At 34.9% G+C, this 72,089-nt stretch overlaps 2 protein-coding genes across 8 annotated transcripts; one reads left to right on the top strand and one right to left on the bottom strand.

The window, feature by feature from the left end:
• Positions 1-27,671: 27,671 nt before the first annotated feature.
• On the bottom strand, positions 27,672-36,467 carry LOC104898641 (pentatricopeptide repeat-containing protein At2g22070). 7 transcript variants are annotated; one of them, XM_048648171.2, is made up of 4 exons: positions 33,543-36,467; positions 29,910-29,985; positions 29,336-29,827; positions 27,672-28,064 (listed from the first exon to the last, which is right to left on the bottom strand). In XM_048648171.2, exon 1 carries the CDS (start codon positions 36,223-36,225, stop codon positions 33,853-33,855), a length of 2,373 nt encoding a protein of 790 aa, XP_048504128.1. In that variant the 5' UTR covers positions 36,226-36,467; the 3' UTR covers positions 27,672-28,064; positions 29,336-29,827; positions 29,910-29,985; positions 33,543-33,852. The 7 variants fall into 7 exon arrangements, with proteins under 7 accessions (XP_048504128.1, XP_048504129.1, XP_019106331.1 ...); XM_048648172.2 differs by having other exon boundaries at positions 27,672-29,479; positions 29,640-29,827; XM_019250786.3 differs by having other exon boundaries at positions 27,672-28,119; positions 29,640-29,827.
• A 7,427-nt stretch (positions 36,468-43,894) lies between these two features.
• On the top strand, positions 43,895-50,204 carry LOC104898640 (hypothetical protein). Its single transcript, XM_010685734.4, has 5 exons — positions 43,895-44,358; positions 45,411-45,511; positions 49,047-49,163; positions 49,270-49,371; positions 49,883-50,204. The coding sequence occupies exons 1-5, from the start codon at positions 44,082-44,084 to the stop codon at positions 50,051-50,053; spliced, it is 768 nt and encodes a 255-aa protein (XP_010684036.1). The 5' UTR covers positions 43,895-44,081; the 3' UTR covers positions 50,054-50,204.
• Positions 50,205-72,089: the final 21,885 nt, after the last annotated feature.

The following is a 72,089-nucleotide window of genomic DNA, read 5'->3' as shown; positions in this document are numbered from 1 at the left end:
GTGATCTCTAAGAGATGTACATTCATTCATGCGCACACTGAACAGACGTGGCTTCAAAAGCAACTTGTTGGTTAAAGATTTTGTCATATACAAACTCTCCAACTTCAACCACATGCCAGATGCGGTTTCCTCCTCCACGACTTCAGTGATTATGTCGTCAGCAAGACACAACATAATCGTGAATGTGTCTTCTCCTCTAGAACAGTCCTCTCAGCGGTAACCGAATCTGTTGCCTTCTTTGCCACGATGCCTACAACCCTTGCTGCTTAAGTAAAGCCCGCATCTTGATTTGCCACAGACCGAAACTATTTCTCCTAGTGAATTTATCAATTTTCACATTCATCCCAGACATCTTTCTTACTCAGATCGAAAAATCAAAGCTCATGATACCAATTTGTTATAACATATGTGAGAGAGAACAAATATTAAATGCATAAAAGTAATAAATAACAAAGATTTACGTGGTTCACCAATGGTGTGTTGGCTACGTCCACGGGCAGAGAGAGAGAGAATATTTTTATTGCTATTGAGTAATTCCATATTATAGATGTGTTTACACACTAATAACGGCTTAAAACAAACTAGTTTAAATAACATATTGTAACCAGACTCGAAATCGCCTCCCCGCCTTAAATTGACCACCGTCCAATCGGGTTAGGCGACATCCGCCCGATCAGGTGCGCCAATTTTCCCAATCCTAATTTAGTCTCAGGCTCGATCAAGCATTGGTTTCCCGGTCGTGATTCAGTGATCACGCCCGATCGGACGAGCCAGCTCGATGAGATCGGGCGCCTTGCTATTGTACCCTTGTTGAGCCTTTCGACCCCGCCCGGTCGGGCAACACTACCTGACTTGACCGGGCGGGCCTGTGACAACACCCTTTGACGAAATTGAACAAGATTCAAGGCAAATTCTACAGATTTAGATACTGGCTCTAAAGTCTAGAAAGTTGCTATAAACTTATATATCTTTTGAAGAGTAGGCTGACAGATATCTCAAGTTCTCTTCCATATATATATACTCATTCTTTAAATGTACGTGTTTGTTGGCTTGTATGTGATTTTGTGCAGGTTGCTAGTGAATCTTGGATTCGTAAGGGTAATCTACAGATTTCAGTACCATTTTAGTTGCTACATACCCATACAATCCACCCACTTTTCTCTATAGTAAGGTCACTAAATGCATCCACCCACTTTTCTCTCTCTATCTTTTCTCTATGTATCAAGTATCAAGTATTTTGGGATGAAGGAAGTAACTATACAAGTTATGTTCACAAATTTTATGTTTCTCAAGGAAAAATGATTGGTTGTTATTTGAACTTCCATGCTAATGTGTTTCTAAAACTGATACATTTACTTGTGCTTATTCATGCATATGCTAGTTTTAGGGTTTTTTGTTAATATTGTGGTTAATTTAGGGTTTTTGAGGAAAATTGAAAATTGTGATATTTGTTTCCACCCCTATTTTACGGTGGAATATAGCGTTTTTGATTATGAAATATAAGTTGTCTCTCTAAGATCTTAAATCAAAGTCAACAAACAATGTATGTTAGTATAGACTCTATTAATAAAACATAAGGTTGTTTAGGGATGAGTTTCGTGATTGTTTAGTTGCTGAAAGAAAGTGATGAACATTAGTCTCTTTCATCAGGAATGATATCAATTATGAGACATCAAATGATTATAGAACTATTAGCGTGTCCAACCATTATGTCAATCATTGTTGTTAAAATCCCGATCCAAATCTTACGATTCTAGAATCCAGAAGGACATCACCATTCCGATCCTACGTAGGATCTTAATTTCATAGGATCTTTCGATTCTACCCAACCACAAAAAAAATCACATGATAGGATCTTAATACGATTCTATGATCCGATCCTATCATAAAAAAATCACAAAGTACTTTCACATATTATATTTCTCCTATTAAATTTTGGTTGCATGTTACTTGGAACTTTCGTGATGTAACATGTAAGATCCTATTATGAGAAACTCGTGTTAAAATTTTGCATTGCAACACAAGCAAGCTTGCTGGCAAAATTTGGATACGATCATTTTGAACTTTCGTGCAATGCCAATTTTATCGTGATGTGTTGTTTTAAATCTGCTGACTTACATAGTATTGATGTTTAGTTGTTTATTGTATAAATACCCCTAAACCTAAATTGTGTACTAGCATAAAAAATTTGGAAGGCAATCTAGAGAGACTTTTAGTGTACGATTTAAAGAAATTAAATCTCTTAAGAGTTTTGTATCATCATCTCATATTAGTAAAAGTCTTAGTTTAGATTTGGTGGTTTCCCTTATAATTATCGGGTTTCCATATTAATCTTCTAGTGACATTCTTGATAATTATTCATATTAGTTTTGATTTGTTGTTTTTGTAATATTATCCTATTATTACACAATTTGTCACCCTTAATCCTACATATTTGTAGGATTCCATATATAAGCCATCTCAAAGTCAATTGCACTGAAGTGCGTGAAGTGCAAGTCTTAGCACATTTTTGTAGGAGAATTAGATTCCCTTTCATTAGCTTCTAGTTTGCTCTTTACTTGGTTTTTTGTTGTGGTTTTCTTCCATGTATGCTTTCTCGATGTCAAAAAAATTACATATATAAGCCAAAGTTTCTAGCACTACTCCAATGTAGCACCTCTAGCTTAATAATAATTAAAATCTACAAAATATGGTAAGATTTGTATGAAAGTGGGATACGAGGGGCGATAAAACATTAATGGAAAATTCTACGTGGTGGCCCTAAGTTTTAAAAAACTCTACATGGTGGATTCTTGAAATCCGGATTACACAAAGTAACCTTGTAGCAGTGTAGTTGCTAACCACGTAACATTAATGAGTTTTTTTTTTCTGTTAAATCTTTTTTAATTAGGTTAAGTAATGATATTTCAACCACGTGCATTTATCAACCCTCCCCCCAATACCCTCATGATCATTAAACCTGTCTCACTTCTACTCTTTTTCATTTCTTCATTCAAAAATTCTGAAAATTGCTCCAAAAACTGAAGTGGATGATAATTACAAGTTGAGGAAATTATACAGGTTCATCAACAAAAAATCACACATTCGCCTATAATTGTAGGTGCAAGTATGTACACAAATTTTTGAATTATGATGTTTTCATAATTTCAATTTTTAGGATTCAAACTATATATGATGTCTTAAAGTCTGTTCAGCTGGGTGAAGTAGATAAATTAGTAAGTTTTACTGTGTGGAAGTAGAAAAAAGTATAATTTCCAAAGTACATTGTTTGTATTTGCTCGGTTTACATGATTGCATTTTCGGATTCTAGTTCTTAGGGTTTATTGATGTAATATGATGCGTTTTTGTTGCTTGTTTGTTTCTGATTGCATGCCAGTGAATAAGGTTGTTAAATTGTGCTTGTATATATGATGCAGAATGGGTGATAAGGTTGTCTTGAAGTTTCAGTATAAAAGGGTAGATACAGATGTAGTTATTGATGATATTGATAAGGTCATATGGATGGACCTTATTAATGAGTATGACAGGTTTAACAGAAATCCCATGCCCAAAACTCCACTTTACGCAACCTTTACTTATGAGTTTAAGATGAAGCATTTTGAGATTAAATCTGACAAGGACCCGATGACTATGTTAGAAAGGTTGAGCTGTAAGGGGGAAATATTTTTTTGGGTGGGTGAAGTATCTAAGCCACCTGTATGTGTTGTGGTTGCTAGAAAACTAATAGCTTTGACTCAAGACAAAGAAAGCTCCACTTCATGAATCAAATACTCTTAAAGTTTCACAACCTGAACCAATTACTTTGAGTGTCACACAACTTGAACCAATTACTTTGAGTGTTACACAAGCTGGAAACCAGCCTTTGAATGATTTGTTGCTAGACTAGGGAATTAGTCAGACTTATGATGAGAGATGGTATGATATGGAACTGGATCCTCTTGAAACAAACACAAGGGAGACTTAAAGGAAGCAAAAACAACCTAAGAAAACTAAAGATAAGTTGGTTCCTCATAGGAGAAGTGAAAGACTTAAAGGTAGTTCAAACACATAGCCACATGTATGTACACATGGTCACACAAGCATCCTTTTCAGAGGCACCAACTCATGAAGCGGAGCTTATTTCAGCCAATGAATTTTCACAACCATAATTAGATGCTCTTGTCAACCAACCCTCCTTCCGAACTATAAATAATCCCCTTTCATAACCCACTGTTCCTAGATACAAAATCCCTAGAAGCACTGCAACTAGGAAGGGGTTATTGCTGCCACTGAGAAATGTTATGGTACTACAGAGTGGTGAGCCACTTACAGAGCAGGATCATGTTGGCCAAACACATGAGATATCACAAAATATTGGTTTAGATGTTATCAATGAAAAACAAAGTGAGAAAATTCCAAAAAGAGCCTGTCAAAGAAGATGTTTTTGAGGGTGAATCTGTTGATGATTTTGAGGTTCAATCTGATGGTGATGGTGCTAGTGAGGATGAAGATGGCATGCCTGGTATACATGATAATTATGATGCTTTTTCTGATTTAGAGTGGGAGAATAATGCAGATGAAATGATGAGGGGGGATATCTAGGAAGATTGTATAACAATGGGAAGATGTATGTTGAAGAAGAATTTGACAAGATAGAATTAATGCCTTGGATGGTATTTGTTGACAAAGAACACTTCAAGGGAGTTCTCAGAGACTACTATATACAATGTGGATTTGCTCTGGTTGTTGTAAAAAGTAACCCCACTAGATTTACATGTCTTTGTAAGGATCTAAATTGTGCATGGAGGTTGCGTTCAAGTAGACTACCTGATGACAAGACTTGGGCAATTAAGAGTATATGTCCTTCAGAACACACTTGCACAGGATTAGATGAGATAAATCTACATGCAAAAGTGAGATGGGCAACTAGTGAGTTAATTGGGGACATAAAGGGCTAATAACACTAGTACAATAATTGCTTATTGTTGCGGTTTTACCCATACGCAGCAATATATCACGTAAAAAGAAAAGAAAAATATAAAATAGACATATTGCTGCGGTTTCGGCTAGAACCACAGCAATAGATGTCAAGGTGAAATTTTTTCAAACTTAAGTTGACTTTTTGACCAGTTGTATTGCTGCGGTTTTCAGTCAGAACCGCAGCAATATATTGAAATATGAGTTTTTTATTAATATTTGAACCTATTGCTGCGATTCTTACAAAAATCGCAGCAATATGCTGTTTTAAAATAAAATACACGGCCCAATTAAAGTTTTATTCCTTCTTCCTTTTAACAACTCCCAGTCGTTTTTTCAAACCCTCTCTCTTCCTCTCATTTCCTCCTCATCAGTTAAAAAAATGTTACGCTCTCTCTTCTCATTCTCTCTCATCTCCTCCTCATCGACGACATGTCTCCGTCGCGAGAAGCAGCGTATAAGGTCGATCTTATGACCGACGATGTTACGATTTCTCCTAACGCTTAAATGTCGTTCGTCTCGAGTCATTCGCCGTTCATCTTCAACCACCAGATTGTTCGCATCTCTCCATGAACATGGTTCACATTCGTTCGCATGAATAATATTGGACCTAAACTGAACTGAACTTATTGGACCTGATTCAACTTATTGGACCTGATTGAAACTTATTGGACCTGATTGAAACTTATTAACCATTGAACATGATTGAAACTTATTAGACCTTATTGAATCTGATTGCAACTTATTTGACCTTATTTAACGAAAAAAATTGATGAGAAATAACATAAATATTGCCCCTAACATAAATACTATCCCTCAAAATTTATTATAACATAATAATCATTAAAATTTATCCTTCAAAAAAATAGTAATTATTAGTTATCTCTTATGATTAACATTTTAACAAAAAAAAAATGCTATTTATATACTTGCTTATATACAACTTTCACCACTAATATATTCAATAGTGTTGCTTTGATTTCATAAAGCACTAGTAGAAAGATCAATTAATAACATTTATATCTTTTATCATTATTAGTAACAAAGCATATTATATCTAATTATTTAAAGACAAATTGCAAAAATTTATAATTATGATGATTATTATTGTTAAATTTATATGATCATGATTAATATATTTTTTACGTTTTTTTCACCAAGTACCCCGAGTTTTCAGAAAATTCACCTGGTACCCCCCGAGTTTTCAAAATACACGGGGTACCCCTAAGTTACAAACTAATACATTCAGATATCCTTAATGACTAACGGCGGTTACCGCCGTTAGTCATTAACCCTAATTTTCTAATTTAAACCCTAATTAACCCCATAATACTAACCTTAATCATAACCCCTACCTCTAACCCTAATCCCAAACCCTTAACCCTAATCCTAACCCTAACCCTAACCCTAAACCTAAACCCTAAGCATCCTACCATCCCCTCCCCCACCCTCCCACCACCCCAACATCCCCCTCCCCCACCCCCACAGTCCCACTTTCCCACCCCCACCCCCTCCCCCTCCCTCATCTACCGTCACGAGCCCGAAATCCAACAGGCCGAAGCCGTCGCGAGCCTAGAATCAACAACCCAGTCACCGACAACCTTCCCCACTGTAACGCGCTCCCATACAACCTTATCGCCTTCATCTTCGAACTGGAGAGCTGAGTAGGCGGGATTCGACGGGGGTAGGAGAGGGTGCGAAATTCGTCGGGGGTGGGGGGGAGGGGCTGCGGAATTCGTCGGGGTGGGGGGTGCGGAATTCGTCGGGGTAGGGGGGTGCGGAATTCGTCGGGGGTGGGGGAGGGGATGTAGAATTCGTCGCGGGTGGGGGATGGGGTGCGGAATTCGACGGGGTTGGGGAAGGGGGGTTGCGGTGGTGGGAGGGGGTCTGCTGGGGTGGGGGCTGCCATGGTTGGGGGGAGGGTGGGGGAAGGGGGTTAGGGTTAGGGTTAGAAGTTATTAGGGTCTAAATAGGAGTTAGATTTTAGGGTTTAGGGTTAAACTGACGGTTAATTAGGATTAAGACTAACGGCGGTTAACGCCATTAGTCATTAAGGGTATCTGAGTGTATTAGTTTGTAACTTAGGGGTACCCCGTGTATTTTGAAAACTTGGGGGGTACCAGGTGAATATCTGAAAACTCGGGGTAATTGGTGAAAAAATCGTATTTTTTAATAATAACATAATCAACCAATAGTAATATGAGTAATAAAATAATAGATAATAATGCAAATATAATACTATATAATTATAACGGTACTTTAATTAAAAATTTTAATAATAATATATTAGTTGATCGTAATATGAATAATAAAATGATAGACAATATTAAAAATATAATACTAAATAATAATCATAGTGGTACTCTAACTAAAATTTTAATTCAAACTTATTGATCATTGACTATTTGGACCTTATCGGAACTTATTGGACCTTATTAGACCTGATTGGACCTGATTGCACCTCATTGGAACTTATTAGACCTGATTGGAACTTATTGCACCTCATTGGAACTTATTAGACCTGATTGGAACTTATTGTCCTGATTGGATTTGATTGAAACTTATCTGAATTGAATTGAACTTATCTGAACTGAACTGAACTGAACTGATTGGACCTGAAACTTAATTTATTAAGATGAAGAGAAAGCACCATGATTTGTGTGATACAATCAGCTTTTCCTCCAAAAAGTACAATTAGTTATTTATAAGAAATACTATTTATTTGTATAAAACACTGATTATTGATAGATAAACCCCTGTTTGTATCTCGAGATCCTTGTTTTTTTTTGTTAAATCAACCCTTGTTAATATATGTAAATGTATTGAAATGACAAACTCCCACTAACGATTAGTGTGTTCTCACTTCCCAATGCAATACTCATATTGTTTGAACATATCTCTCACTTATCATGGGATAACATGACCCAAAATTTGATTAGAAAATTCAATCCTAAAAATTAAAGAAAATATCAACATGCAGGTAAAAATCAAATTAGTCGCAATTACTTTTAATTAGCTTTTTTGTCATTGCTAAGATTTAAGATTGTGAATAATCGTGCCTTTGTTCAGAAATCACAAGTATTAATTTTAGTTTCCAAAATTGGCCCGCTGTTAACGTAAGCAGTAGTTAACCCACGGTTTCTTGTCCTAATTGCAGAAGAACACCACTGCTAAGCAACAAATAACTCTTTTGTCTCGGATCAGATAAACACTTAAAACCTCCAGCATTTTAGCTGGCATTTCTTTTAATAACTTCAAACCCCACAAAGCCACAATCCTCAACCCATAGCCTATCAGAAGTAAGAACTTATTAATTAGTATTAGTTGTGTTGGAATAACTTTTTTTACTTGACTGTTTCATAATTCAGAAGTAAGAACTTATTAATTAGTATTAGTTGTGTTGGAATAATTAAATCAGAGTTTTACTTTAACTAGTTTGTAGGTACGTGTTACGTCTGGGATAATTATATCTTTTATTATTAATGTTTTACGTTGAAATGATAATATCAAGTATCACTTGGTTTAGTGGTTAGGACTTTTTTATAACATCAAGCAACATATTATATATTTTTGTATTGTATGTGGATTACATGGAGCTAAACGCTCTAAGAAAAAGCGTCACTTGACATCGTTCCTTATTTAGGAACGCCTTTTAACATATTAGTATAGATAGATAGCATAGTCTAACTTTGACCCTACTCGAGTTAGCCTTAATCCTACCCAAGCCATTAACCCTAAGAATAGCAAAGCTACAATATTTTTAATTGGTTAGGAAAAGTACCGGACGAAGTAGATTAGAACCTACAGAGGTCAATCAATCCAAATTTAACACTTCTAAGTTGTGTTACGTTTTTTCTTCCATGTCTAACTAACAAGAGATACTTATATGGCATAAGTTGTTACAAGTAGTGAAAATTGCGGTTAAATGCGATATGGACTAAACACGGATGGACCCAACATATCGAATCATGCCGTAGTTTTTGCTAAGTCTTGCAAAGCAAAGAAAAAATATAAATGGCTATGAATAGGCTTAGAAGCCAAACAAAAATTATCCAGCCAAGGTTCCCAAACTTGCACCCATTAGATTGAGTTAGACTGTACATGATCAATTTTACATGCCGGTAAGCGCAACAATTAATCAAAAGTTCTACATTTTAGGGTTGAGATATGCAACAATTTTCTTGATTGAGAGGGTCATATATTAGTAAAAAAAAACGAGAGGTAAAGCAATTGCACTTTTACAATATGAAGTTTTTTTATTAATAAAAATTTGCACTATGAAGATAATTATCCACAGAAAAGAAGTGTTTAGCAACTTGCATGGTCCATAGTCCATACAAAGTCTCACCTCTTCAAAGTTGAGACCTCCACAAGATAATTGATAGTTAGAACTTTTTTTTTATTTGGCCATAGTTATCATATCTTGTGTCAATTTTTCTCATTTTCATTCTATTGATATTCCTTCCCAATTATGCTACTTAAATTTCATATAATATGCTAACCTTCGTTTATGTGAGAGGTTTTTGGGAGAAGTGTGTCACTATTTAAAAAACGGAGGAAGTATTATCAACTTTTACTTCTTCGACACTAATGAAATGGCCGTGACCCATCCATTTTGACCCACTATTCATAGGTTTTTCAGATTAGGGTCAAAAAATCAAATTTCGATTTGAAATATCTTGTTCAATATCCCAAAAATAAGACTAAATTTTCGAGTTATGTCAATTTTTGACAGGTACTTCCTTCGTTCTTTTTCTATTGCAATAATTGGATTTTCACTAACTATTGTGAAATTTACGTAAAGAAAAATATAGTCATGTAAAAGGTTGTTAGATTTCCCTCGATATACATTTTCAAAATATCAAATTTTTATAATTTTTACTAAAAACTAATTAAAGATAATAATATTTAAAGTTGATTATTAACAAACGTGAAAACTCTATTGTTACAAATTGCAACAGAAAAAGAACAAAAGTGATATTAGTTAAAATTACCCACTTGTCACCTATATGAAAAAAACCAATGGGATACATATGTAAATGGTGTTTGTTCCACTAGTCATCAGCAAATCTTGAGCCATATCTGCTGATTCATAGTGACAGCAAATTACTCCACTTTGTTTCGATTAGTTGTATAAGCACTTGATAATAATTGTTACTGCTAAACTACTGAGCTATTTCTGATTCATATGTCAGTGTACTAACACAGCTTGATTAAAAAGTTATTCTTTAATTGTGCTGCTTTCCAGAGTAACTTATTGTTAAAGTACTTAATTATTTTCTTATGGCCTGTCTTAAAACGACTAAATTAATGTATTCTTGAAAAAGAGAAAATCCGATCAAGTTTCTTTGCAGAGAAAATAATATATGTAAATGACAACCATCTTTTTCTTTAATTTCTTTTTGCATCTTTAAAATTTGTATCAGAAAAAAGTTAATCTACTTAATTACTCTTAAAGAATCTATCTGGTAAAAATCTTTGTTTAGTTAATTGTTTCACTGTATCTACTGTGAAGCTTGATTAAGACTCCAAAATTATAGTACTAAACAGAAAGTCATGAATATGTGCAGTTAATATGTCACTTTCTTTATTTTCTCTCAAATTTTTTGATGAAATAAACTTTATCCTTGTTTTTTTTCCACTTTATTTGCGGGATTTCCACGCTCTTTGTACGGTTTGTCTCCCTAGCTTCAGGGCGATTAACGAATGACTAGGGACCTGTTTTTCCAACCATAACGTTAGCTTGTCTGATAACTTGGACCAAGGCTAAATTATCATCCAAAAATGTTTTGACAATCTGATATGACTTGATTAGAATTTTACCATTTCAGATTGGGATTTTGATTGAAAAGGAAAATTTTCAATCAATATCAAATACTTTCTATTATTTTTTATAGGGTTAATTAGAACAACACGAACTATGCCTCAAGTGCACTGAGCAGCACAACCTTTGACGGGTGCACGACATAGCATGAACTTTAATACGAGGTGCAACCAATAGCATAAAGATGACCGAAGCACGGAGATTACACCAGAGTTTTCACTGGAGTTATAGAGTCTTCATTACTTTATTCGTTTCTTTTTTTTTTCCTTTTTTTTCCTATCTCTTCTTTTTTTTTCTTTTTTTCCCTCTATCTTCTTCTCTCTCGATCCTTTGTATTTCTCCTCCCCTATCCACTGAAAAACCTCCCTTCCCCCACCCTACCCATAGAAAACTACCACTTTGCTTTCCCACCCTCGACACCAACCACATCTCCTTCCCCACCTCCGACACCAACCCCATCTCCTTCCCCACCCCTCCAAAGGCACAAACCATCCCTACCCAACAAACCCTCTATATTAATTCTCTTTCTCCCTCCTCCTAACCCTTGTCCACTAGAAAAACCCACCTCCGTACCAGAAATCCCCACCCTTTCACCCCCTCTCCACCCACTCTTCCTCACCATCCTCATCACCACACTATTCATATCAGAATGTCACCTTTCGACCACCTCAAATTTGAGTTGGGTTTGTTGGGTTGGGGTGGTCTTCGGGGCTAGGAAGGGAAGGGGATTGGTGTCAAGGTGGGCAAGGGAAAAGTGGTAGTTTCGGTGAGTAGGGATAGGGGTAGGGGAAGGGAGGTTTTTAGGTTGGTGAGGGAGGATGAATATAGAGGAAGTTGGGAGAGAAGAAGAAAAGAGAAAAAAAAAGGAAAAAAGACAGAGTATTGAGGGGGAAAAGAAAAGAAATAATAAAATAACGAAGATTTCATAACTCCGGTGGAATCTCCGTACTCCGATCACATTTATGTTGTTGGTTGCACCTCGTGTTAAAGTTCATGCTACGCACTGCACCCGTCAAAGGTTGTGTTGCTCAGTGCACTTGAGGCATAATTCGTGTTGTTTTAGCCAATTAACCCTTTTTTATATAGTTTTCTAAACACTAAAAAAAGAATACTATTATTTCTGTCTAGAAATTGAGCATTGTTGAAGTGTGCAGAGTATAAGTGAGCCCCAACAACGTTCGCCTGAATTGATCGTCCATATGACAAAACTCTGAAAGACAAGGTTATTAGACTATCTCGAGTGTTGTTTCGTGATCGGCCTTTCGGAGCTCAAATCAGTTGAGGTAGAGAGATAAAGTCTAGAGAAAGATGCTCTAGGTTGTTAGGTGAAAATTCAATGTCTGTTTATTGATAAGACTATTGGTACTTATAGCATTGCGAATTCTCAAATAGGTAACATTGATAGGATAGGCTTATTTTGGATCAATGGTTATGTTGCCTTATCAGACAATTAGTTTTTCCATCCATCTGTAGATCCCTAGACAGTTTGGAGCTAGGTAAACTCCCAGGTGGGACTCGCTGCGCCACATATCTGGTGATTTATGATGATGTGACAAAGATATTGGGCAGACCCTTTATTGAGCCCAAACAAGTACAATGGTATTGAAGTTGTTTTGGCTATAAAGAGTGAAGGGGTGAAAATTATTACCCGAAATACATATTCACACTCTAATAAACTAAACTATGTAAGTAATTTAAGCGGATTTTCTTGATCTCATTGAATTGGTTTTGGATATTGTTAAAAATTGAATTTTTGGATTGTAAAGGTTTCAAGTATGAAAACCTAAACAATCAAAATTAAATGAATATTTGATCCTATTTAAGATTTAAATGATGATAGTGTTATCTTTTAAAACTTTTTTTTAGAGACTCCTAATATGATTATGTTTAATTTAAGACTAATTTTAAACCTTGTTTACCAATGCATGATCTTGTATGTATTATATTTTTATATAGGTCAATGAGCCATTCGTCTAAAAATGTAATTGTTTGTGCGAAATTTGACTAGACTATCAATTTGGCTATATCAAACTAGCAATTTTTTAAGTTCAACTGAGTCGAATCAAACTTAGGAGGAAATTTTAATTAGATTGGACTTACAATCCAATAGTCGAATTCTATTTGGGATTTTATAGGAATTAGGATCTTGACCAAATCAAAACCAATAACCAAACTTTCATCCCTAACAACCAATGGTGTAGACATAGTATAAAGGTCGATGCTAAACAACTTACGAATATACTAAATTATGTAACTACTAGCTTACTGAGCTAAAATTAATGCTACTAACAAAAGTAGTAGTATAATACTCCGAGCCTTTAACAAAACTATCAATCTAGCTATATCTAATCTAATTCCCGAAACAACTAATTAGACAGACTATTTGGCATAGAACTTTGCAAAAACTTTCGCGTTACTGCGTTAGTGTTCACATATGTACTTCAATACCTAGGTAAAGTCCTGGAGTATGATATTCAAGATTTGAGTTTAAAGTTCATATTGGACTTTGTATCTTTTTTTATAACCAAAAGGAAAAGAAAACATATTGTAGAGAAATGCCAATATGTACAATTTCAAAGAACAAAACCTTGATCAAGACAAACACAAATTTGATGTACAAAACCATTCACAAATTAGTTGTAGAAAAACAACCAAAACTATCACTAATCAATCAATGAATACAATGCTGCTTTTTGTGCCCTGCTAATAACGTTTCTATATTCTATATTGTGTTGTCATTTTTTATATTATATGGAAGAGTGTCTACTACAAGTAATTACAAAAGAATTGATATTAGTAACTCAACAAGCTTTACGATTCTTGTTTTAGCTCGAACTTGTCTATTGTCTCACGATATCATACGACATAATTTTACATGAGCAACAAAACATCATTCTTTATAATTGGTGACCTGTTCATCTTTTTTTTTTTTTTTAAGGTAAGATGAAATCCCTTGCAAAGAATTAAGGGGGAAAATTGGAGATCCTTCCTTGTAAGGGGTGAGACTTGATCCCTTGACCTCTGGGATCGGAGGTGATGCCAATACCACTAGGCTATCACCTGCTGCTCGGTGACCTGTTCATCTTATCTTATTACTCCTTGTTAGTTGTTCCTTTTTTATTGTTCTATTCTTTTTTTTTTAATTACATCATTTCCTTTCTGGCAATATTCTTCAACCAACTTTGTAACTATCTCGTGTCATCATAAAAGAAAAAATATAGTCAGGTGAGTCTTGTTAGATATGTCTCAATGCAATACGTCTCAATGCAAGAATTCCAAATATCAAATTTCTATAATTTTTACTTAAAAGCAATTAGAAATTTTGACATTTAAAGAAGCTTCTCGACGAACACGAAAAAACAAAATAGTGTATATAAAAATACATGAAGTATTTGTTTTTGAAGGGGAAAGATAGGAAATATAATGATTCAAATTAATTAATGATAAAAGTTGATATAAATTGACCATAAAAGTTATATAAAACCTATATTTTGGGAGAATGAAAAGACTAATTCCGCGGGGATGGTAGAATGACGCACTCCTATTCTCTTTCTCAACAAAGGAGGTGGTTGTCATTAGAATCTAGAATTAGACAATTAATTAGTAGTGTGTGGACTGTGGAGGGTGTGCACAGTGCACCACTTACATTTGTTTTTGTTCCTTAGAAGAAATTAAAAGAAGAAGAAATGACTATAAAAGAAGTTGATGTACTCAAGTACTCACTCAACAATCGGTGCATGTGGCTCGTCATTATGTGCTTCAATTGTCTTTCTCGCGCATTGGTTGCTTCATTATTTTACTTTGCAACTTCTTACAAGTAATGCACTTTGATATTGTTAAGACTATGATATAATAGTTTTAAAGTTATGATGATACCGTTGGACTGGATATTGAAAACTCATGTGATTGATCACGTTTATGGATTGCTATGCTGTAACAACCATCTTAAGGTTATATGTTTTAGAATTATCTCTGAACTAACTATTTGAAGGTTAATTACATGTTTTTTTTTTTTTTTTACATCGATAATTACATGTTTTTGAAGTGTCTTAATACTATCTCTGTCATTATCTCTTCGTTAATAAAGTTTGTCATGTGATCTATGCATTTTGATCTGATTTTGAGGTTTGAAATAGATTTAATTAGTAAAATGAGTTGTTAAGCTTTGGTCAATTTGTTTTCCCCTTCTCATTAATCAGAAAACATATTTATACAACCTAAGGACAGAGTCCTTCACCGAATCTAATTAGAAAATAAATCCTATTTCACAATGAACTCTAATAATAAATAGAGTCCTATTTTCTCACACACCCCTCAAGTTGGAGCATGCAAATTTTTGATACCCAACTTGGATAACAAAAATTCAAACTGAAAGTGCTTTAGTAAAAATATCCGCCAATTGAAATTTGGTAGACACATAAGAAGGAGTAATAAGTCCTTCAGTCACCGCATCCCGAACAAAATGATAATCAGATTCGATATGTTTCGTTTGCTCATGAAAAACAAGATTTCTGGCAATATACAATGCAGATTGTCTGTCACAAAACAACCTCATCTCTGCAGGATGCTGAATTCCAAAATCACCCAAAAGTTGTTTCAACCACTTCAATTCACAGACAATAGCAGCCATAGAACGATATTCTACCTCTGCAGAAGAACGAGACACAGTAAGCTGCTTCTTAGTTTTTTATAAAATAGGATAATACCCCCAACAAAAAAAAAAAACCATCCATTCAAAGATCTCCTAGTAAGAGGGCAACTAGCCCAATCAGAATCACACCATCCTTCCAAGCAGAGATCACTATCAGAACGAAATAAAATACCTTGTCCTGGATTTTTCTTCAAATACAGCACCACTCGCAGGGGGCCTCCCAATGCACAACACGCGGTGTCTGCATAAACTGTGACAAGATATGAACAAAATATGCCAAATCAGAGCAAGTAACAGCAAGATAAATCAACCTCCCCAGCAAACGTCTATATTGTTCTGCGTTGTCCATTAAAGGACCATTAACCAAGGCAAGCTGATGATGCTGCTCCATAGGAAAATCTGTACGTTTAGCTCCCAACAACCTACACTCCGAAATAATGTCCATAGCATATTTTCTTTGACTCATAAAAATTCCTTGTGGACCTTTGGCAACCTCCAGGCCTAAAAAATACTTCAAAACACCCCAATCTTTCATTTTAAAACATTTTTCCCAAAAAAGTTTTCAAGTTCAGTAAAGTTCTCTGATTGTTTCCTGTAATAATCATATCATCCATATATATAAGCACATTCAGCTGAATGTGCTTCCTGGCAAAGTGAACAGAGAATAATCAGAATAAGACTGCTTAAAATCATAAGTTTTCAAAGCAGCAGCCAAATTTGCGAACCAACATCTATGTGTCTGCTTCAATCAATACAAAGACTTTTTCATCCTGCACACCATGTTATCATTATTTTTAGTAAAATATGGAGGAATTCTCAATAGGTAGACTTCTTCCTCCTGATCACCATGCTGAAAAGCATTATGCACATCCATATGATGAATCTCCCATCTTTTTACCGCAGCAACAGCCAGGAAAGTACGAACTATCATCTTTTTTGTCACAGGAGCAAAAGTTTCATTAAAATTTATGCCTTCTGCCTGATAATGACCGAATATAACCGATTTGGCCTTCAATCTCTACAGTTTTCCCTGCTCATCATATTTCTCCATGTACACCCACTTGCTTTCCAAAGCTTTCTTCCCGAGAGGAAGAGGTTGTAATTCCCTTGTGCCTTGATCCTCCAAGGCTTTAATTTATGCTGCCCTGCCTCATGCATGCCATCCTTTATACTTCATAGCCTCCTTGAATGATTTAGGAGAGTTCCTTACAGTAATAACTGCTAGATATCTACGATGTTTGTAAGGAAATTTATCACAACTAACATAATGTGTAATAGGATAAGTAGTACGTGAGGACTTTGATAAAGTAGTAGATGGACTAATTTTGTTTTTCACAACTAACTATATGAGTAACATAATCCCACAAATTCTTATAGGGAACTTTGGCACGTTTTCCCAAGACTTGGGAATGGGTCGGGTCGGGCCTCTACACGGGCTCGGCTTGCGGACTTGGAAAAATGGCGGGCCGGGCCCGAGCCCCTGAGTGTCGGGCCGTGCCGGGCCGAACCTGAAACTTCCAGATTTTGTCCCTGGCCCAGTCCCGTGGGCTGGGCTCGTGCCTCCTGCGAGTTGGCCTGTATTTTATGTTGTTATTTTGGATTTTTGACAGTTTTAGGCTAGAAAACAAAGGAAATGAGCGTTCGGTCCGCGGGTCGGCCCATGGGCCATCTAGGCGGGTTCGTGCCGTTGCGGGTTTGAAATGAAATTTCTTGACCGTGACAGGCCCGCGGCCCACGTAGCAGACAACGAACCGGTCAGGCCTAAGCGGGCACGTGCCGGGCCGCGTGCTGTCCCGACCCGTGCCCACCTCTAGTTTCCCCTTACCCAAAGCACCACTACTATCATCCACACCATGCACACTCCCTACCACCTAGCCCACATCGGGGGCACCCGCTGCTACATCCTCACGTGGCTCGGCAATGGGCCAAGGGTCCACACGAGGTGCAGCAGCCTCGACCGAACCCAAAGGTGCATTGCTCGACTTGGGCCCAGCCTCGACGAGGCCATCTGGAGCCTTGACCACTCCATCCGCAAGCGCGAGCTTAAACGTCTAATGCACATGCTTAAAATCTCATTTAAAAATATTAAGAATATATATGTAGTTACTATGATTCAAACACATGACTTTTGACATAAATGGTGAGTGTTTAACCACTAATCACTACAATATTAATGTTTAAGGTTTCAAAGTAAATTAAAAGATAAAAAAGTCTTATAATTATATGTATTTATTAGCACATAGACAATTTTTATGATCTCCAACACTTTTATTAAGTAATAACATTCTCTTATTGTAATTCCCATTGAGATGGATGGAGTATATTTATCCCCAATTCCTTAGAAGTTTTTTAAAAAACAATTTATCCTGTCATAACTAGGGATGGGCATGGATCCAGGACCCTACCTAGACCCGGCTCTAATTTAAGGGTATGGGTCCAACTTTTTCAGACCCTAAGGGTATGGTTCGGGTCTGGGTCCAAGTGAATTTTTTAGGGTCCGGGTCTTAAGATTTTGGATCCAGACCCGACCCTTAGACCCTAAACTTATTTGATATATACATTTTAACTTTTTTTGAAAAAGACAAACTGATTTTCTAAGAGACTAAAACCTAACTAAAACACCAAAACACCCATTCTGAACTCGTATGTAAGTTGTGTTTGTTTCTTTTTTTCATTTTGTATGTTTGTGTTTGTTTTGTTTTTTCAGTTTATATGTTTGTGAATTGTGTTTGTTTCGATTTTTTTTCAGTTTATAAGTTTGTGTTTGTTTCGTTTTTTTCAATTTATATGTTTGTGTTTTTTTCATGCGAATTCTTGTGTTTGTTTCATGCGATTTTTGTGTTTTTTTCATGCGAATTTCAGATGATTATTGATATTAATAATGCTAAAAATTGGCAAAATAAAGAATTTAGTCATGGACCATCTAGACCCTCCAGACCCTAAGGGTCTGGGTCCAATTTTTTCAGACCCTTAGGGTCTGGGTCTGCAAAAAAAAATTAGGGTCTGGCTGGACCCGACCCTTGCCCATCCCTAGTCATAATGTCCATTTTTCAATTTTGTACAAGATAAGTATTAAGAAAAACTAAAAAAAAATTAAGTATGATATTTATGAATAATAATATCTTTGATAATTGTAACTGACCCGCGGCTTCGTCCGGGTCAAAATACTAGCTCAAGTATTCAACCGAGCTAAAGAGATAACAAAGTATTTGGACAAAATTGATAAAATTACTTGTTGGGCGATTGGGAGCATTATTAAGCTTGACAGGTTGTGAGAGAGAGAAATTCTTCGTAATTTTGAAAATCATACCTACAGGACCAACCCCGTAAATTAGATGAAGAAAATCAATGGCATAATTTGATTATCCGTATGTTTGGTAAAAAGGATTTGTAAGGAAAAGAAATTAAATAAATTGGAACAAAATATTTTAATTTACAATGTTTGGTTAAAAAAAACATTATAAATGATAAGAACTGGAAGGATGTGGAAGAAATGCCTTTTTACAAAATTTTCGTAATCCTTTACTCCCAAAATTGGAGGAATTTGGGAGGAAAGAGATAACTTAAACGAAAGTGGAAAATTAACTGTTTTTTTCCCTTTCTTTTCTCTTCTTTTTGTATTCTCTTCCCTTCCTCTTCTTACTAAAAATGAACCAGACATGCTGTAATTTTGATGCACCATAATAAACGGGTATGTTAAGTGTAAAAAAGTTATTGTAACGAACGCAATTAATCAACAAATAATCAAAGAACAATCGACACAAGAATTAACGTGGTTCACTAACAATGTGTTATCTACGTCCACACAAAGAGAGGAGAAACATTTTTATTAGGTTGAAAAAACACTATCTACGTCCACACAAAAAGAGGAGAAACGTTTTTATTAGGTTGAAAAAACACTCGTGCTTGGTTAATCCTAGCGCTAGATAATTGATTCAAGCATAGTTCAACAAAAATAACCCAAGTGCTATGAGTTTTTCAAAAACAACCCAAAATGACAAGTGTTGCAATTATAGAGGAGCAAATTAAGTATACTGCGCTCCATAAAAAATACGACACTTGTCTATATTGATAGGTCTTAAATAGATGAAACACTTATCTCTATTATATAAGGGAAGGGGGGAGCAATGGTGTCCTCTTTTGAAATGCCTATTTTACCCCCTTTCTCTTTCTAAATTACAAAAGGAATGTCAAAATCAAAATACCGAAAATAAATTTACAACACTCACTCACAAATCACTTAAAAGAAGAAAACTTTACAAATCATCCATACAATTGAGAAAATCACGTTATAAAAATCACGCAAATCACTCAAATAATTTATTAAAATTTAAAATTAATATACAAACTAAAACTAATAACCTAGAACGTCAATACATACAAAAATATTTACAAAAATTTACTTACAAATCACTATTCTCAAGAACCATTGACAATTAATGGTGGGTCATGATAAAAAATAGAGGTGTATTTGTAATGAAACCAGAATTTAAGGAAAAAAACTATTTACTTTTTTATAGTGTTTCCTATATATAATGAAACTTTTACATATATTTGGACGTATTTTTTTCTATTATATAATAGCGATAAATTATCAAGGTAAAAAAGTTTTATAAAATATCATTCAAGAATTAAAGTACAGCATATCTCTATTATATAAGGGAAGGGGGGAGCTATGGTGTCCCCGAATGAAGAGACTGTACTATCTTATCCCCTTCCCATTCTAAATTACAAATTCACTTACAAATCAAAGGGGGCTTCAAACAAAGATATCAAAAATATAATTATAATAATCACTCACAAGTCAACTAAAATCATATAAAATTGCATAATTTACGTTATGCAAATCACTAAAATGAGGAAACTTTACAAAAACTTAAAAATTCACTTACAAACTACAACCTATGAAAAAATGACTTGAAATCAAAGTGCTACTTTCTTTCAATTTAGAAGTACTGTAATTAATTCAAAAATCAACTAAACAATTATAATATTAGAAATCATAAATAAATTCAAAAAATTTCTATTTTATTCATAGAATTTAACTTTGAAAAGTAAAAAAAAAAAACAAAAAGAATGGTGAGAGACTTAAGTGACAGAAACTAAACCAATTAAATTTTGCAACTAAAAACAATTATACTTCGTATGTCTAATGTTCAAATTTTGACTCTTATGCCGAAAAAAATTGAGTTTTTGTTCGAAAAAAATTCAAGCACGCATCGCGTGTAAAAAATTCTAGTATAAATGAAAAGAAGGACCGCACCCAACCCTCTCCTAAATTCTAAACCACCTTTATTCTCTCTCTAACTTAGCATAAGCATGAAACAAGACTCCACCTCCAACCTTCTCCTAAAATCTCGTGCCCAACCGTAATTAGCTTATAAAAGTATTATTTACATTTGAAATTAGCCACATAAAATGGGATATTCTATTCCCTTAGACTTACAAGTAAAGGATAATATAATAAACAAATTTATGACTTCAGATAATTTAGCATAAACGACCAGTACTTCAAATCGTATCAAGAGATTTATTTATCGATAAATTATTTGAATAAGACCTAGCTCGAACTAAGTCTAACGGAAATGATATATTGAAATGATACTTCTATATGACAATAATAAATAAAGGATTTTTCTAACCTATGGCACAAGGTATAGGTTAAGAGCATCAATAAATCCTATATAAAATGTCATTATACAAAAAGTTTCCATTTCAAATCCAACCAAACTAAAAAAAAGCTTACATGATTATCTTAATTTAAGTATTTATCCTTATTTTATTATTGCCAACAAATAGAATCTTATTATATTATTGTTTTTCTAATGAAATATTTAGATTTTTAACCTATGCGGTGTGATATAGGTTAGAAAAATCCGTAAGTAAATAGTATAAATTAAAGTTCTATATATGAAAAAGGAGTAAAATGAGATATATTAAAAAGAAAAAAGGATGCGAATGTTCTCCAATTGCTCTGAAATACTTAGGGTCTGTTCTTTTCGGCATAAAACAGTTGAACTGAACTGAACTGAATTGAATTGAATTGAACTGAACTGAACTGAACTGAACTGAACTGAACTGAAATGAATAGTGATATGTGAGAGTAAAAGTATTGTCCAAAGCTGAACTGAACTGAGCTGAATTGATCTGAACTGAGCTGAATTAAATTGAATTGAACTGAACTAAACTAAACTAAACTAAACTGGATTGAACTGAACTGAGCTGAATCTGCCACATATCGAGGGATCGGCCAAAAGCTAATTGTGAGCTTTCGTAAACCAAACTGTGTAGCTTTCGTATGTTAAACACGTGAAGAACGAAATAGTTTGCATATAAAGTTAATACTCCATGTAAAGCAAGCAATGAAGCTGGCATCAACATTTCAGAGGTCTAGGCTAAGAGAAAATTTGTGCTTATTAGTAGACAGAGTTGATTAAATAGAGCTCAAAAGCGACCAATTATATTGGATCATATTCACCTGACTCATTAATTAAGATTTAATTAAGTTTGGAAGGAGGGGAAATATAGGGACAAAGATTTGGGACGTAGGTTTATTCTACCGACAAAATTGATAACCTATACGCACTAAGCTATAGCATAATTAATGTTTGGTCAAAAGCCATCAAAACAAAATTAAATTCATTAATGCCTAGCTATAATTTTGTCTAATCCCTGCCCTCTTGGAGAAAATATTTCAAATTTTTCTATTGTTGTTATGGGACATGTTACAAAGATAGTGTTATAATACATCCTCATTCAAACATCTCAAGTTCTTCATCTCAAGTTTTTTTTCTTTAACAAAAAGATGGATAGAAAAACCTTTAGTTTTGAAATTGAGTGCAAGAACTCTACTTTAGTTAGAAAATAAATAACATAAAAAATAACTTTTCTTTTGTAGAGAATATTTATAGTACACCTGGGTGTATCATGCTCATGATACACTCAAGACTATTTTCTCCAAATGAGCATAATGAGCGAATGAACAAATGAGCAAAATGAACAAATGAGTAAATGAGCAAACACTTTAATTACAAAATGAGCAAAATGAGCAAATGAGTAAATGAACAAAATGCAAGAAATGAGCAAAATGCCCATTAAGCAAATTTGGTGTCAAATGAGCACCTGAAGTTCTAATTTATACAAAAATACCCCTGGGTGTACCATGAGTGAACTCTCTTTTGTTGATCGAATATTAATACCAACTGGGTCAGAAATTCTGAAGGGATCAAACACACAAACTAGAGTTAAAACAAATTAAACTACATTTTTTTTTTTTTGAATAGAACAAATTAAACTACATAAACAAAAGTTATAAAGGGTTATTATTAATCACCCACTTCTATTAATCAAAAGTTTCAATTATGTACAAAGTAATTTTCCTCGCAAATAACCTTGCAAAGTAATAACTAATAACACTTAACAATTCCTATGCCACTCTTAGTGATTTCTTTCCCTCAGTGAAGCTTTATCTCTAAAGCTTCCCTAGTTCTCTCCAATTTAGAACTCTCTAAAGATTTATCTCATCTACAAAAATCCTCTTCTAATGATCTTTATACTTAGCGCAATATTTGACTTCTTGTTTTAATTAAGGGACAAAGTGTCTCAAAATATAGAGGAATAATATCTACAAAACAGTGATTTTTCTATACTTTTTCAGCAAGCAAAAGGTATTATCTTAGATGACAACAAAATGTCTATCCCTCCATATATGAGACAACATAACATAATTAAAAGCATCACAAAGCAAGAAAATATATATTCTCTAAACCACCATTTCAATCGGAAAGAAAAACTCAAGCCTCCTAGAGAGGATGATGGAAAAGATTAGATGTGCACCATTTATACAAATATATTAAAAGGCATGCGTGACAATGTATACACGCCACGTGGCACCTCGGTTACTCCACTAGAATTGTGCAATGTGTACATAAATCATGCCAATTATCAAAAGTAAAATTAGTTTGCAACAAGATTTAATTTGAACCCATGACTTCTTGCTATTATACATGACACAATTACCATCTCAACCAACTTTTAATCATGATTTAAGTTTTCGGATTATTATATGTTGAGTTTTCCTTAATATATTTTAGTGGGAATGGAAAAATGCATATCAAGTTTGAAAAACATTACCAACCTGGAGCAAAGCTCGAGCCTGAATACTAGATCTTATTATGAAAACTCAGCTTGTGATGCTTTAATTTTGGATTAAAATCACAATTAATTTGCCTCCCAATCTTCCTTTCTAATTTAAAGAAATCTTATCACTAATAATGGTCTGTTCTATTCGGCATAAAACAGCTGAACTGATGAACAGAACTGAGCTGAGCTGAACTGAACTGAACTGAACTGAATTGAATTGAATTAAATTGAATTTAATAAACATATAAACAATATTTAAACATCAATAACATGAATATTAAATAATAATTATAATGATAAGTAATAATAATGAATATTAATAGTATTTTGGATATTTTTAAATGATAGTTATGAATAAATAATATTAATAATCATAAATTAATAATAATTATTATTATTATTAATGATAATAATGATAATTAATAATTATTATTTTATAATATTTGTATTAATATATTAATACTTGATGATGATTATATAATAACAATAATATATAAGAAGTAAATTAATATTACTATTTTAATAATTAGATTTAATAATATAATAATATATTTAGTAATAAAATGAATGATTGGGTCGGTCCGCACAAAATTGCATCATAAATCGTTTTGACGCAATTTGATTGGTTTGTGGGCTAAAAAACGTGGGTTTATTTGTGTTTTTGACCTAAACCATGTTCCTTCTAATAATAATAGTAATAATAATGAATAAAGTTATAATAAACAAAATAATATATAGAAATAATAATAATAATAATAATACTTAATAATAATGATATAAAATAAATAATAATAATAATAATAATAATAATAATAATAATAATAATAATAATAAGAGTAATTAGTAAAATAAATTAGACCAATATAATAATATAATATTTAACAAAATAATTATAAAAAAATGGAGCTGAACTGAACTGAACTGAGCTGAACTGAACTGAACTAAATTGAGCTGAACTGAACTGAACTGAGCTGAGTGAACTGAACTGAAAATAAGTTGGGGAGAACAGACCTTAAAAGTGGTGTACATATACACTGGAGTGTACATCATCACTTTCCGAGGATGATTAATAAGAACTTGACTATAGGTTTCAATGTTCAGAAGACCATGTGGCTTAGCGAGTTTGATCGCCGAGAGAAGGGCTTTGCCTCCCGCTACTTCTAGAGACCACAAAGTACAAATTCCACGCCTTGCCGCAAATAGAACCAAAGCATCATGCTTACGAGCGAGTGATGCTATATATGCACTATCTTAGGCGACAACTTGGTTCTTTTCTGGTAGTTGCTTTTTAGATCAGGGATGCATAAAACATTGTTGCAAATTGCAATAGTGTTCAATTATTATTTTTGATATAGCTGATATTAGAACATTGTTTAGTAATTTGAAGAGAGTAATTTACAAGAATCAGATGATGCTTTCTTTTATGAATTGAGGTTGATCTAGTTGATTTCTCGTTTAGTTTCTTCTTTAGAGATAAGAATATGAAGAATGATGATTTTTAACATTTAGTGACCTAAGTCTTTAATACAACTTGCACAAAAAACAAAGATGATATAATTTGTGCATCCTTTGTTAGCATAAATCAGCAATGATCGCGTTAAGTCTTTAATTAGTGTGGTTTTCTTAGATGTGTATATAATAGTGAGTAAACCATATGATTCCTCCAAATACGTATAAGATATGATTTTCTATAATTAAGTAATTTACTCACCCATTATGAACAACGAGTTACATGGTACTACTTATGAGATACGAAGAAGAAAACAATATATCTTGATTATTATCAAAAACTATTACTACAAGAGTTTATATATTGAATTATCTCAAGAACACAAGAAGAATTTTGTGAGAAGTTCTCTAAACAAATATGAGAATAAGAAAATATCATTCCCTACACATGATACAACCCTCTTAATAGATATAGGGAATGCTGAAGAAAAATGGCTGAATTTTTCCTCAAAAGGAAATCAAAGAAACGCGAAAAATCACCTTTTTTTTTTGGCATAGGTGCAGGAGCACCATAAAAGTAGTGTGGGAGCATTAAAGCATGTGCAAGCTCACGTAAATGGTGCGAGAGCACCAAAGTTTCTGCCAACCTTTGAATTCTACATACATCTAGGTGTTGGCGCACGTTATAAGTGGTGACAGCATCTAATCAAATTAAAAACTAAACTTCAATTAATCCTCTTATTCTATATACGTTACACTTAAACTCCACAACACCCTAGTGTAACAAAAATCATATCTAACATACACAATTTATCTATATATGATCCAAAATTCTTGAGGTCAATGGATGGTTTTCATATTAAAGATCATACACATTTGTGATGCCTCTAATTCTATTACATATTATAAATTATGCATCATTCTCTTTCAATCTTTAAAGTTAAAGTGGCTCAAACTTGCATGCCTTAATCAACCTGAAGTTCTCCTAATTTGCTTTAGTGAATGTTTTATCATAGAGCTCAATTATGAAGTAATGATTGATGCTCAAAATGTAAAAAGTTAGTATATAAAACTAAAAACGGTGGAATGCATATGTTTGCCAACCCTTCATAGTGTACTATGTGACAAGTAATTTTGCGATTCAAGAATCCTTGCTTTAACCATATATACTAACACCAAAGAAAGGTTACTTTAACCTTATACCCATAAAAGAATGCTGAAAAGAGCATCCCACTAAACCATGCATGTGAACTTGTAAACTTAGTTGTTTCTACGATATCTCCAGCTAATTAAAGTAAAATTAGCAAATGATATAATGAAGTGCAAAATTATTAAACTTCTCCACATCTTACTTTGGTTTTATGTTAAGTTTGCCCCCATTAAGGATACCTTAATTAAGAATCACAAGAAAATCTTCTTAAGTGGCTCTTCTGGTAGGATTTGCTGTCCCACTGAATTAAGTCTGCCAAATAGAATTAAGACTTAAGTGGATGTAAACCAAGTGTACTACGATTTTTGGTACTTATGTGGTTGGAAGTTTCTTACTTTTATCTATAATAATGCTACACCTGGCGAATCAAAATTAGGGTTAAGGCGTTTTTGTGGTGTTGTACTTGTGTTGTTGTACGTGTTTGATAGTATAGTATAAACATTAATTCCATAATTTGTTGGCGGCTTAGATCATAGAGCTCATTGAAGGAAAAATGAATAGCTGTAGTTTTTTAATATAAAATTAGATAAGAAAAGAGTTAAAATTAAAAAGTCATCATCTCGAAGGAAACACCTTATTTATTATTTTGAATAATCGAGAGGAGTTGCGGGATATTAGAATAGTTATAGATATGAAAATATAACTTAATGTAATGAGTTGATACTTGAAAATTCTACATCTTAACGATGCTTATTTTAAAATTGTGTAATTAATAAAAGTTTGTAAGAACTTAAAAAGTCTCAAACTCCTGACCACTTAGTTTTAATGCCGTGTTAGAACACTACCACTAGACTACATCCCTTATTTGTAACCAAATTCCAGTTCAAACAACTACAATTGTCAGGTGGTGTTTGTATTGTTGTTCATGTCGGAGGACTAGGGATTTTATTTTCACCGGTTGATTGTGAGAGAGGGGGGGGGGGGAGTGTAAGAGGGGAAGGGGGGAGAGGTGGTTTAAATTGAAAGAGTGTGCGGTGGTGAAATATTAGGACTATTTTTAGATATATTAAAATAAACAGCCTAATAAACCCAGACTCTTTCTAAATTTTTTTCCCCTTATTATAATATTTAAACTAGTTATTAGGCCCGGGCTACGCCCCGGGTAAGAAAAAATTCACTCATTAATATTATACTTTAAGATGATAACACTAAATATTATTTGGTCTAGTGGTTAAGACTTTAGTATATGTTCTTGAGGTCCTGAGATAAAACCTTATATTATACAATTTCTAACTTTTTTTATTATTGTGAATTACATGGAGTAGAACACTTTTAGGGAGAGCGCCACATGGCACCGTTCCTTGTTTAGGCACGCCTTTTAATATATTAGTATAGATATTTTCCAAAAGAAGGTAGGACATTCTAATTTCTAACTAATGAAATGTAAGAGATAGTATCATTGCTCACCAAAAAAAGACAATATAATTTGGGCCGTTGCAAAGCAGAGTAATATGTAAATCTATAAATAAAATCACCAACTAATTATCTAGAACATTATGTACAAAAAGTTATCATTACAATTAGAATTACCTAAACAAACAGGCCACAACCAATACCAACATAAATTGTGAAATGGAACCATATGAAATTAGTTCAACTACTATTGAAACAAAATATAAAAAAGAACACTCAAAGCATCACCATTCACCAGAACCCAAAAACTAGTTTACACTCGATATTAAGTCCTTTCGTTTTCCTTATTGCATATTGAAGACTCTTGTTTTCATTGAAGAATATCCATCAACTCGGCCAATCTTACTTGATTATCGTAACATACAATGCCCATCATCCTGGGCGTCTTCAAAGTCCTTCAAGTTCTTGAAGCTAAAGCCCTTGAAGAATTTCAGAATTTTATGCATCAAATTCCAGGACAAAAGAGGAATGAGTCTGTAAGATTGTATATTGATACTTCAGGGTGGACGAAACAATTTATAAGAATCAAATAGACCGCTATTAAAAAATGATAGAAACATCATCATTTCTAGTAGATGAGCCAAAGCAAACGATTTTATTCTCTTTGGTGTATAGGAAGGCACGAGAGTGATGTAAACAGGACAAATTTCCAAGTCATGAATTTTACAGCCTCATTGCTTCTTGCATAAGCAAAAATTCAACATCTCCTTGTTTACAAGAATCATTGCCTCCCACTTAGAAAATCTATGTTTATCACATATTTCTCTTGTAAATTACTCCCTACCTCTGATACGAATTTCGACATAATTGTTATGCAGATAAACTAGTGCGATGTTGAAGCATACACAAATTAGTACCCTAAAACTACTAACTCATAAACATAGCAAACTAAGTCTTCATAATACAAAGCGAAGCAAAGACGAGAAAAGAACTTAACTCTGTAGTTCCTCCCATTCTAGTTTCACTACCTCCGCAGCTTGGTACTACGTTCTATGGAAACCGGTCCCAACTTTAAGTGGTTTGGAAAGAAGAAATGGAACCTAGAATGGAAGTACTTTCGTGTTCTATTACAATCATTGCCTTGAATTACTCCTTGATGAGTTCGAATTTGGTTAGAATTAGGGAAGTGTCAAACTGCGATCACTATTTAGGAATAACATGAGTTGTAAGTGGCAGTTTAATTGAAAATGTTCCTCAAGAAACAAGGATTGATGTTCGATTAATAGCGTTTATTTCAACAAGACCTATGCACTCTGTCTGGCGTCGACTAATATCTTTAGAACGTTCCATTTTGGTCTATTTTGAAATAAGCTTATCATTCCTGTTTTCAGGTAACTGGTTTGACTGGCTTCTATCTATCTCTCTCCTCATCCCATGAGCAAAGATTATCATCTTTCTCTATCACTCTAGTCCGAAAATGTGCTACCTTACATAAAACTTATTGGCAAACACAGTGAGTATTCATTTATCTGTACTATTGAGGAACTGAATGTACAGACTATCAGATGAAAAGGGCTATATATGTAGGCTACGGAATGCAATTTGAGTGACAGAAAATACATTAGGATAAAGGTGGAAAAACCCATACATATCTTCACACATGCTGTTCTTCATATTTGATAAATTGAAGCGCATGAACAATGATGATTTGATAAAACAAATCGCAAGCTTATGTATCTAGAAGTTTTACCTATAGCAATGCAATTGCACAATTCGTAATTGTAACCAGGTTTATGAACTCCATTTCCCTTATCATAAGGCAGGCTTTTATGGTCAGAACACTCCCCACTTTAAGCGACAAGAAACTAAAACCTCTTGAAAACTAGCTGCAACTCTTGTTCATGGGAAATCAGCATGAAGAAGGCAAGAAAATCAGAGCATCATGCACAGTTCTTAAAGAATCTCATCAAGGCACGTAGCTTCACTATTTCAGCAGCAAGGATGTAACCAATGAAACAAAAAAAGTTCAATCAAAAGGATTTAGAAAACTATACCTCATTCCCTCTTGCAAGGACGACAACAGCTTTTCATATTTAAATTATATCTAGCTCCTTCACATAAGGAAATTATCCATCAGATATTAAGGAGCTTTTGTCTCAGCTTTGCAGCACCGGAGCATGGAGCATAGAAAGTTAATTCTTTCAAAACAAGTAAAAATGTTGCCCCAAAAGTTGATGGCATCCTGAGATTAAAAGAAAGAACAGCAATCAGAAACAGAAACAAGATAAATAGGTTAAGCTTCGATCTATGCTGTGTGATTTTACCAGATGCTAACTACACGCAAGCGTATTTTTCCAGCTTCCTCAAGGATGTGGAGACTGAATTTTTATAGTGAAAAATCTGCAGGTGTGAGCAATAAATTTATGAATGAGAGCAGGAGAGCTACATGGAGTCGGATCAGTTACATTATTTAAGGATCACAATAATTGTTGCCAGATGTGCTGTTTTAACTACATAACTAAATAGAAGCAAAGAGCCACGACTTTACTGTAAAGCCTCAATGTAATGATAATACCTTTTAGATAACCTGTTAACCAATGTGCATGAAACCAGTCCACTTGCAAATACCCGTTGGATAAAGATTGGTCATGCATTGATTTGATTGAAGAATCATCAGCTTACAACCAGCAAGAAGAACGATAAAACATTTTCACCAGCTCAAGCTATAAACAATCATACTCGTGACATGTGACCTTAAGCCTTTCACTCAATCCCCAGCGTACCATGCAGCAGTTAACCTCATATCATTGGATTTGTTGGTTCTCCAATCCTCGTCTTCTTTTTTTTTTTTTGGGTAATATCCCTCGTCTTCTTTCATTGACGTCTCTTCAAGTCAATTGTGTATTTTCTTTCTCTAGCCAGCCCCTCATCATCCTTAGAATACCTTGTCTAACCTTCAATAGTCAAATTACCCTCTGTATGGACGACCTTACAACTTATCCCATCGTTGGATTTATAGCCCAACTTTTATACCCTATCTCCATTAGCTAATGTCGGTGATTACCACAAGGTATTTACCTTGTCAAGGAGTAATTATCTCTACAAGATTTTAGTCACATCATCATCATTCATCAAAATAAGTGATGAAGTATTACGTGGCTACATGGCTCTCATCCTTGGAGCATATATACAAGAGAAATCTAGAGATTATTATGATAATCTTGGTAAGCTACTTCACCACCATTCCTCACCTATAATATGGAGTTGTAGGTTAGCTTTGGGCATAACCAAAAATCATTATCCAATACCCAACATAAGAAGCCATAAATTCAAGCCTTCCTACCATACTAACCCTCCTCTCTTAGCCCACCGTGTATTATTAATCCACTATTCTTCTTTGTAATACTCCTTCTTGAGTTTATTGTATAGTGAGAGTCTCATTGTATTACTCACCCTAATAATAGGGTTCTTGTACTCTACTATTTCATATAGTGGATTTTGGGTACTCGTTGTCCGTGAGGTTTTTGCCTCTATTTGATGATTTTTCCCACATCAAATATCGTGTGTCCATCTTTTACTACTTTTCCTACCACATATTTCCAACTCTATTTATTTTGCTCAATCTCTACATCTTTCATTTGCTTCCGCTTTGCACTCACAACTCACAACCCTAACAAGTGGTATCCGAGTCATGGTTGTTTAGAGTGTTTCATATTAAAGGTGTCTTCGGTAACGAAGTTCGAGTTGAGAAATTCGATGGCAAGATCAATATTAGCATCTCGAAAGTCCTGATGAAATTTGCGCTTACTCACGGCGGATTAAGAAGGGCACTTGATGGCAAACAGAAAAAACCATCTACTATGTCCGACGAGCAATGACAAGTGTTGGATGAAAAGACATTATCTACGATCCAACTATGTCTACCTAAGGAGGTAATACGCGAGGTTCTTCATGAGGAGACTGCTGCAAGGCTGTGGAGCTCGAGTCCCTCTGCATGACTAAAAGTCTCGGTGATAAATTCCGTCTCAAGGAAAGGGTTTATACTATACGGATGGTCGAAGCTACTTCTATCCAATCTCATCTTAGTAAATTTAATTCTATTATTATTGATTTTGAGAATTTGATGTCAAGATTGAAGATGAGGATAAAACTGTGTTATTCATTGTCTCTCTATCTTCTTCACCTAAGCACTTTAAGGAAATCATGTTATATGGCAACAATGATACCTTATCTTTTGAAGATGGTAAATCACAATTACTCTCAAAAGAGAAATTTGACCTTGAGGTGCATTCCAATGATAATGCCGAAGGATTAAATGTAAGAGGGAGATCAGACTGAAAAATAAGTACCAAAAATCGAGCCATTCTAAGGGGCCTAAATTAAAAGATTTATGCAAATATTGTAAATTGCATGGGCACGATGTTTCCCATTGCTTAAAATTAAAGAAAAAACTCGAAAGAGAAGAAATCCAAGGAAACTGCAGAAGCCGATTTTGGTGAAATAATCAAATGATGTTCTTTTGGCTACTTCTCCTGGAAGAAGTAGAACTCCTAATTGGGTGCTTATTCGGGTTGCACCTATCATGTGTGTTCTCAAAAGGATCACTTTATCGATTACAAATTGGTGAAAAACACATCTGTCTATGGGCAACGGTTCCCATTACAATGTTCATGGTGTTGGCTCTGTTCGGATCAAGACACATGATGGTAAGATCAGGACTCTGTCTAAATGTTGAACATCATTTCTTTGGGCACTCTAGATTATAAAGGGTGCAAAATTTAACCCAAGGTGAAGTACTTAAAGTATCCACAGGTGCTTCTGAAGGCCACAAGGCATAGAAAACTCTATGAATTACAAGGGTCTTCTATTATGGCTTCTTCTTACACAACCCCGGTTCGGCATCAACACCTTCATAAAACGGGTTCCAGAATGTCACATTATTCTAAGCCCAAGTTACAATTGGGTCATGGTGACATTTCTACATAATAACTTTCGGGTTTCATATGACGAGTGCATAAAATTTGGTCCAAGATGGAGATTGGTTGGGTTTATGGCCCAACTTTTATTTCATATCTCCATTAGCTAATGTCGGTAATTACCACAAGATATTTACCTTGTTAAGGAGTAACTATCTCTACAAGATTCTAGTCACACCATCATCATTCATTAAAACAAGTGATGAAGTATTACGTGGCTACATGGCTCTCATCTTTGGAGCATATATACAAGAGAAATCTAGAGATTATTACGATGATCTTGATTAGCTACTTCACCACCATTCCTCACCTATAAATATGAAGTTGTAGGTTAGATTTGGGCATAACCAAAATATCAACCAATACCCAACATAAGAAGCCATACGTTCAAGCCTTCCTACCATACTAACCCTCCTTTTTTAGCCCACACTGTATTATTAGTCCACTATTCTGCTTTGTAATATTCCTTTGTGAGTTTTATTCTATAGTGAGAGTCTTATTGTTACTCACCCGAATAATAGGGTTCTTGTACTATACTATTTCATATATTGGATTTTGGGTACTCGTCGTCCGTGGGTTTTTTTGCCTCTATTTGAGGATTTTTCCCATCTTTAACTACTTTTCTTGCCACATATTTCCAGCTCTATTTATTTTGCTCAATCTCTACATCTTTAATTTGCTTCCGCTACGCACTCATAACTCACATCCCTAACACCCTACACTAAGAAGAATTTCTTAGCTAACTTTGAAGTAAAAAACTACTAATAGTCTCTACAAAAGCAGACACCAAGTCATTCTGAAATTACCTGTTGTGTGAAGATGGTGATCATATATTCGATTTATGATTCATCAGCTTAATATCAGTGAAAAGAACAATAAAACAATTTCACCAGCTAAAGCTATGCACAATTATACTCATGACATGCATATTTAGACTTTAAACCCTGCTCTCAATGTCCAGCATATCATGCAGCACCATACCTCATATAATTGATGGTTCCGCAACTCCTTTTCTTCTTTTATTAACTGCCCTTCAAGTCAAATTTGCATTTTGTTTTTCTAGTCCCTTCATCATCCTTGTAATGCCTTGTCGATTCAGGTGGAGAGAGAGTGGAATCCTTGGCTGGTATTTGATCGCTAGTTGGTTCGGATACAGATCTTGCTTTGGTTCGGCTTGGAACATGTCTCTAGTCCAGTGATTTTCAATAATCAGAATCAGATTACCTCCGTGTGGGCCACCTTACAACTTTTACGCTTAGAAGCATTGCTTAGCTGATTCCAAATTCAAAAACTACCAATAATCTCTACAAGAGCAGACACCGCCCTTGAAATGGTGAAATCGTGTAGCATCCCTGACAATTATTTCTCGACCCACTAGCTTGGAAATAAATTTTATAGCGGAGTGACAATCAGTACATACGCGCAAGTTTTTCATGATCCTTAAGGTCGTGTTGTCAGGAGTACTTAGAATTCCAAATGCAATAGCAAGCTTTTCACTGTGATGCCTAAGAATATTTTCTTTCACTTCTTCATCCAGATCATGTAGCACTGAGCCAGTGTCTGGAACAAAACCCATTTTCTTGATTTCCTCCCAGATTTTTGCCATCATTCTGTAAATTGCATCTCGTTGAGGGTGAAGCGCATCTTCAGCACCAAAGACATGAACTTTATTCTTGAGCTGAAGCCAGCTCAGTCCTTGATCTTTCTTAACTCCTTTATCCTTCATTGATTTTCTAACTTTAGCGGCCTCTGCCCACTTTCCACAGGCAGAATATAGATTAGCAAGGGCTGCAAAGGCCCCACTATTCCCTGGATCAAGAAGAAGCAATCTGTCTGCTGCAAGTTTTGCCAGCTCTACATTTTTATGAACTGTACAAGATGCTAAAAGGGAACCCCAAGCAACATTGTCAGGTTCAGTAGGCATTTTCTCAATGAAATCTTGTGCTTCTTGCAATTTACCAGCACGTCCAAGGAGATCAACCATGCAAGAATAGTGGCAAGTAGTTGGTGTGATTTTGTGCACATTTTGCATCATGTTGTAATAGCTTTTTCCTTCTTCTACCAAACCAACATGAGTACAGGCAACAAACACACCCACATACGTGATATGGTCTGGCTCAATTCCCAAAGCCAGCATAGCCTCAAACAATTCTATTGCTTCTTCTCCAAAACCATGCTGAGCTAAAGCGATAATCATGGAGGTCCATGTAACACTATCTTTATATTGGTGTAGAGAGAAAACACGCCTGGCATCAGCTATGCTTCCAGCCTTGGCATACATGCTTATTAGTGCATTGCTAACACTAACTGATGATGTTTCTGCTAACCTTAAGGCAACTGCATGGATTTGTTTGCCATGAGCTAGAGAAGCCAAGCTTGAGATGACACTTAACATAGCAGCCAAAGTGTAATTATTTGGCCTGGGTCCTTCTTTAAGCATTAGCCTGAACAATGCCACTGCATCGTCATTAAGTCCATTCTGCTCATAGCCTACTATCATTGCTGTCCAAGCAACCACATCGCGGTCTTTTAACGAGTCAAATATCTCTCTTGCAGGACTAACATCACCAAGCTTCACATAGCCATCCATCAAAGCTGTGAATGCTATCACATTGAGATTGGATATCCCAGATTTCTTTATAATCTTTCGAGCATCTTCTACACCTCCACACCTGGAGTACATCGTGATCAAAGAATTTTCCACTGCCCCAAATATATTAAACTCAGTCCTAACCAAATAAGCATGGATTTGTTTTCCAACTTTCAAGTTCTCAATACCTGCACAAGCCGATACAGCACTAGCCAATGTAAATTTATCCGGTTTCAGAGAAAATTCCTTCAACATTTCTGAGAATACTTTAAGAGCTTCAAGATGAAACCCCCTCTGGTTATACCCCGTAACAATAGAGTTCCATGACACAATATCACGCTCAGCCATTTGGTCAAACTGCGCACGAGCAAGATCGACATGACCAGACTGCATATGCAAAGAAATTATAGAATTCCAGCTTGACACATTCCTGATCCTCATCCTATCAAAAACAATCCTTGCCTTTACAAAATCACCCGCCTTTACATACATATTCAAAATCGAATTTGCTACTGAGACATAACTACCTAACCCATGCTTAACAACAAATGAGTGAACCTTTCTACCAACACTCAGATTCCTCATATTCGCACACGAAGCAAGAATACTAGTAACCGTAAACTGGGTAGGTGAAAATCCCTCCCTAATCATCTCCATAAACATATTAAGTGCATTTCCATAGTACCCCATCTGATGATAACCCACAATCATTGCAGTCCAGGAAACAGAATCAGGTTCAGGAATTCGCCGAAAAACACAATAAGCTTCACCCGTCATCCCCCCTTTAGTATAACCTGAAATAACTGTATTCCAAGAATAATTATTCTTAATAGGCATTTCATCGAACAGTTGGTGTGCAATAGAAGTTAACCCACATTTAAAATACAAATTGAGGAGATTATTGAGGAGATGAACACTAACATGTAGACCTTGTTTGATGATTTGGGCATGAATTGATTTCCCAGCAGAAATGTCTTTGATTCTCAAGCTAGTTTGAAGGAGAGAAGCATAATAATAAGAGGTAGAGATATGAGAAAGTTGAGTTGAACTATTATTGTTAGAGATGAAGTGCATTTTAATGGCATTAATGCAATGTCGTATTGAGAAAACTTCTCTGTATTAGGAGATGTGTGTAGCAGTCCCAGAAACATCAAAATGGCAAAATTTATCAAACTAATCTGGGAACATGAAACAAGCTAAAACTCGATTTTTTCCTCGAGTTTCTCTTAATTTAAGGGGGGAAAAAACCGCGGGAGTATTTGCAGGGTTTGACGAAAAAATTGCATTTTTTTATTTATTAGGATTACCCTCTTTTCTCTTATATTAATTTTTCACCATCTCCAAGGTTTGGGATTACTCCATATCCCTCTACCATACAACTATTATTATCATTATTATTGTTATTATTATTATTATTATTATTATTATTTATTATTATTGATATGGTATATTATTATGAATTTTTTCCTTGAATAATGCAAAAGTGGGTTTTAATTCCCAAAATATGCCCAAAAAAATTAAAATTCCCTGCGTACCGTCCACGTAGGACGGCACGCGAGAAAATTATTTTTTTTTGTTTTAACCCACGGAAACCGCTACTCAAAGTAGCGGTTTAATTTTAAAATAAACCGCTACTCTGAGTAGCGGTTTATAAATATAAACCGCTACTCTGAGTAGCGGTTTACCTGCGCAAAATATGGTAAGCAGATATCAGTTTTCATAATAAACCGCTACTCGGAGTAGCGGTTTTACTTAAGTTGAAAAAAAAAATTCTCGGCACTTGTAAACCGCTACTGCAAGTAGCGGTTTTACTAAAAAAAAAAAACCTCGCGTGCCGTCCTACGTGGACGGTACGCAGGGAATTTTCATTTTTTGGACATATTTTGGGAATTAAAACCCACTATTGCATTATCCAAGGAAAAAATTCATATTATTATTATAATTATTGTTATTATATATTATAATTATTTTTGTTATTATAGTTATTTATTATTATATTATTATTATTATTACTATTAATATTTGTTATTATTATAATTTGTTATTATTATAATTTATTATTATTACTTATTATTATTGTATTATTAATATTATTGATTTATTATTATTGTTATTATTTATATTACTATTATTATATAATATTTTAATTATTAATTTATTATTTTAATTATTCATTTACTTTAATTATTATTAATATTATTATTATATTATTACTATAATTTTATTATTATATTATTATTATTTATTATAATTATTATTAATATTATTTTTAATACTATTATTATTTATTATTATTATTACTGTTATTATTTGTTATTATTATTTTTATTATTAATTATTATGATTATTATTATATTATTATTTATTTATTATTATTAATTATATTATTATTATTATTTATTATTTATTATTATGATTATTATTATTACTAAATAATAATAATAATAGTTTTCCATTCTCTTTGATGTCCTAACCAAACAACACTTTTACTCAAAGGAAAACCCTTTCCATTCTCCTTGTAACCCTTTCTCATACTCTTTCCCTTTCCTTTTAACGAACCAAACGCAATAGATTTGATAATCGGATCATTTAGATCGGTTTGATTCGGTTATTTGGTAATCGGGTTCATTTGAAATTTGATTTTGATTCGGTTATTTGTTGATTTAAAGCATATTTATTTCTTATATTTGTTTTCTTATTTCACTAGGAACACTACAAGAGGGGGGGGTGAATTGTATGTGTGAGAAATAAACGTAACTTTTGCGGAATTATAAAACAATGAAAGGAACAAGAGAAAGATATAAGAGATTTTACAAGGAAAAACTTCTTGGGCCCAACAAGAAGAAACAACCTTGACCACTAGGGATTTTAAACTCAACTCTTTCACTATAATAGACCAAAACACCTTTGTTACAAACCTATTATCTCTCGAGCCACTCCTTGAGTTCCTCTACAAACTCAAGTCCCAACAACAGTACTCTAACTGTTGTTCCTCTCGAACTTCACTCGGAGTTCCTTTCTCTTTCTTTGCTTCACTCAAAGCCTCACACTTTACAGGATTCATTCAAACCCTTTCCCCAAACTCAAACAATAAGAGTTCTTCTCAACTCTTTTCTCAACTCGAAATACAAAATAGTAGAATGATAGAAAGTACTAATGAAACAATGAACTCATATGGTAATGAAACTTGGAACTTTGAACTATGGTGGTACTGACTCAATAAAAGTGATACTCAAGTTAATACCTTTGTAGATTAATTATCACTTTGTCAGACACACATTGAACTTAGTTAAGTGCTTGTCTTAAATAGTAGTAAGTTTAATGAACGTGGTTTAGATTATGTGTTAGTGGGTAAAAACATTTTCCCATGATGTTCCTTAACCAGAGGAACACGTTCCTTTTGACACCCATGATCTCCAATCTCCATGATCTACGTTAAACGTGTGTTATGGAAATTCTACTGCTTCCTTAATTATAGCAACCACTTATGTAGTAAACCAAAAATCTGATTTAATTAAAAAGTATTTTAATTAATAAAACCAAAATTAAATCCTTTTATCAAAATAATATCTTTTAAAATATTTATCCAAAAACCGAAAAAGATTTTATTTTCAATAAAGATAAAATATTTCCTTTAAAAATATTTTCCTTAAAATCAGATTTTTAACAAACACAAAACAGATTCCTAAATTTTAGCCTTTAATAATTCAACTGACACATTATAACTGTTGCACCATATAATACTTGTCTAGTTTCTTTAATTTCGTTAGTTCCTTAACCGTGCCAGTTCATCAGTTCCTTACGAAGGAACTGATAAACACTATCTTATCATTTTAGTCAGTTCATCGTTTTAGACATAGGTTTCCTATACTAGTTCCACTAACATAGGTCCATAGGAACAATTCCTTTATTCACAGGAACAACTCCATAGTTCCAATTCATCACCTTATGAAGATCTTTGTTTCTTACATAAGAAACCTAATTACACCCTTATGTAAAAAAGCTCTTATTCTCTTGGAGTTCCAACACAGGAACTTCATTCTTCTCTTGGAGTTCCAACTCAGAAACTTCACTTATTATCTTTATAAAGCATCATTGTTAATTCATGAACCTTGCACACATAAAACTTGTAAACCTTGTTAGTTATTACTTTAGTTTGTCATCATCAAAACCATATTGGCTCAACAGTTTTTTCAAAAGCATTATGGTAATATAAAAAAAAAAAATCTAAATTTAATATATATCTAAAAGACTGAAGTATTCTTAAAAGTTTATAGTGTTTGCTAGTTATTAGATAAACTCAAAGCAAACTTTTGTTGGCATTATCTAGCCAAATCAATAAAACTAAAAGTCGTACAATATACATGTTAGGTCATTTGGGTCGGATTTGCTTAAGTACGATTGGAATTATGGGCAATTGAATTCAGATTGACATGATTTGGGTCACATTGGTTCAAATCACTTTGTTTATGGTCATTTTCTGGTCAGTTTTGGTTCAGTTCAATTTATTTCAACTTGTTCATCGGTGAATCGAGTCTCGTTCGAATCAACTTTTCGAGTCCCTTCCTAATTATATCTCGACTTCTCTAAAAACCCACAATTTTGATTATTTCAATTAGAAACAACTTACATGTGCAATTCCCCATGACTTGTCAGCTCTAAACTGGTTTAAATCATGATTTCCCTTGAAGTAAAAATCAATAATATTGCAAACAACTTAATCGCTACTAAAACACAATTCTAGGTCAAGTAATATCAATTACCTTTATTTTCTTAAGAATAAGGGATAACTCAGTGAATTAGAGCTCTCTTCCAAATCTAGGAGCTCCTGAAATCGATTATCATCTTGTCCTTGTAGCCTCTCTAAATGTATCCTTGTTCATGAACCATAAAAAATTTACATCCTCCTCTCTCATCCTTTCTCTCTCCTCCACACCTTTTTTTACAAACCATCTCTATTTTCACTTCTTAATCATGAGCCAAATCTCTATTACATAAGGGAAGGGGGAGCAACGGTGTCCTTTTTTGAACCGACTATTTTGCCCCCCTTTCCTTTCTAAATTACAAAATACTTGCTTGATTAGCTTCTACTTGATTAGCTTATATGAGGAAAATTAAAGTTTCCTCTTATTATAACTTTATAGAAATAAAATACCTGCTTGATTAGCTTCTACTTTCACTGATCAACAAATATGTTTCATGTTATTATCATTGACGACTACACATACATAGCTTTTTATGCACGCGATGCGTGCGATGACATTTTTAGGCCTAATTATTACTAAGTAGTAAACAAAAAGAAAATGCAAGTTAGTATTTAAGTTCACCTCCATTTTGTAGAAATAAGATTCTTTGAACTACAATCAAATAGTATTTAAAAACACTTTAATAAATAAGTATAAATAATGAACAAATAACGGTATTTTATTTCTATAAAATGCTTTGCAAAAACCATTTCATGCGAAATCAGATTGTGTATGAAAAATTTAAAATTCATTTCACCTATAATTGAAAATCAAAGTGTTCAAATTTAGAAAAGGGAAAAATTAAAAATGACCATTTCATGCAAAATCAGATTGTGTATGAAAAACTTAAATTTCCTTTCAAATATAATTGAAACTCAAAGTGTGAACATTTAGAAAAGGAGAAAAAATTAAAATGATGAAAATTCTTAAATATCTGTGAAATCAGAATTTAGAAGTTAGACAAGGAAAAAAAACTAAAATTGTATTATACTTTTCGGTTACAATTTTGGGATCATAGAGAAATTACTGAAATCCATATAAAAAACTATTATAAATTACAAAAATGAATAAAACCAAAAAAAAGAACATCATACTGATTATAAAAGAACATGCGCATATAAGACTTGAGAAACAAAAAACTATTCAAAATCACAAAAATGAATGACAACATAAAAAGAACATGGAAGAATCTTATTCACAAAATAGAGGTGAACTTACATACTAACTTGCATTTTCAGTTTGTTTACTACTTAGGGCCTGTTCTCCCCAGCTTATTTTCAGTTCAGTTCAGTTCAGTTCAGTTCAGTTCAGCTCTAATAAGTTCAGTTCAGTTCAGTTCAGCTCCAATAAGTTCAGTTCAGTTCAGTTCAGCTCCAATAAGTTCAGTTCAGTTCAGTTCAGTTCAGTTCAGATCAGTTCAGTTCAGTTCAGTTCAGCTCTATTCTTTTATAACCATTTTGTTAAATATTATTATTATTTGTTGGTATAATTTATTTTACTAATTACTATTATTATTTATTATTATTTAAATATATATCATTACTATTAAGTATTATTATTATTATTATTATTATTATTGTTGTTGTTGTTTCTATATATTTTTTTATTATAGCTTTACTAATTATTATTACTAAATTATTAGGAGGAACATGGTTTAGGTCAAAGCACAAATAAACCCACTTTTTTTAGCCCATAAACCAATCAAATCGCGTCAAGACGGTTTATGACGTAATTTAACCCAATCATTATTTTTATTACTAAATATTTTTAAATTATTAAATCTAATTATTAAAATAGTAATATTAATTTACTTCTTAGATATTATTGTTATTATATATCATCGTCAAGTATTAATATATTAATACAAATAATATAAAATAATTATTATTAATTATCATTACTATCATTAATTATTATTATTATTAATTTATGATTATTAATATTATTTATTTATAACTATCATTTAAAGATATTCAAAATACTACTATTATTATTATTCATTATTATTACTTATCATTATAATTATTATTTAATATTCATATTATTATTGTTTAAAATATTATTTATATATTTATTACATTCAATTTATTTCAATGTAATATAATTCAATTCAATTTAATTCAATTCAGTTCAGTTCAGTTCAGTTCAGTTCAGTTCAGTTCAGTTCAGTTCAGTTCAGCTCTGATAAGTTCAGTTCAGTTCAGTTCAGCTCCGATAAGTTCAGTTCAGTTCAGTTCAGCTTTGATAAGTTCAGTTCAGTTCAGTTCAGTTCAGTTCAGCTGTTTTATGCCGAAGAGAACAGGCCCTTAGTATTAGGCCTAAAAATATCATCGCATGCATCGCGTGCACAAAAGACTAGTAGAAAAAGATTCATTACTCTTTCTCATCCTTTTGCTCCCACTTTTTAAAAAACTAAAAATGTGAGAAAAATATGTCAAAATAAATGTTTATAGGTATAGAATGAAAAATTATGAATTTTGATAATTTTATTATTATTTTTCAAATAATATTTTTTGAGATATAAATGTTATAAAGATGGGAAATATTTATTTTTCTTGTGAACAGTACAAATGTAACACTTGACAATGTTTCATGTGTGAACTAATTTCATGAACCATTTGGATTTACAAACCATTTAACAAAAGTTTATATACAAACCATTTTAGATTCATGATTAACAAAATAAAAGAATGGTTCAAGGTTATGAACCATTTTTGGTTCATGGTTTTTTTCTTTGACGGAATTCAGGGTTATTCTTGAGAGCGATTGCGTCAAGCTTATTCATCTTCGGAAAAAAAAAAACATTGAAAACTCTTGTTGTGGTAATATTGTCGGGGATATTTTGTTGATAGCTGTAGATTGTAGTAGTTTTTCTTTAAATCATGTTAGTAGAGATGGGAACAAGGTTGCTCACAAACTTGCCCATTCAAATCGCTCCTTTAATGAGGCTAGAGTTAGGATTGAGGAGGTACCTTTAAAGTAGAGATGGCCAACAGTGTGGGCTAATTCAGCCCATCTAGACCAGCCCATCTCGTGGGCCGTGTGGGCCGGCCCGTAAAAAGTCCGCTCCAGCCCAACTCGAACCGTGAATCGCTCATCGAATCATGTTGGTAGAGATGGGAAGAAAGTTGCTCACAAACTTGCCCATTTAAATCGCTATTTTAGTGATGCTAGCGTTTGGATTGAGGATGTGCCTATAAACTTTAAGAGAAGGTATTGTGTCAGACCGTCCGACCATAATCTTTGGTCGGACGACTTTCAATTGGTTTCAATTTTTTTTTAGTTGCTTTCAAAAAAAATTCAGTTGGTTTAAATTTTTTTTCAGTTGGTTTCAATTTTTTTTCAGTTGGTTTTAAATTTTTTTCAGTTGGATGTAAGTTACCTCTAAATGAAAGTAACTTACCTCTAAATGAAAGTAACTTGGATTCTTAATTTTATTATTCTTTCATTTAACAACTAACTAAAATTAAAAAAAAAATAAACACTAATCTCTGCTTTCCTCTCACTTTCTCTTTCTTCTTCATTCCACATCAATGACATCTTGCTCCTATCCACCACAAACACTAGACCGTTAGCTGAGACCGATTTCTCTCTCCTCTACAACAATGGCTGCCACCAGTCGGATCTTTCTCTCTTGAACGTCCACCGTCGACACAACAAGGTGGCGGAGGAAGAAGATGAAGAAGGAGCAACGGCGCGGCGGCGGCGGAGGCGGAGGAAGAAGGAGCAGCGGCACCGTTCTCGCAGCTTCATCCGACGAAATATATTGGGTTAGACGGTCTGACCCAATACTTTCACAAACTTTAAAGGCTAAACAATATATAGATGCAGATTTGATGATAAATGACTAAACTTGTGGTGCTTTTCCGTTTTTTTTTATAAAAAAAACTCTTAAAGTCTAAAGCCCAAAAAACTTAGCTTTATTTTCATTGGATTTGTTTGGATAAGAAAAACCAGAAAGCAGTCTAGTTATGAATCTTCAACTCGCCCACGTGTGGATTTTCCCCGCCTTGCGCCTGTGTGGCGTGCGTAAATCCTCCCTCCCTTTCTCTTTCTCCTTCATTTTCTCTCTCCTCTCCTCCTTCTCCCATTACCAGAACTACATAACATAACCTTAGATTCCCTCTTGGACTTTTTCTCAACCAAAATTCATTTGTACATAGATTCCTTTTTCTCTCCTCTCCAATGGCGGAAATTTCTGCTCTATCTTTCACATCTTCATTCTCAACCATTTCTCCAACTTTCCGTCATTACTCTCACTCTCATTCTCTCTCCTCCTCCTCCTCCACAACATTCTCTCCTATCACTAACTTTCATCATCAATCCTTCTCCTTCTTCCTATCACCTTCTTCTTCGTCTCGCTTTTTTCGCCTCTCTGCTAAACCTTCTTCTTCTGATGATCACTTTGACTTTGATTATGGATCTTACCCTTGGGATTCTCAATCCGTTGACGCTGATTCTGGTAATTTTTAACTTCATTTGTCTCGTTTCTTTTTGATTGAATTTCTGATTCTGATGCTGCGAATTTACAGAATTTCAATTGTATGAAATGTGATCTACGTTGAATTCATTCAATGCTAGGGTTTGCTGTTTGATCAATTTAATCGTTTCGAGGTTTTCTTTATCTTGAGCTTGAATAAATAAGCTGTTTATTTACGTGTGTATATTGTTATTAAAATTGAAATGTTTGTTATAGTAGAGTAGATGTAGATGTAGATGTGAGAAAGAAACAATAATAGATACAATAAGCTGAGAGATTCATGGAATGTAGGATTTGCAGCACGGTCATTTTAGAGGAGTTAATTTAGGCAATAAAAGAACGGTGACAAGCTTTGGATGGTTCTTTTAGATGAAATTGGATGAGCTTATTATAATTAAGTTCAAATGATTGAACTTGGATAAGCTTGAGTTGTTTGTGAATCAGCAGTGAATTGTTCAAGAAGACTGAATGGAGTTAGCTATATAAACATTAATGATAATTGGATGATGAAGCTAGAAACGAAAAGGATAGTCTCACAGTCTCACTTCTTTTAGAATGTTAGACACCTTGTTATGACTAATGAAGAAAAATTCATTTTCTAGTTCTTTCCATTATGATGCGAAGGCACTGAAACAAATTATAGATAGACGTTTTGTTGCTATGCAATTTAAAATGAAATTTCCTTACTACGAACACTCTCAACTAGGAAAAATAATGTAAAAGGGGTATGAACAAGAGATACGGGTTCTTTCCTTGCCGTAAAAGGGAGAATTAATGTGCATTCTTATTGAATTTTGAAAAGCTTTTTGGCCTAATTTGGGGACTCTTTATGATTGCCTTTCAGAATTTTCTATTACTTTGCATTGTCTGACATATTGCACTTTCTGTTTAACTATCAACTGAATGGGAATATGTTCCCTAGAAAGTATGATCATGTATTAGTTTAATATCTTTTGAATGGAAAATATTAGATATGAAAGTCCTTCAGAAATTCCCCAAACTTCAACAGTGATTTCTCGTGAACTATTGTATAGGTATCCAGTGGGTTCGTGAGGACAGAATCACAATGTTTACTACAGATGGGCTCGTTCAACTTGGAGGTTCTCTGGTTCCCCGGCGCATTTCTCCATCGGAGGTATGTCTTCATTTGGGAAAATCTTGTATAATTTTTTATCATACGATGTTGTGTTTAGCTGAAAGACTAAGCTGGTGTGAGTGAGGATGACTTTTAAAGGAGCTCAATACAGTTTGAAATAATTCGACTTGCAGTTAGGAATTCATTTTTCTTATGTTTGGGCTTTACGTTTTATGATGGATCATTAATGCTAAGCTTTTTTAATGAATTCTAAACATTGTGTTTGACTGACTCAGTACTCAACCTTTTTTCTTGAATGAGAAAAACCATGTGTGTGAGTGTTGATAGTGAATTATATCCTTGGTGAGCTATTCATATTATCATTTAACTCCTCTCACTGAGTCTGTCTAGTTTTGCAGAGAAAAATACTAATTAACTGAAACTGAGATTGAATTACTGTACAGAAAATTTCTAATACATCATTTTTCCAAAAGAAGTGCAAATTGGAGGTGGAGGATAGAGAACAATTTGAGAAGTACTCCTGCCTTTTATTTCTTTTACCATGTGCATTTACAAAACGTTTATATTCCCATCAATATCAGAATTGTTTTGTGCACTGAAGGAGAAGGACATTGAGAACCAGAAACCATTTGCAGATCTTTTAGAATCTTTATTCCTTTCTGTCCCCTGTGAATTTATACTCATTATCAATAATAGTAGTAGTACATCGCCTCGTTTTCTTTTTTATTTTATTTTTTTTGCTTTGTTTTCATCAAAGTGATTATGTTCGTCTTACTCATCACTTTAGCTTCTTGAATAGAATCAACCTTGTGTGCGTGTGAAAGGGAATTTGATGCTTGCTAAGCTATTCATATTATCCTACAATCAATCTATTATTTGCTTTCTAAGAGCTGAGCGGTAACGTTGATTTTTTAAAAGCTATCATAAGTTACTTTTAGTTAGTCTCCTACTCTCCTTATTACATCGTTCTTGTATTACGTAATGTGCATTGTGCTAAAAGCCATAGTGTTTTTTGGAATGACATGTTTTTGAACAATTTTAATTGATTTTTACCATTAGAGCACTGTAACTCTCTTGGTTTTACTGGTTTTTAACTCAATTTTAAAGAATGTTATTGTTGCGTTGCTGTGGCACAAGAGAGAACTAAGTTAGTACGGCGTGAAAATGCAAATTTCTAGACATCTATGATCAATGTTGAACTTACGTATCCAATATTAAGGCATTAATATACTCCCGCTGTTTGATTATGACTCATTTAATTCTTCTCTGGACATTTCAATATCATTGTCATAGTTATTCTTTTGATTTATTTTCCCTCAAAGCATACTCCACTTCTGTTTTTTATTAAATCATCTAGACTTTTGAATGTTTTAAAGATGCGTGAAGAGTTAACCTTGACCATCATAGTCAATTCAGGAGTCTATGCTATCTTTTATCTCTCTCTCTCTCTCTCTCTCTCTATATATATATATATATATATATATATATTGTTTTATTTTTTTGCACTGGTTCAGTACGAAAGAGAAGATACAACTAGGCAATAAGAAAATCTGAACCACATATTTCATAAGCATGTCATCTGGTACATTTTTTTTTTTTTTTTCCCCGTTTTGATTGGGGTCTCTTTCTCATTTCTTCACAAGTTAAAATTGATTTAACACATTTAACGGATAATGTAACAAAAGTTAGACCTGTATGATAGTTGAGTTAGGACTTGATATATTAATCGAACACAACTCTATTAAAAAAACGTTTAGGGCAGAGGTGACTCCTAAGTCTCAAGGATAACGTGTAGAGGAGTGAATACCAAAGTCAAATACAGTATCTGGGTGGCATACTTAACTATCAAAAAGGAGCTATGGATAAACGTTTAACTCTATTAAGATTTAAGAACACATCTAGTGCATAGGTGAATCCTACTTAAAGATAATGTTTAGAGGCGTGGACACCAAAAGTCAAATACAGTATCTAGGTGGCATACTTAACTTTCATGAAGGAGCAATTCTTTTATTTGGTGTTTGTGTGTTTATTGAAGGATTGTCTACCTTAGCAAAAGGTTGCAAAAGGTTCAACCTGAACCTTATGCAACATAAATTCATATGTCAATGAGAAACCTGTTAAATGAGAAGGGTGAGGATCATAATTTTTAGGTAAATTCTACATGGTGACCTCCTACTTTGCACTTTTCTATTTAGTGGCAGGACAAAAAAAGAGTTATACCAAGTGACCACCAACTTTAGCTAATTACACATGGTGACCTAATTCCACTAAAAATCTGGCTAACCCTTTCATTCATAAGGATATTACTAAGTACTAACATACTCCTTAGTTAATTATTTTTTGTAAACCCACCCTCCTCCTCCACCATTGTTAGTTTTGATTCATTGCTTGCATCTTGATCTAGATTATAGAATGAGCTGGGGAAAATAGTTGCTAGAAGAGGTTCTTTGAGACCTATATGACTATATGAGAAACATTTCAAAACCTTGCTTTCCGAAAGAACCAAAATGATGCCGGAATTCGGTTACATATTTTAAAGTATAAGTAATGCGATTTTGCAGGATTTGATATGTGAAGTAGTCCCTACTGGAGGATGATGTTTGCATACTATGTAGAGTATAGACTTCTCTTATCCCAATCTTAGGCATCGGCGTCGTTGCAGGTATTAGGTTTATGATGATGGAGATGGCCACGGCTTTCGCCAGATTTGTGGACTGTGGTCCTCTATATCATATTAGTAAATGACCCGCTCGGGAGATGGCGGTCCAGTAGAGGATGACACTGAACTGGACCTTTCCTACAAGGAGGCGGCAGTTTCGAGAAGCTTTGTAGAGGTGGCCGCGGTGGATTGGGCATCTGAGGGTCAGGGAGGTGGGCCGAGGGAGAAGAGTTCATCCTAAAGTTTTTTTGAGGGGTGACTTTCGTGTTTAGTAATGTTGTGGTTGGGTCGCGGTCTCTGGGGGCTTGGCGGGGTGGAGTTCAGGAGGAGGATGGGGTGGGAGGGTTACTAAAAGATAATCAATTAGGGTGTAGGTTAGTAATTTTTTTTAGTTGGGTGATTAGTCATATTTTAAGTGGATTAAGGTCACTATGTGTAATATGCTAAAGTAGGATGTCACTTGATATAAATCTTTTTTTGTCTTGCCACCAAATAGAAAAGTGCAAAGTAGGAGGCCACCATGTAGAATTTCCCGTATTTTTATGGTGTAGGAACTTCTTCGTGGGATAGAGGGAGTATTATGTTATCATTCTTTCCTGGATGTAGTTGTTCAGCTTGCTGTGACACTGAATGTCTTGTGCAGTTGTGCTCTATCGACACTACCTATAGTTGGATCCTTAATAGGTGGTGTTGCTATGGAATCTTGAGCGAATATATCATGTGATTGTGATAGAACTGTTTGCTTTCTTATCTTCATCTAAATTGGCTAATTGCTGCTTTCATCACTTGCTTTTGCTAATTGCTGCTTTCATCACTTGCTTTTGCTAATTGCCATTCTATTGATTTCATATATTAGTTCAACAAGTATTATATCACTTTTTGCTAAGCTATATGGCTTACTTTTTAACAATACAGAAAACTCAGGGTAAGGTGAAATTTCCTCCAAGGTATCAGCGCTTTCAGGAGAGCGATTACATGGATCCAAACCAAAGCCTCTGTTTAGGTGCACTTTTTGATATAGCAGCAACAAATGTGAGGAACATTGATAGCTGACCGAGAATTGGATTTCAAATCCTAAGCTGTTGTTTAAATAAGGTTTTATTGTCACATAATTATGCTTTCGAACTGGTTATGTCAGGGGCTTGATATGGGTAGAAGGCTTTGCATCATTGGGTTCTGTCGTTCAATCGAGATGCTTAGTGATGTCGTTGAGGACACTGTCCTCGAACAAGGAGGAGAGGTTTGAACCGTCTCTATTAGTTTTCATTTAGCTGCTTTGAATTTCTTTTATGTAGCAATATGTGATGGTTCTCTAGTTGTTTTGTGAGCTCTTGATGCACGTATTAGAACTGCAAATATATTCAGATAAGCAGCATCTATAAGTAGTGTCGATTACTTGACTGTTAAAACTACTTCCGCATCAAAATAACCAGAAAAAGGTGGATCGGGCATGTTTACAAGGAATTATTGTGGTTTAACAAAATATACATGCTAACATCTGTTCATCATCTACTTATATATCTTTTAGCCTTGCCTTGTGTAACAGTTATGGTTTATGTGCTTACAAAATCTTGTTACTGCCATTATGGAGTATTATTTTCTATTATAATGAAATTATATGGTAGAAAAAATAGAAGTTTGCAGTTTAAATTTAACCCCCTTGGATTTTCATATAAAAGAAAGATAAAATAATTTGTATGATGTGTGAATTTTGGTAATTTATTATTATGCTGAACTACGGGGTGGTTCAGGTTGTAGCCGCTGAGAAAGGAACGAAAGGAGGGTTGCAGGAGAAGCTGAGTATGACTGTTGCAGTGCCACTGCTTTGGGGTGTCCCGCCTGCTTCCGAGACACTCCATCTTGCTGTCAGAAGTGGTGGAGGGATAGTGGACAAGGTATTTTGGCAGTGGCACTTCTTGTAAATAAGCTGCTGACTGGTTTGGTCTGACCTATATATAGTGCATTCTGTACATAAAACTCTAGAATTGGTATAAATCTGCAAGTGTACATTTGTAAACCATACAGTCTAACTGTCTTAAACATTGACAGTAATTTGATCATTGTTGTTGCTAATCGACTGTCAAACTTCTGAAATTGTTTTCTGCTTCATGATCATTCTATAGTTGTGCTAATCAAGCGTGATGTCGATTGTCGGGAACGATTGACATATTTGGTGAAGGTAGCGCTCTCCAAGTTTATAATTGGAGGTATAGAATAGTCTTGTGATTATGTAATGATTTAGTTGGCTGAAGAGAAGAACATTGGAAAGCTATATTTTAGGAAAGGAGATTTGGAACTTCTTGTGATCGATTAACTGTGATCTTTTAAGACTTTGCTTGAAACATGGAGTCTCGGTCGGGCGCTTGGCAGTGCCAGGGATGATAGCACATTAGGTGTAATTTTAATTTGTGGTGTTGTGGGTGGAAGTGTAGGAGAAAAAAGTAAGCCTTGAGTCATCTATGTCGTAGAATCCTGAAAAGGTGTTGCAACAAAGTGGAAGATGCACGAATTATAACATAATTTTGATTTTGAAATTAAGCACTTGTACGATACATTGAGATAGAGACAGCGGTAAGGATGCAGAAGCATAGAGACGTTGATTTTGAAATTAATGGTTATGCCCAGATACAGAGGACAAATTTAAGAAGATACAGGGTTATAAGAACATTTCTGGAAGATAATGCTGAAAAATACTCTCATTTCGCGTCAGTTGGAATTAATTGTTATTGTCATTTGGGAAAAATAAACCAGCTAATAGAGCTGTTTTTCTTCATTGATTAATTAGTTTTTTTTTTTACAACGAGAAATCGTATATTAATTAGTTTTTTTTATAGAGAAATCGTACATCAAATCTGAATCAAACAAGAGTTTTTTGTGTGGATATATCTTGGTAATATGGCATTTTGTGAAGATATACCTTACTAAATTTCTTTTGTGGGGATATGTCAACCTAAATTTAAGTTTTTTTTAAAATGTACCAAAAACACTCTTTTGCGGCGAAGAAGTCAAATTTCCGTCCTTTGACTTGATAGGAACTTGCGAGTGAGCTACAAAGTGACAGTGAAGAAGTTGGTGGAAAATGAATGTAATAGAATTAATTGAATATCACACACTATAAAAAGAGTAATCAAGCAATTCAAAGGCTGAAAATTTGACTTTCTCGCCAGAAATAGTGATTTTGGTACCTTTTAAGAAAACTTAAATTTAGGTTGGTATATCCCCACAAATTTTTTTTAGTGAGGTATATCCTCACAAAATGATCTATTACCTTGGTATATCTTCGCAAAAAACTCAACAAATAAACTCAAAGGAGCTTTAGGAGCTCTTATAGTCCACAGAAAACAAAAATAAGAAAAATCAATAAGGAGGGCATCGCTGGTCAATGCTTGTGATGGTGGAGTCAAAGCGTTGATGGCTGATGGCAGGGTCTCGCTGGTCAATGCTTGTGATGGTGGAGTCAAAGCGTTGATGGTTGATGACAGTGATAAGAGAAGAGAAGTGAGTGTCATTCACAATTTGGACAACAAACAACCAATGGCGAGCGTTGCATCTTACTGCATGAGCAATTCCAACAATCTGATATTGCTTGGGATTATGGGTGCATGATTTGATGAAAAGTCACGTGCCTTTGTGACTCATTACTCTCTTGAGAGTTGTAAACACAAATTTTAGATCTGCAAAATAGAGAGTCAAAAGATGTGAACAAAATAATATTTTATTAATTTTGTATTTTTGGGTTACAATCTCTAATGTTTTAATCCTCTGATTAAATCTCCACGTGTATTTGAACTTTGCAATTCACGAACAACTTTGATTTTCCTGAATAAGGGCCTTCATGCATGATCTTGTTCAGGGATGTTGATGTAGAATAGAATGACGCGTCAATTTGAATTCTTGCTGTTCTTCTTCTATTGGAAGTATTTGATGTTGGTTTGTTGTTGCTCAAGAACCAATATGATCTTCTTGAATGAGGGTCTTTGGGCTTGATCTCGCTCAAGGTTGATCTTGTTCTTCTTCTCGGAGAATCTGATGCAACTTGACTGGTAGAGAGGCTACTTGAGAAGTTTAGGTTGTGCCTTATGTTTTTCTCTTTGCTGGTTCTGGAGTCTGATTTCTTCTCCTCCAGCAAGTGAAGAGGAGAGCTCTATTTATAGAGTTAGGAGAACCCTAGGGTTTCCACATGACCTGCCTCTTGAGCCTCATAGACATAATAGTCCAACCTTCATTTAATGAGTCCAAGACTCAATAATAAATGATTTAATTAAAATAGGCCACGTTTAATAGTGAGCTCAAATTAATTAATTTAGATGATCATTTATTAACAAAAGTCAACATTTGACTTTAATGTGTGACGTGGCATATAATAAAAATTTTATGCCTACAAATTGCCCCCTCGAGACTGCATCACATACACGATTTTGAGTGTTTTGATTGTGATTAAGTCTCGAATTTTTTTAACATACAAGCCCATGGCCATATTGTCTTGATATAACCACATGACTTTTGTCATGATCAAGCCCACCAAATACTTTCCTTTTTGTTAATGTGCCTCATGCCACGTACTGTAGTAGTATTACTACAAGTCCACAATCAATTAAAGCCCATGAGTATTTTTTTTTGTGGTTGCCTTTACAACTTAGGATATAATTTGCTCTTTTACACAAGATAGAAATTATATACATGCTCATATTCCATGTTTGGCCGAATTTTATGGAATTTGAAGGAGATAACATTGCTTCAAACTTTAATCCAAATCTTTTGTGGTTTAGGATAAATAAGTTTGTAGAATTTTTATCCAACTCAAAAACTTATCCCCACATTATATATATGCATCTTTGACGCCACAAATTTTACTCCATCATCAAAGCAAGACGCGACCTTCTGCCGACGCGGAGGACCCGAAACCGACGTCGAGCACAAGTCAAAGCCATACTAGCACTGCCCCCACTGCACTGCCCCGAGGCCCTGTATCCCCGAAGCTGTGATCTTGCCGCCATACCAACACTAGCACAACTACATTGCTCTGCCCGCTGTCCCTGTGTTCCCAAGCCGTGGTCTTGCCAGCACTACCACACCCGCATTGCTCAACTAACTTTTGTTTTAATATACTAGACCTTGGTCAAAACCCACAAAATGCTCAACAAACTTTTTTTTTTTGAAAATCAATTTTTGATGGATGGAAAGTCCTTGCTAACTCAATATCTCTCGGCTATAAATACAACATCATGGAAGTCGAAGAGCAAGAAGTTCAAGCCAAGCCTACATGACCATTGTTCAAGAAGCTGCTAAGCCACCTGCTTAACACCATGGATGAGAGCCCTTGACACCATGAAGGAGGAGATGCCATTCTCGACAGATCCTTTTCTCGCTGCCATAAACGCACTGCCCCGAGGCCCTGGTGTTTTCATGAGGTTTATCATGGTATTTTGGTGAAAATAAGAAGTTCATGGATGAGCATGACCCAAAGAATTGTTCTTCATGGAAATTTGGCTTTTGGTTTCATTTTGTTATTTGTGTCCTATATTCTTTGGTAAAATTCACATGGTGTGAAATATGGTGCAGAATTGCTGCGCCACTTTTCAACTTTCTTTTTTTTTTGGCAATAACGTGATGATGTCATGATGGATATAGATCATATAGTAATGTATTCATGTTGATACTCTGTCATTTTTCTTTTCAGATTATGATTAGAGTAGAATGGATCCATCATTTGATGTCAACGAGCCACTTCTTAATGTCACATATGAGCCACGATGGGGGAGGTGCTTAGCCAAGACAAGAATTGTCTAACTTGTCACCTTTACACCTTGGTGGAGAAGTAGACATCCTATCACCAATTTCTCAGGATGACGACTTGAACTCTTTATAGGGTGAGTCGCCATATTTGAGGTCGTTGCCGCAAATCTGTCTTATTAGAAGCTTTGGCCCGACTTTTCTGACATGTATGATGTTGGTTGAAGGTGGTGATTGATCTTTGCTCGCCACGGTGTTGGTGCTTGAAATTTTCTCCAAATTCCGTGAAAACTTTTTCCAAAGGTCTAAACCATCATGTTTATTTTGAAGTTGATGGTGCTTGGAAGCTTTCTCCATCGTACAATAAAATATTCCGCGCTTTTGAGCTCTTCTCCAATTCAATGTTTTAAGTGTATGCGGCCAAGTGTTGGTGCTTGGAAGCTTTTTCCAACGAACTTTAATAGGTGATGGTGCTTGGAAGCTTTCTCCATCGATCTTGTTGCTTAAATTTTTGTCGGATCTCTGGTGCTTGGAAGCTTTCTCCAGAACTTCGAGGCGATTTGACGAAGTATTGGTGCTTGAGAGCTTTCTCCAATCTTCATGCTTAACATATTTGTTGAAACTCTGGTGCTTGATAGCTTTCTCCAGAACTTCGAATGAACGACAACCGCAAAGTTTTTATCATGCTTCATCATCTGACAAAGTGATTAGTGAAGCCAAGTGGACAACAGCTATGCCCCCAAACTTGTGTTTCGTATTTTGTTAAAACATATTTAGACTTGATGGAGTGTAACTTTAAAATTATACTTACTTTTTTGTGGCTGCTCTTGAATATTTAATTATCTTAAATATTTAATTATCCAAAATGCATACGTACCAGATAAAGTGGTTTTTTACACCTTTTTGGATCAAGCCAAACGTAGTTCGATTTTTAATTTTTTGACAAGTATGCCGTTTATCCTCTTGCTTAGGAGTAATTTTTTTTTGTTCTAGTTATGCAGTTTATACTCTTACTTAGGAGTTCTTTTTTTTTTTAAAATTTGCAGTTTATGCTCTTGCTTAGGAGATTTTTTTTTCCAGATATGCAGTTTATACTCTTACTTAGGAGTTTTTTTTTTTTTGGGTATTTTTGTCCTTTTGTGAATTTTTTTTACAAGGTTGCAGCCATGAACAACCATCGATGTAGATGTCTAATCATAATTCTCTTCATGGTTGGCGATGGTCATCTCCATTTCGTGAGCCCGAGTTGCCAGTTCTTGGAATGTGTTTGGCTTAATTCCTTGCAATATGTAAGCCAGGTCCCAATGCATGCCTTGGGTGCACAACTCTACAGCGGATGTTCAGAAGGTGATCTTTGCACTGAAGACACAACGTGCGCCATCGAATATATTTCTATAACAGGCTCATCCGCCAGCTGGGTGGTTTTGTTCAACTCAGTCATGCTGACAATACGGCGAGTGCTGAAGAAACGATCCATAAATGCTTCTTCCATTTGTTCCCATTGTCAATTGATCTAGCGGCTAAGTCGGTGTACCAATCAATGCCACTCCTTTCAGAGATCGAACGAACTGCTTCACGAGTAGGTCTCCTTCAGTACCTGCATTATTACAAGTTTCAATAAAGTGTGTATATGTTGTTTGGGATTGCCAATGCCATCGAAATGCATGAATTTGGGAGGTTGATACCCATAGGCATTTCTAGGGCATCAATTCTCTTTGTATAAGGCTTGGTGTAGTGGTCGTTCCCTCAAAATCTCCACCAAGTTGGCGTTTGACAGCTGTGGCTATCATATCTTGAATTTGTTGGAAATTGAATGAATCGCCATGGATAGCTCCATCCTTTGCACTAGTCTTTGACTTCATGCTAAATTTGGATCCACCACTATCGCCTTCGCTTTCACCAGTTGGACGTTTCTCAAGTTTCTTTGTCAGAGCAGCAAGTTGTTTGCTTTGGAATTTGATTTGTGCTTCTTTTTCCTCATTCTCTTGGCGAGTTTGTGAATAGACATCTTCATGTTTGCTAATTCTTCCTCCATGGTATTTGCTTCAATGGTCATGACACTTACATTAACAACGTCCGTTGCTCCAATGATGGACTCCGTCGAAGGATCCACGCTTGGAGAAAAGGATTTGTTGCTGTCATGAACATATCTTCTCTTGGCCACCATGGTCGAATGAATTTGCTTCATTGCTTGAATGGAGAAAAAGATGAGAGGTAGAGATTGTCCCACCGAGCGTGCCAAATTTGTAAACACAAATTTTAGATCTGCAAAATAGAGAGTCAAAAGATGTGAACAAAATAATATTTTATTAATTTTGATTTTTGGGTTACAATCTCTAATGTTTTAATCCTCTGATTAAATCTCCACGTGTATTTGAACTTTGCAATTCACGAACAGCTTTGATTTTCCTGAATAAGGGCCTTCATGCATGATCTTGTTTAGGGATGTTGATGTAGAATAGAACGGCACGTCAATTTGAATTCTTGTTGTTCTTCTTCTATTGGAAGTATTTGATGTTGGTTTGTTGTTGCTCAAGAACCAATATGATCTTCTTGAATGAGGGTCTTTGGGCTTGATCTCGCTCAAGGTTGATCTTGTTCTTCTTCTCGGAGAATCTGATGCAACTTGACTGGTAGAGAGGCTACTTGAGAAGTTTAGGTTGTGCCTTATGTTTTTCTCTTTGCTGGTTCTGGATGATTTCTTCTCCTCCAGCAAGTGAAGAGGAGAGCTCTATTTATAGAGTTAGGAGAACCCTAGGGTTTCCACATGACCTGCCTCTTGGGCCTCATAGACATAACAGTCCAACCTTCATTTAATGAGTCCAAGACTCAATAATAAATGATTTAATTAAAATAGGCCACGTTTAATAGTGAGCTCAAATTAATTAATTTAGATGATCATTTATTAACAAAAGTCAACATTTGACTTTAATGTGTGACGTGGCATATAATAAAAATTTTATGCCTACAAATTGCCCCCTCGAGACTGCATCACATACACGATTTGAGTGTTTTGATTGTGATTAAGTCTCGAAATTTTTAACATACAAGCCCATGGCCATATTGTCTTGATATAACCACATGACTTTTGTCATGATCAAGCCCACCAAATACTTTCCTTTTTGTTAATGTGCCTCATGCCACGTACTGTAGTAGTATTACTACAAGTCCACAATCAATTAAAGCCCATGAGTATTTTTTTTTTGTGGTTGACTTTACAACTTAGGATATAATTTGCTCTTCTACACAAGATAGAAATTATATACATGCTCATATTCCATGTTTGGCCGGATTTTATGGAATTTGAAGGAGATAACATTGCTTCAAACTTTAATCCAAATCTTTTGTGGTTTAGGATAAATAAGTTTGTAGAATTTTTATCCAACTCAAAAACTTATTCCCACATTATATATATGCATCTTTGACGCCACAAATTTTACTCCATCATCAAAGCGAGACGCGACCTTCTGCCGACGCGGAGGACCCGAAACCGACCCCGAGCACAAGTCGAAGCCATACTAGCACTGCCCCCACTGCACTGCCCCGAGGCCATGTATCCCCGAAGCTGTGATCTTGCCGCCATACCAGCACTAGCACAACTACATTGCTCTGCCCCCTGTCCCTGTGTTCCCAAGCCGTGGTCTTGCCAGCACTACCACACCCGCATTGCTCAACTAACTTTTGTTTTAATATACAGAACTTGGTCAAAACCCACAAAATGCTCAACAAACTTTTTTTTTTGAAAATCAATTTTTGATGGATGGAAAGTCCTTGCTAACTCAATATCTCTCGGCTATAAATACAACATCATGGGAGTGAAATTTTTTTATCATCATGGAAGTCGATGAGCAAGGAGTTCAAGCCAAGCCTACATGACCATTGTTCAAGAAACTGCTAAGCCACCTGCTTAACACCATGGATGAGAGCCCTTGACACCATGAAGGAGGAGATGCCATTCTTGACAGATCCTTTTCTCGCTGCCATAAACGCACTGCCCCGAGGCCCTGGTGTTTTCATGATGTTTATCATGGTATTTTGGTGAAAATAAGAAGTTCATGGATGAGTATGACCCAAAGAATTGTTCTTCATGGAAATTTGGCTTTTGGTTTTATTTTGTTATTTGTGTCCTATATTCTTTGGTAAAATTCACATGGTGTGAAATATGGTGCTGAATTGTTGCGCCACTTTTCAGCTTCTTTTTTTTTTTGGCAATAACATGATGATGTCATGATGGATATAGATCATATAGTAATGTATTCATGTTGATACTCTGTCATTTTTCTTTTCAGATTATGATTAGAGTAGAATGGATCCATCATTTTATGTCAACGAGCTACTTCTTAATGTCACATATGAGCCACGATGGGGGAGGTGCTTAGCCAACACAAGAATTGTCTAACTTGTCACCTTTACACCTTGGTGGAGAAGTAGACATCCTATCACCAATTTCTCAGGATGACGACTTGAACTCTTTATAGGGTGAGTCGCCATATTTGACGTCGTTGCCGCAAATCTGTCTTATTAGAAGCTTTGGCACGACTTTTCTGACATGTATGATGTTGGTTGAAGGTGGTGATTGATCTTTGCTCGCCACGGTGTTGGTGCTTGAAATTTTCTCCAAATTCCGTGAAAACTTTTTCCAAAGGTCTAAACCATCATGTTTATTTTGAAGTTGATGGTGCTTGGAAGCTTTCTCCATCGTACAATAAAATATTCCGCGCTTTTGAGCTCTTCTCCAATTCAATGTTTTAAGTGTATGCGGCCAAGTGTTGGTGCTTGGAAGCTTTTTCCAACGAACTTTAATAGGTGATGGTGCTTGGAAGCTTTCTCCATCGATCTTGTTGCTTAAATTTTTGTCGGATCTCTGGTGCTTGGAAGCTTTCTCCAGAACTTCGAGGCGATTTGACGAAGTATTGGTGCTTGAGAGCTTTCTCCAATCTTCATGCTTAACATATTTGTTCAAAATCAGGTGCTTGATAGCTTTCTCCAGAATTTCGAATGAATGACAACCGCAAAGTTTTTATCATGCTTCATCATCTGACAAAGTGATTAGTGAAGCCAAGTGGACAACAACTATGCCCCCAAGCTTGTGTTTCGTATTTTGTTAAAACATATTTAGACTTGATGGAGTATAATTTTAAAATTATACTTACTTTTTTGTGGCTGCTCTTGAATATTTAATTATCTTAAATATTTAATTATCCAAAATGCCTACGTACCAGATAAAGTGGTTTTTTACACCTTTTTGGATCAGCCAAACGTAGTTCGATTTTCAATTTTTTGACAAGTATATATGCCGTTTATCCTCTTGCTTAGGAGTAATTTTTTTTGTTCTAGTTATGCAGTTTATACTCTTACTTAGGAGTTCTTTTTATTTTTTAATTTGCAGTTTATACTCTTGCTTAGGAGATTTTTTTTCCAGATATGCAGTTTATACTCTTACTTAGGAGTTTTTTTTGGGTATTTTTGTCCTTTTGTGAATTTTTTTTTACAAGGTTGCAGCCATGAACAACCATCAATGTAGATGACTAATCATAATTCTCTTCATGGTTGGCGATGGTCATCTCCATTTCGTGAGCCCGAGTTGCCAGTTCTTGGAATGTGTTTGGCTTAATTCCTTGCAATATGTAAGCCAGGTCCCAATGTATGCCTTGGGTGCACAACTCTACAGCGGATGATTCAGATAGGTGATCTTTGCACCGAAGACACAACGTGCGCCATCGATTAATATATTCTATAACAGGCTCATCCGCTAGCTGGGTGGTTTTTGTCAACTCAGTCATGCGGACAATACGGCGAGTGCTGAAGAAACGACCCATAAATGCTCCTTCCATTTGTTCCCAGTTGTCAATTGAACTAGCGGCTAAGTCGGTGTACCAATCAAATGCCACTCCTTTCAGAGATCGAACGAACTGCTTTACGAGTAGGTCTCCTTCAGTACCTGCATTATTACAAGTTTCAATAAAGTGTGATATATGTTGTTTGGGATTGCCAATGCCATCAAAATGCATTAATTTGGTAGGTTGATATCCCATAGGCATTTCTAGGGCATCAATTCTCTTTGTATAAGGCTTTGTGTAGTGGTCGTTCCCATCAAAATCTCCACTAAGTTGGCGTTTGACAGCTGTGGCTATCATATCTTGAATTTGTTGGAAATTGAATGAATCGCCATGGATAGCTCCATCCTTTGCACTAGTCTTTGACTTCATGCTAAATTTGGATCCACCACTATCACCTTCGCTTTCACCAGTTGGACGTTTCTCAAGTTTCTTTGTCAGAGCAGCAAGTTGTTTGCTTTGGAATTTGATTTGTGCTTCTTTTTCCTCATTTTCCTTGGCGAGTTTGTGAATAAGCATCTTCATGTTTGCTAATTCTTCCTCCATGGTATTTGCTTCAATGGTCATGACACTTACATTAACAACGTCCGTCGCTCCAATAAGGATCCACACTTGGAGGAAAGGATTTATTGCTGTCATGAACAGATCTTCTCTTGGCCACCATGGTCGGATGAATTTGCTTCATTGCTTGAATGGAGAAAAAGATGAGAGGTAGAGATTGTCCCACCGAGCGTGCCAAATTTGTAAACACAAATTTTAGATCTACAAAATAGAGAGTCAAAAGATGTGAACAAAATAATATTTTATTAATTTTGTATTTTTGGGTTACAATCTCTAATGTTTTAATCCTCTGATTAAATCTCCACGTGTATTTGAACTTTGCAATTCACGAACAGCTTTGATTTTCTTGAATAAGGGCCTTCATGCATGATCTTGTTCAGAGAAGTTGATGTAGAATAAAACGGCACGTCAATTTGAATTCTTGTTGTTCTTCTTCTATTGGAAGTATTTGATGTTGGTTTGTTGTTGCTCAAGAACCAATATGATCTTCTTGAATGAGGGCCTTTGGGCTTGATCTCGCTCAAGGTTGATCTTGTTCTTGTTCTCGGAGAGAATCTGATGCAACTTGACTGATAGAGAGGCTACTTGAGAAGTTTAGGTTGTGCCTTATGTTTTTCTCTTTGCTGGTTATGGAGTCTGATTTCTTTTCCTCCAGCAAGTGAAGAGGAGAGCTTTATTTATAGAGTTAGGAGAACCCTAGGGTTTCCACATGACCTGCCTCTTGGGCCTCATAGACATAACAGTCCAACCTTCATTTAATGAGTCCAAGACTCAATAATAAATGATTTAATTACAAATAGGCCACGTTTAATAGTGAGCTCAAATTAATTAATTTAGATGATCATTTATTAACAAAAGTCAACATTTGACTTTAATGTGTGACGTGGCATATAATAAAAATTTTATGCCTACAAGAGTATTTCAGATTTCTCCCTTAGATAGGAGTAATACATGGGAATGGTCGTGCTGAAAACCACCAGATGCAACTGGGGTGTCGCCTTTAATTTGAATTTGTTAAGGCAAGGACCATGAAGGTCAATGCCAAGCTAAACATAGAGCTAAATAAAGTGAGCTTTAGAACACACCTGCAGTTTGTGAAACGGAAAACACACATCCTAACCATGAAAAACCTTCATCGCCTCGTCCGCACACACACATTCTTCTTGATTCACCTTTTCCCTCATCACAAATTTCAAAAACACCACGTATTCTACTGTTATGATTCCCATGCCTTATCCAACTGACAAAAGCCACAAATAATAACGTGAGCAGCTATAAAAAAAACAACTTATTCCTAGGATTTTAAGAAGAACTACACATATTAAAAACAAACCAACATACTGCGGGGAATCACCAACAATCAGGGGGAGGGGAAGCCCAAAGACCAGGGGGAGGGGGAAGGGAGCCCGACACAAATAGGGGAGGGGGGGGGGAGGGGATCCTGACACAATCGGGGGGAAGAGGAAGGGGAAACCCGACACATAACAGGGGGGAAATGGGACAGGGAAGCCCTATACACATCAGGTTAGGGCACCATAGGGATGGGGGGGGGGGATATCCAGGCGCTGCATGGAGGGAGATGGAAATCGAGGAACACCGGGAAAGGGGAACGAGACCAATGCAACTATGGCGGTGGGGGACCATGCGACTACGGGGGCGGGGAAAAACTATCGACGACATATGACAACATCAACTGGACCACATAAGGCGAAAATGGAAACATAACCAAACCAAGGGGTTAGGGAGGGCTCGACTGCCGGCGTGAGGAGCCCAAGGTGGCTCATGCGACAGTCGAGCACCTCTGTGGGTGAAAGTTTGAAGCAGAAAGTTTTTAGGGGTTTTGAGGCAAAGGAACGTTTTTCTGTAAAAAGTAAAATGACATATCTTGAGAATTGTTGGTTAATTAGTTGAGGTAGCAATTTGATGAAAAAAAGGACCAAATAAGAACCCGCTCTGCTAGAGATGACAATGGGTAGGGGTGTAAGTGGATTGGACTGGATTATACTTTGCCAAATCCAAATCCACTCCAAAGTTTTTTGAACTTGAGAAATTGAGTCCAAGTCCGATCCAAATGGGGTTTTTCTACATAGTACCCTTGTGTTTTACGAAATTCTATATTGTGCCCGACGTTTTTAAAATTTCCACGTTGTACCCCTAAGATTTCTTAACGTTACCCACAATACCCTTATACACGATATCAAACAATAGATTTTGGGAATTTCTTACCTTGGGGGATAGAGTAGGATGTTTTAGCCTTGTTAGTTGACTGAGGTTTGGGATATGATCTGATAAATTGAAAACTAAGTGAGGTTTGGAGTAGGATTTTCTATAAGTAAGGGTATGTTGTGTGACGTTTAGAAAGTTTAGGGGTACAATGTGGAGAGTTCAAAAAGGCTGGGTACAACGTAGAATTTCAAAAAACACAGGGGCACTACGTAGAAAATCCCAATAATTTTTTAGTGCAGTCCAGTTCAGTTCGATAATTTTTTCTTGAGTTCGAATGCAGTCCAGTCCAGTCCGATTATTATATTATTTTCTTTCTCCGATTTAGATTTAATGATTCACAACGTTTTCTCATAATTGAATTTGAAAAATTAAGCTCATAATGTCCTTTCCATAAAATAAGTCACATATTATATATATATATATATATATATATATATATATAATTATATATATATATATATATATATATATATATAATATATATATATATATATATATATATATTGGATTAAACTGGACTTATTGGACTCCAAAAGGATGACTCCAAATCCAGTACGAAAAAATTTGGACTCGAAAATTTGAGTCTAAGTCCAGTCCAAAAAATTTCAGTCCAGTGCAGTCTGACAAGTTTGGATTGGACTGGATTGGACTCTAGACTTTTCGCAGTCCGCTTACACCCCTAGCAATGGGTAATGATGGGTACACTCATACCTTACTCATACTCATACTCTAATTTTTGGATGTAGAATCAAAACTCATACCCATAGGGTAAAATTTTAGGACCCCTATCCTTACATGTAGGTGCCATAGGGTATGGTCTTGAATCTAGAATGACTCTAATACAAAAAAATTCCGATTACATTTTCACGTGTGTATATAACTAGTTTTGAAACCCGTGCGTTGCACAGGTTATTGTTTATTTTATTGTTTGCAAATTTTTTTGTTAATATTGTTGATTGTTTGTTTTTTTTGTGAAATGAGATTTTTCAACACCATTTTTTTTATATAATTTCTCCATTCTTTTTATATTGCAACAATTATCACTTTGGGTAGTTTCATCTATTAGAACCTTTCCACTTTTGTTAAAAAAATAACTATAATTGACAACATCGTTTTTACTTGATGTTAATAAAGCCATCATTAATTACTCAAATTACCTCAAAAAGTTGTGTTTACTTTATTTAGGATTTACTTATCCCCTACTCTAGTTAACCCCATTATGCTAAATAATCCATATTTTTTATTTTCTTAAAAACATGCCCAAACCCGTTGTTGCAGTAGAAAAAGACAGAAAAATTATTTGTCGTTATACTTTAATTTCTAGATTTGTTGTACAAATTTTATATTTTTAATGTTCGTTTAAATATTGTAGTTAAGTATATTATTAAATAGTAGGAAAAATTGACAATAGAGGTCTGAACTTTGGGTGATAATTTTTAAAAGGTCTGAACTATTGATTAACCTGTGTAGGTCCCAACTTTAGGGGGTCTTAACTTTTAGCGGGCCTTAGTGACTTAAAACTGACTTAATAGGTCATCACTTGTAAAACTTGGGTCACATCATAAGGGTTAATTGAGGGAGGGATGTAGGAACTAGGTGATATTTTAAAAAAAATCTTCAGTTTTAAGTCGTCGAGGCCCGCTAAAAGTTAAGACCCCCTAAAGTTGGGACCTACACAGGTTAATCAATAGTTCAGACCTTTTAAAAATTATCACCCAAAGTTCAGACCTCTATTGTCAATTTTTCCTAAATAGTATGCCAATAATTGGTATCTAACAATAGCTAACACAATTTTAACATGGAAAATGCCCGAATGATACTTTAAGAAAGTAGAGGGTAATAATTTAATAGATGTAGGACACAAAAAATAGAGAGAAAAAATATGAGTGTCTGCCACAATTTCAACTTTTAATATAGCACGTAAACACTAACGCATATACAATAGAAGATGGGAAAACCAAAAAGAAGATCATAATAATGGTATCATGAATAAAATAACTTAAATATAAAAGTACCTCTATATTAATAATCGAAAATACTATTTAAGAGAAAAAATCTCTTCATCAATCATGACCATATTAAGACTTATCAAACTTCCCATTTTTTATGATATGCGACTTCAAATAGTCTAGAAACTCGAACCTTGATTTTCCAAATAGTTTTAGTAGAATTAAGTTCATTGAGAAAAGAATAAGATCTGACATTTAGATATACGGAAAAAAAACATAAATAATTATGTATACAACAAATAATCTAGGAATACAATAATTAGTCAATTGCATAATACCTCTGCAATATCGTTGTCAAACTTTCATTTGATTCTTCATGTAATGTCATCATGGTATGCTATGTATGTATTTTTTATTTTTATATAACTCAATTTCTAAAAGTATAATTTTGAAAGACATAATTGTTATTGTTGCATATTATACACTATTTTTATAATTAAATTTATATGTATTTAAAATAAATAATAAATAATACATTATTGTTCATATAAATAAATATAGTTTTATAAGTTGTAAAACTATATTGTATATTGAACTTATTTCGGAACATATTTCGAGCACTCTCCGATTTAAAAAATATATAATATTGCGAATTATGTACAAGTTATATATAATTTACATAGTTGAATAAGTACTTATTAAAATACCTTATATGTATTTATATATATGTTAAACACAATTTAAAAAAAGTAAAAATTAAATAGAATGACATGTCATGCTTAGGTGGAGCTCTCAATAATATTCTAAGGTTGTTTTTGAAAATTATAGTCTAATTTTTTATCATCCAAAACTCTAATACTCCCTCCGTTTCCTAAAGATCTTCCCTCTTTCCGTTTAAGGGTGTTTCAAAGATCTTCCCTTTTGCTTTATTCCTTATTTGGCAAATAAATTTCCATTTACCCTCTCATGTCACTATCATATGGTCCACCATTACATTATTAATTCAATTTTACTCCTTTCTTTCTCCTACTTTAACCCCTTTTTATTTGTTTATTTATCTTAACCCTTTCTCTCTCCTACTTTACTCACACATGCCACACAACTTGATTTTCCTTGGTATCTGTAGGAACAGTAAGTGGGAAGATCTTTAGGAAACGGAGGGAGTATATATGTAACTTTATTGTTATAGATTTTAATTTTTGTTGTGACAAATAAATTCCTTAATAAATTTTGTTGGAATACTAAATTGTTTTGGTTCAGTTGAGTAAGGCTGATGTTTGGATTTATCCTTTAGAGTTCTGAAAGAACTCTACAATGTAGAGTTTGAGAAATATTAACCACTAAATAAAAAATCAATAGCTCATATATTATCTTCCAAAATTTCATCTATTTTTTCTCATCAAAATCCAACCCCTTATATCCCCCTTTTCACCAATACGCGCCCTTGATTTAAAATGTTTGGTTCATTTATTCAAAAAAATATAAAATGTATGGTTCATATATAACTCTACCTTTGTAGAATTTTATTAAAAATCTAGAGAGGATCCGGACTCGTAAAACTGGCGTTTTGAAAGATAATATGTTTAATCCTGTAAATTAGACCTATGAGAATATGCTATAATCACATATAGTACAATATAGTTATAACTATTATTATATTTCTAAAAGAAAGACTAAATAATTTATTACCATTCATTTAGTTTGATATATTTTCATGAGTTGTAAAAATATATATTGTAAATGGATCTTATTTTGAAGTATATTTCAAGCACTCTCAAATGGTAAAAAAACTATAATATTTTGAATTAGGTAACAAAATTTATATTCAATTTACATAATATAATAATTTAGGTTGTTTATTCAAAATGAAACTCTAATTTCTCGTTATCAAAAACTCTTTTTATGTATTTAAATATATATAGAACTCTATTTTTAAAAATACTTAAAATAAAAATTAATGACATGACAATCCTACGTGGCGCTCTCTGTTTCATAATTTCTAGAACTATATTGTAAATGGATCTTATTTCAAAGCATATTTCGAGCACTATCCAATGGAACCAAAATTAAAATATTTCGAATTACGTAGCAAAAGTTATACGTGATTTACGTAATATAATAATATAGGTTGTTCATGCAAAACCAAACTCTTATATTCAATTTGCATAATATAATAATTTCAATTGTTTATTCAAAACGAAACTCTAATTTCTCGTTATCCAAAACTCTTTTTATGTATTTAAATATATGTAGAACTCTATTTTCTAAAATATTCAAAATAAAATTAATGACATGACAAACCTACGTGGCGCTCTCTATTTCATAAGTTGTAGAACTATATTATAAATGGATCTTATTTCAGAGCATATTTTGAGCACTATCCAATGGAACAAAAATTTAAATATTCCGAATTACGAAGCAAAAGTTATACATGATTTACTTAATATAATAATTTAGGTAGTTCATGCAAACCAAACTCTAATTTTAGCTTATCTAAAACTCCTTATATGTATTTAATTCTATGCAGAACTCTATTTTTGTAAAAGATAAAAATAAAATTTGATGACATGGCAATCCTATGTGGCACGCTTTATGGCCTTGAAACCTTGAAGAGCTTCCTAAGCTCCCGAAAAGTTCCTCCTTTATTTATATATATTGATTGTTAATACAATTCAATACATACCTGGCCTGTTAATTAGCACACAAAATATCATATTATATAGGAATACATAGTTTTTCCACATTTCAAAAGTCTCATATATCTAAATATGAATAAAGAAGATAGTTTATTGCGAGAAAATGAGACACTGGTAAGATGAGACTATGAGAGTGCAAATAGGGTAAGGGATTGAGGGTTTTATTTTGACGGAAATGGTTTCTTATATCTAATATACATATTTCTTTTAATTTTAAAAGAATTAATTATATATATATTTTAGTTCGGGTGGCCCTATGGGTAGGGTCTGGGTAGACCCGATCAAAGACCAGGCCGGACCGAGTTCGGGCCGGGCCCACCCACCAAAAATCTACCCATGTCAGTGGGCCAGTTTGGTCTGCCCAATGCCCGGCCCATGCGGGCCATTTTCGGGCCAAACAGGCCTGATTTTTTTGTTTCATTTTAACTAGTTTTATGACTTTTGTCCACTATTTTGCTGAAAATTCAATAAAAATATAAAAAACATCCAATACAAGTTATTTAGTTTGTCAAGTAATATCAATAAAGAGTGCGAAGAGAAGTCAAAGACCCTAAGACCAAGTTAAATACCACTACAATACTACATCTTTCAAGCTCCAACCAAAGGAGATGAGCTAAAGTCTAAACAAAAAAAAAGTCCAAACATTCAAATGTCTAATACAAAAGCAAATAGTAGAGTATTTAGGTGTTACATCTCAAATTACAACAAACTCCAACTCATTAGCCAACAATTATACATTCTTCATCTAGATCATGATCATCATCATCCTCACATTCTTCATCTTGAGTTGAAAAGAGAGAGTGACCTTAATTAGAAAACAAGAGTAAAATATTAGTAAAGAAGACAATTTGGAGATTAAATATATATGTAAAAATTATGAATAACCAACATAGAATTTTTTATATACAAATTACTAAATTAGAAAAGAAAATAATTACCTAAAGAGAAATCTTTTGCACGTAGCCAATCCTCATATATAACAAGCAAGAGACTCAATTGTCATTGATGTAAGAGAAGCCCTCCAAGGATTAATCAATTTCTTGCCCATACTAAAAGCGGACTTGGAAGGAACCGACGATATATGAATTGCTAAAATATCACGAGCCAATGCCGCAAGTTGAGGATGCATGTCGAGGTCCACCGTTATTTTTCCACCAATCCAACACATCAAGTTTCAAAGTGTGAGCAACATTCTTTTCTTCCAAATAAAGGTCAAGTTGTGATTTATCTACAACACTTCTTTGTTTATTACTCATACAAGAACTATAATTTTGCCAACCTATCACTACCACTATCACTAGTAAAATAAGTAGCATGGCTTGATGTGCCCTCACCTATCTCACCACTACCACCACACTCCCACCATCCATACCTCTATACTCTTTAAGCAATTCATACAACATCGATCTAACATTTCCCACATTTTAGGCCCACAAAGTCCAGGCCCGAAGTCCAGTTTCGGACCACATTTTGCTGCCCAAACCCGGTGGTTTTTCGGGTGGCACCGGGCCTTTTCTGATCAGGTCTAGGTCTGGGTATTTGAGAATTGGACCCTTACGTGTTTACCCTATGCTTCCCCGATGGTATCAAGACTCATACCCTACTCTTACCTATAGGGTTCAAAAAATTAAGATCCATACCCTTAAATTAGGATAGGGTCTGAGCAGGTCGGGTATTAGGGGTGAAAGTTTAGTATACAGTTTGGATTATGGCATAATCCAATCCGATCCGAACAAAATTTGGATTCTAATTTTTCAATTTGAATCCAAACCAATTATAGTTTGAATCCGATCCAATCCAATCCAATCCGAATTTTCATACTCTAGATTGGATCCGATCAGAAAATCCGATTTTTAAAACTCTAGTTTTTCGATAAAATAAATTAAGTACAATAACAGCCTAGTAAATTTGACCAAGGATGTCTTGGCCTAGTGGTTAAGATTGAGATGTTGTGAACGATAGATCACAGGTTCGAAACCCCCATCCCCTTCTTGGTACTTTGTACCGCCTTCGTGACTCATACGGATAAAAAAATAGATTTAAGATTAAGGAATTAAGTGTTGTTAGGATTTTAGGGAAAGGTTTGAAGTGTTACGCCTACTGGGCTATGGACTAGGCTTTTTTTTATATATAAAAAAATATCGGTTTTTTCACCATATACCCCTGACAAATTTTTTTTTGCACCGTATACCCTTTCAAGTTTCCAAATTCATCATATACCCCTCACTTTTTGAAAAATACATCAACTTACCCTTTTGACTAACGGCGTTAGACTTCCGTTAGTCATTAGGTCCTAATCCTCTCCTAATTCTAATTAACTACCCTAACCCTAAACCCTAAATAACCCTAAAACAATAACAAACCCTAAAAACCTAACTAACCCTAAAAGCCCACCACCCACCCATAGCCCACCACCCCTAACTACCCCAGCCCCACCAGCCCAGTACCCCCATCACCCCAGCCGCAACCTCGCCAGCCCACCACCCCCACCCCCACCCCCACCCCCACCCTTGCAACCTCGCCCACCCCACCCCCACCCCCACCCCACCGCGATTTTCTCACCCACCCCACTCCACCGGATTTTCGCAACTGTAAAATCGACTCCACCGGATTTATGTTCGAGGATTCACAAGTTCGTCGTCGGTCTGTGTTTACGCGTACCGGATTTTCGCACCCACCCCAGTCCACCGGATTTTCACAACTGTAAACCCCACCCCACCGGATTTTTGTTCGAGGATTCACGGGTTCTTCGGTCTGTGTTCGAGGATTCACGCGTTCGTCGGTCTCTAATCAAGTTGTCGGGCAATAGGAGGGGGCGGGTTGTCGAACCCCCTCCTTGTCTCTTCAGGTTGCCGATGTCGGATCTTGCGCTGGTGTGGGCTGACCTGCTGCGGAAATCGGCGAGGAAATCGACTGGGGTGGGGGGTGCGAAAATCGACGGGGGTGGGTCGGTGGTCTCGGGGGTTGTGTGGGGAGTGGGGAATGGGGTTGCCGGGGAGTGGGGAGGCGGGGTTGTCGAGGAGTGGGGAAGGGGGTTGCCGGGGAGTGGGGAGGCGGGATTCGGGGGTGGTGGGGAGGTGGAGGGGGGTCAGCGGGGGATGATGTGGCAGTGATGTGACAGTGGTGGGGAGGTGGAGGTGGGTAAGGGGTGGGGGTGATGTGGCAGTGGGGGTAAAGGGTGAGGGTGATGTGGCAGTGGGTTAGAGCCCAAAGTGTATTATATTAGGGTTAGAGTTAGGGTTTAATTAAGTTTAATTGATTAGGGTTAGAGGGGATTAGGGGTTAATGAATAACGGAAGTCTAACACCGTTAGTCAAAAGGGTAAGTTGATGTATTTTTCGAAATGTGAGGGGTATATGATGAATTTGGAAAGTTGAAAGGGTATACGGTGCAAAAAAAAATTGGGCAGGGGTATATGGTGAAAAAACCGAAAAAATATTTAAGCACTTAAGTCCAATCCAGATACATGATACAACGCATATTACTATTCGTTTATATTGGATTTTTGGATCCAACTACCCTCAATCCAATCCGATCCAAAAATCCAATTTTTCAAAAAATCTCAATTCGAACACAGTTTGAATCCGATCCGAATTACAAATTTGGATTGGATTGGATTTCAGATTTTACCTGAATAACTTTAACCTCTAATTGCCATCTCTAAGCTCTGCAGACTGCTGTCGGCATCATTGTCTATTTCCAATTTTCAAGAACTTTAGCCTCCTTCAAGCTTTACTAATACTGTCTTTTTTTTTTTTTTTTTTTTTTTTCTTTTTTACATTTCTCCATCCACAATCTTTCAAACACTTATAACCCATTATAGAGGTTTCAGGGTTCTAAATCTAACCAGTGACTCGACAAAGTTCTTTCGATTTGTGGAGCGATCACTGCTTTTTGGTGTGTAAGTTTTTCTAATGAAAGGTTGAGGGTGTGAAGTGCCTCATGTAGGCTGGATAGACAATGATCAATCTAGATGGTGTATTCATAAGGGAGTATAGGTTATTGAGTTTCGAAATACGTCTCAAGAAATTTCAAAATAAAAAACTCCTGATACTTTTTTACCATTGGTTTCGTGCCTGTCGAGAATGGTTGGATTGGAGGTTTTTGGAAGTGCATGGTAGATTTACATCAGTCTTACTAGTTTTTATATGCACGCGATGCGTGTGAAAACATGTAGAAAATTAATTTTTTTTAAGGGATGTAGAAAAGTAATTTTTTAAGGGATGTAGAAAATTAAATGAATTGTTAATTATATCTAATAAATTAGGGATATTTGAATTGTTGATGGTTTTCTTTTTGTAATGTCTTTTTTTATTTTTTAAACAAAGTAGGTAGTTTCCTTTTTTATTTTTTTAAAATTAAAGTAAAGAGTTAGAGGGTAAAATGGGGTTTCTATTATTTTGGTATCCTACCCTTCTTTTCATATAGAATAGAGATGAAACTCTGATTGATATTTGATAACTATGTTCGTTCATTTGGTGGCCTATTAGGATATTTTTATTCGCTAGTTTGTCAAGTAGAGGGATTGGGGAGGTGAGGTGAAAGAATATAACATCATAATAAAACTATGAGACAAGGGTGAGGTCATTTAAGATTATTAATTTGTTATTATGGTTTGATGTTGGTGGAGTTGAAAATTTTAAGTGTCTCGTCATCTGAGCGGCTAAGGCCATGTGCAGGATGAGCAATTGTACATGGCTTCCAAAGATATGAGGGTCCAATTCTATTAGTTGTTCGCTCAAAGTAAATAAAAATGACTAATTCTAATTACAAGTTATTTTTTTCCAATTTATCGAGTGTAATATTGGATGCATAGTAAAAGAGGTTAATTATGTAATGTTTTGCTTAGTCTCTTTCTATTCTCCAAAAAAAAACCCATAATTACTCTTTCGTCTCTTCCTCTTCACTACAAATTTTCAAATCTTATAATTTCATTTAGCATAGGATCCTAAATTA

This window comes from Beta vulgaris, chromosome 7 (assembly GCF_026745355.1).
Source record: "Beta vulgaris subsp. vulgaris cultivar EL10 chromosome 7, EL10.2, whole genome shotgun sequence".
NCBI classification, from domain to species: Eukaryota; Viridiplantae; Streptophyta; class Magnoliopsida; order Caryophyllales; family Amaranthaceae; genus Beta; species Beta vulgaris.
The sequence above is the reverse complement of the archived record's forward strand: the minus strand, read 5'-3'. Positions and strand labels throughout refer to the sequence as shown.

Excerpts from the sequence above, each read along its gene's own strand:
- LOC104898641 (XM_048648168.2), bottom strand. The coding sequence starts at position 36,225 with ATGCACTTCATCTCTAACAATAATAGTTCAACTCAACTTTCTCATATC.
- LOC104898640 (XM_010685734.4), top strand. The coding sequence starts at position 44,082 with ATGGCGGAAATTTCTGCTCTATCTTTCACATCTTCATTCTCAACCATT. Across the intron at positions 45,512-49,046 it reads GGCGCATTTCTCCATCGGAG|AAAACTCAGGGTAAGGTGAA; the intron begins GTATGTCTTCAT and ends TTAACAATACAG. Across the intron at positions 49,372-49,882 it reads TCCTCGAACAAGGAGGAGAG|GTTGTAGCCGCTGAGAAAGG; the intron begins GTTTGAACCGTC and ends GGGGTGGTTCAG.